The 70,367-nt window shown below is 42.3% G+C and overlaps 4 protein-coding genes and 1 long non-coding RNA gene across 8 annotated transcripts; 2 read left to right on the plus strand and 3 right to left on the minus strand.

Annotated features, from left to right (window-relative positions):
* Nucleotides 1-10,609: 10,609 nt before the first annotated feature.
* Nucleotides 10,610-26,422, minus strand: CD200R1 (CD200 receptor 1). Its single transcript, XM_083735146.1, has 7 exons — nt 26,120-26,422; nt 21,798-21,905; nt 20,706-21,014; nt 17,114-17,359; nt 14,139-14,250; nt 12,919-12,976; nt 10,610-11,940 (listed from the first exon to the last, which is right to left on the minus strand). Exons 1-7 carry the CDS (start codon nt 26,280-26,282, stop codon nt 11,854-11,856), a joined length of 1,083 nt encoding a protein of 360 aa, XP_083591272.1. The 5' UTR covers nt 26,283-26,422; the 3' UTR covers nt 10,610-11,853.
* Nucleotides 26,423-28,364: 1,942 nt separating this feature from the next.
* On the minus strand, nt 28,365-34,699 carry LOC310843967. Its single transcript, XR_014563835.1, has 3 exons — nt 34,656-34,699; nt 32,142-32,221; nt 28,365-28,759 (listed from the first exon to the last, which is right to left on the minus strand). It is a non-coding gene; the product is annotated as an uncharacterized lncRNA (long non-coding RNA).
* On the plus strand, nt 34,377-42,028 carry GTPBP8 (GTP binding protein 8). Of its 3 annotated transcripts, none has more exons than XM_083737353.1 (7): nt 34,377-34,838; nt 36,230-36,658; nt 38,379-38,477; nt 39,572-39,702; nt 40,298-40,397; nt 41,592-41,710; nt 41,813-42,028. In XM_083737353.1, exons 2-7 carry the CDS (start codon nt 36,323-36,325, stop codon nt 41,889-41,891), a joined length of 864 nt encoding a protein of 287 aa, XP_083593479.1. In that variant the 5' UTR covers nt 34,377-34,838; nt 36,230-36,322; the 3' UTR covers nt 41,892-42,028. The 3 variants fall into 3 exon arrangements, with proteins under 3 accessions (XP_083593479.1, XP_083593480.1, XP_083593481.1); XM_083737354.1 differs by having other exon boundaries at nt 34,665-34,800; XM_083737355.1 differs by having other exon boundaries at nt 34,753-34,995.
* A 1,834-nt stretch (nt 42,029-43,862) lies between these two features.
* Nucleotides 43,863-47,969, plus strand: TAF13 (TATA-box binding protein associated factor 13). Of its 2 annotated transcripts, XM_083737566.1 has the most exons (5): nt 43,864-44,019; nt 44,424-44,502; nt 46,192-46,289; nt 46,993-47,187; nt 47,667-47,969. In XM_083737566.1, exons 1-4 carry the CDS (start codon nt 43,993-43,995, stop codon nt 47,161-47,163), a joined length of 375 nt encoding a protein of 124 aa, XP_083593692.1. In that variant the 5' UTR covers nt 43,864-43,992; the 3' UTR covers nt 47,164-47,187; nt 47,667-47,969. The 2 variants fall into 2 exon arrangements, with proteins under 2 accessions (XP_083593693.1, XP_083593692.1); XM_083737567.1 differs by having other exon boundaries at nt 43,863-44,019; nt 46,993-47,969.
* Nucleotides 47,970-49,145: 1,176 nt separating this feature from the next.
* Nucleotides 49,146-60,215, minus strand: RMP64 (ribonuclease MRP subunit p64). Its single transcript, XM_083736845.1, has 9 exons — nt 59,977-60,215; nt 57,558-57,712; nt 57,044-57,120; nt 55,663-55,794; nt 54,850-54,927; nt 53,202-53,554; nt 51,663-51,730; nt 50,508-50,764; nt 49,146-49,591 (listed from the first exon to the last, which is right to left on the minus strand). Exons 1-9 carry the CDS (start codon nt 60,074-60,076, stop codon nt 49,180-49,182), a joined length of 1,632 nt encoding a protein of 543 aa, XP_083592971.1. The 5' UTR covers nt 60,077-60,215; the 3' UTR covers nt 49,146-49,179.
* Nucleotides 60,216-70,367: the final 10,152 nt, after the last annotated feature.

Here is a 70,367-nt window from a genome sequence, read left to right on the forward strand (position 1 = left end):
GGCAAAAATTGTGAAAGGTCTTTAATAATAAATATGCATGCATGTCAAATATTAGTTTTAAATTTGACAGTAAGTGTTGATCTCAAGTCCTTAGCACTCCCCTTAATAAAACACAGTATATTTCACCATAGCTTATTAACTTTATGCCCTGACAAACCAAAAACCCAGTGGGTGATGCTCAGTGTTGCACAGGTGGAAATCTGCTGATATGACAGACTTTCCCTTCCTTTCCTCTCCACCCCTGCAGACTCCCATGTGCCCCACAAAAAGCAAACACTCCTGGTGGTGGTGGGAGTTGCCTGGTGCCTGGATTGCTGAATTCAGGCAATTTGGCTGTAGGTCAGTGGCAGAGCAAGTATTTGGCATGCACAGGAGTCCAGGTGCAATCCCAGGCATTCTTGCTTTAAAAGGATCTCAGGTGGCAGAGCTCAAATGGCCTTTCTTATTAGGGCTTTTGTAACTTCTTATGCTTAGTTTCATTTTCTGTTGTTCGCTAGGTGAAAAACTGTATTACTTCTCAATCTGGTTCTCTAGTGCTTTCTTATCCCAAAATTAACTTTTCCATGGTTCTTAATTATTGCAAGGGCTGACAGGCAGATGTCATCATTGGTAATTGGCAGACGTTAAGAGGGTTAGAGTCACAGAATCATAGAGTTGGAAGGGACCATCATCTAGTCCAACAAGAGAGTTGTAGTCGTCCTGAAAAGCACTGGTGGACATGAGAGGCCTGCCTTAAGGGTGGTGACCCTTGCTTTGGAGAGGGCAAGAGAGTGAGGAACTACGTTAAAAGAAACTCTGTCTGGTCCAAGGTGCATCTGCAAAGGTTTTAGCAAGCTTGCTTTCTGATACCTCAGGCAGTTGAAAAAGAATGTTGTGTCTTCAGGTTGAAAAAGAAAGTTGTGTTCTTCTATCTCAAAATATGTAAAGGAGCCCAGAAAGTAAGAGGCAAACATGCAGTAGTCTTGTTCACATCTTGCACTGAACACAATTATAAGCTGTCTCTACCCATGTATGAACAGCTCAGCTATTGTGTACACTGGCACATGGACTGTACACTCATTGAAGGGACATGGGTGGCGCTGTGGTCTAAACCACTGAGCCTCTTGGGCTTGCCAATTGGAAGGTCAGTGGTTCAAATCCACTTGACGGGGTGAGCTCCCATTGCTCTGTCCCAGCTTCTGCCAATCTAGCAGTTCACTAGCCTATCAGTGCAAGTAGATAAATAGGTACCGCTGCGGTGGGAAAATAGTTGTTTAGTCATGCTTTAGTCATGCCACATGACTCAGAAAACTGTCTGTGGACAAACATTGGCTCCCTCGGCCTGCAAGCGAGATGAGCGCCGCACCTCATAGTCACCTTTGATTGGACTTAATCGTCCAGGGGTCCTTTGCCGTTACCTTTTACCTTACACTTGTTGAACATTACATGTGAATTACTGTATGAGTATACAGTATTTTGTACACAGATTATACGCTCATTGAATGCAATGTTTGAACATCCCTGTTTCAGTCAGGTATCTTACACCAACTGACAGGAAATGTAAGTCTAGGCCTCTTGTGCTTGAAACAGCTTAGGTAGAAGGGAGCCAATATTGCTCTTCCAGTGATACAGTTGTTCAAGATGCTGCAGCTACCAAAATGCTACTTTCTTAATAACCATTAAAAGCACAGGAGCCTTGTTCCTTTGTTTCATCTGGCCATCGTAGGGTGGTCAATGCCATCTAGTGGTCCTATCCAGCAAGTCAGAGCTCTTCATACTAGGACCAAAGATTCAGCTTTCAGCAAGACTGTGCAGTGTGAAAAGAACTTCCCATCTATGGAGTCCTGATATTTTTTAAAATAAGAAAAACAGTGCCGCTCAGTCTGCAAACCAAACTATATTTGTTTGGTTTTTAAAAAAATTGTTTAAGATGCAGTTTTTAACTTAACTGTGTGAGGAAAGAAAACCTTGTATATGAGGCAAAGACCAGAGAGCTCTGATTATAACCACCATATTTACAGCTACCTGACTGCAAACTAACCAATATTGTCCCTGGCAGGACATCTTGTTTTTGCCAGAGTGTTCCTGAGAAATGAAAAGAAGGCAATTTATGCATTTTATATAATATGCCTGCTTTTTTTTTTTTACCTAGCAGTCTCTAGTCTAACAAGCATTCCTATCCACAAGGACTTCCTCAAAGCTACATGACCAGAAATACTTATTATGGATTTGCTAGCTAAATGTTCACCAAATATGGTGGGTGGTCCAGATCCTTCACTTCCCCTACCCAACACCCCAGTCTTCCTTCCTTAGGAAGAATTTTCTGGTGCCTGAAGCTCAGTGTTACCTAGAGATGGAAACTCTCTATGCAACCTTTCATTTGAACAGTTAGATTATTGCCCATTAAATTCCACATCTGGGGTAGGATGCTAGGAACAGATGGGTTGTGCCAGAGGGGACTGCAAATCCTGTGCAGTGCTTAAGGTTGGAACATTTTAAAGCAGTCGCCACATAGAAGAAGGTTGCTTTCAGATTATTTGTTTTAAGAACATTTAGACTTATTTGTCTGAAGAAAGATTGAGTGTTATCTCGTAATTCCCAGGGCATTTTCCTTACACTTTAAAAAACATTTTATTCTTTTAGCCACTGACCACAACCACAACTGCACTAGACAGAACATGTACCCACGTGATACAATCCATACAGTAAACCCCAAAGGAACAAAGTCACAGGATATAATCTTCAGCAGAAAACTGTTCATAAACAATAAAAGCTTGTTTTGTAAAGCTGGCAAATGCATTTTATTTATTATATTTTTTTAAAAAATGAGTATGTAAACTGTTTATTTTTATATATATTTTGGTTATTTTTAGGTCAACTTGGGTTTAGCTTCTGACATTATTATTATTACTCCTGATACTTTTCTTATTGGAAAAAAAGTATTAATTGCAGGGGGTTGGATTAGATGACCCTGAGGGTTCCTTCCAACTCTAGAATTCTATCATTCTGGGGAAGTGGATTTGCTTCACAAAAGCGCCAAATAAGATTTAATTGTTCTGCTTGAATTTGCCATTATGTGATTGAATCCCATCTGGAAATGATGGCAGTCTGGATAGAATTGGTGCACCAGCCCTAATACTGTTTTAAACAATGAATGAGAATGCATAGCATTTTACTCTCATAGTACTGTTTTATCCCATGTTAATTGGATGCTCCTGGGTACAGCAATTGATGAGGAACAATAAGTCCCTTTCATGCTCTTTTCACCAAATATGCAGTTGCTAGGGGTTATAGCCAGAGGGCATAATAGAGGCAGGAGCATCGTCCTGTTACCTTCCCCACATGTTCAAGGAAGTGTTGCAGTAACTTTGGATTTTATCTGTCTGTCTAGCTAGCTAGCTATCCTACTACAGACTAACATGACTGTTCTAGAATGTGTGTTTCTAGGCAATGCTTGACTGGGATGTTTTCTTTCACGCAGGGGCGTACGAAGTGGGGTGGGGGGTGGGGGCGGGTTGACCCCGGTGCCACTCTGGGAGGGGTTGACAAGATGGCCCCTGCCTCCCCCCAGCTGTAGAGCGGCCGAGTCGCACGACGTCCATACGGGTTTCCACTCTCACGTGACACCCATGCTTGTGACTGTACGGGCTGCCGTACATGTGCACTCTGTACAGGATGTTGCACATGCGCAGTCCGTACGGACGCCGCATGTGTGTCACCAGGCAGTTCATCCTGCCCCGGGTGCCGGAGAGGGTTCCTCCGCCACTGTTTTCATGTTAGGCAAGACTCAATTGTGTCTGCTAAAAAGTGGCTTTAGGTTCGCCTGAAAATAAGTGGAATGAGATCCCACTCCATCCCACCTCGCTTCAAACGCAGATCCTGCAGCTTCTTTTGCTACTGCTAGCCCCTGTAATGTTTTCAGAACTGCCTGCCAGAATCACCACCAATGGTCTTTTAAGTAAATAGAGCAAACTTCCCCCTCCTCCCCGCAATAACACCAAATAAGCATGGAATTTCACAATGCCGTTCGTCCAGGCTCATTTCTGACCGAAATGGCCCTTTAAAGATAAATAAACCTTCTTCTGAAACTGCAAATTCCTTTCCTGAGAAATGCATCAGACACATATTACCTCAGTGTGTGCTCAGACACTATTAAAACAAATTACTCTATTTCAGTATAACTAAGGCTTATTCATTCACAAATAATGATGGGAAGGTGGGGAAAGTCCCTAAGGAGGGAGGGAAATAACTGGCCTGTTGTAAGTTGAGACATGAACTTATTTAACAGTGATTTATTTTTCTAATATCACAAAACAGGCCCCAGGAGAAGGTACAATAAATGGATCAATGCTGATCTCACTTTCAGGATATTTCCTAAGAAGAAGCAGTTGTGTTTATAAGCTGCTGATGGTAGAACAATATGTCCTTTTCCATAGTTCAGCAAATGCTTTCCTCATATGCCTTGCAAAATTCATGTAACTGAGGTGTAGCCAGTTTAGAATTGTGTTTTGTGTTTGAGCAATGTGAGACAAACATTTTAGATAACTGAACTGCGTGAGGCATAGATAAGGTGAGGACACAGGTGGCTGATAAGAGGTGCCTATAAATTGTTTTTCAGCCTGTCTCATTATTTGTAGCAATGCCTCTGAAACTCTAAATTAGTTTGCCCTTAAACCAAAGGTAATGTTTGTAAACATTTCCCTCTTTAATTCCATTTTCTGGGGTGGGGGGTGGGGACCACAAACTTGCATTTATCTTTTTTCAAAAGTTATTTGAGAAGTTAAAAAAAACCCCAATGCTTTCAATGTGAACTGGAAGAAGCTCTCTCATCATGATTGCATCAAGGAGCAATTCTGTCAAATACCCATTCCCATTCCAGAGGTCAATCCCAGCTTCTGCAAAACGGCCCGACACATGTATACGAACAGATGAGCCAGAACACATGAAGAGTCTGTTTTATTACCAGTCCTTGCACCACCAGCACTGACTGATGAAAGTAGATGGTTTACCTCAGATAACCTTATTTCTCCAGAACTACAATCCTTTGCTTTCATGTTATAAAAACCAAAAAACCAGCACAGGACAAATAACCTCAGGGGGAAAATCTGTGTGCGCCAGCCACCTGCAAACACTTTTAAAAGTACTAAATCCTGTCTATTGTCCTGCAGAAGGATTTGGACAACAAACTTGCTATGATTTCAGTCTTCTTGCAGATTAGTTTAAATTAGCGTGTTTGGGATGGAAATCTGTAGCAGGGCTGAGGAGGACCCTGGAGTCAATGAAACATTCACTGTTCTTGTGGTCATTTCATTTCATCCTTTGCCAGAAAACAGCAAATACAGACTGCTAACAATTACGAAGCAAGTGCATGAGAGACTCTAGGTGACCTGATGTTTGCAACCTTAATGAAATGAGTGAGACTGCTGAAAAGCAGAATGGGGGTGACCTCCTATCCTTCTCTCAGGTGGTGCCTGATTTTATCCTTGCAGTTCCTGATGTGCCAAATCAACGCTTGGGTGGGAGTCCTTAAAATAAAACCTATAAAATTATAAACAGCACATTTAACAGCCCCATGTGTTGCCTCCCCTCTGAGTCAGCTGAGTACTGTGGCGTTGGTCTAGCCATGCAAAATGGCGGCTCTTAGGGAAAAGACAACTGTAATTCCTTTGGTCCACTGAAAACTCTCTATCCTTCTTTCTGAGGATGTAACATGTAGCTCACAGACCAAACGCAGGCAGGGCATTCGCCCACCTAAATTCCCTCCTGTTACTCCACTCTGAAATAATCGCTCTTCATTTCCTGCCCTGAAATACTTGAGTTGCTTACCAATTTAAACAACGGCTGTGTTCAGCCGCAAAGAGGGCTGCTTTTCAGTGGGGAATGAAGTCATGCAGCAATTCCAGAGCAACAGGAGGGATCCTCCAGAATGAAGCACACCACCATATAAACATGAGGCAGGAATCTGGAATTCTCATATTGCTGTAAATTCAATTTATTCAAAAAAGCACATCCTCTGAGGTCTGCAGAGTATTATTTTTCGGTGTTGTTTTTGTTAAGAGGACTGCGTAGGAACTGGGTTGGCCTTTGCTAAAACTGCCATCAGGCAAACCAATCTGATCTTTATCAATACGAAGTGGGTGGGGGGAGGCCACAGATGCACATTTTTGCAATGTGGGGAACGCCAGACGACTTGTTTTAGGGCCACTTCACACATACATTTTAACCAGGCTTTTCTTATGTTCTTTTTGTTCTTATGTATAAACTTACATGTACCATATAGGCCCGAAAATAAGCCGCACTTTCCCCCCAAATTCCGACCGTGAAAAGTAAAAGTGCGGCTTATACAGTGGTACCTCAGGTTAAGTACTTAATTCGTTCTGGAGTTCCGTTCTTAACCTGAAACTGTTCTTAACCTGAAGCACCACTTTAGCTAATGAGGCCTCCCGTTGCCGCCGCGCCGCCGGAGCACGATTTCTGTTCTTATCCTGAAGCAAAGTTCTTAACCTGAAGCACTATTTCTGGGTTAGCAGAGTGTGTAACCTGAAGCATATGTAACCTGAGGTACCACTGTATTCGCAACCTTACAGTACGCAGCCAAGAGTGTGTGGCAAACAGTGCAATGAGCGCAGCAAAGCAGTGCCTGTTCCGCACGTAGTCCCCCGTCTTCTCCCCCAAGGCCAGGAAGGGAGAGAGAGGGGGGAAGGGGAAAGTGCAGCACGGCTCCCCCCTGCCCACAATGGAGCCAGGAGCAGCAAGGAATGGAACGGCTTATATTCAGGTATTTAAATCATTTTTTCTCTCCTTCCCTCCAATTTTAAAGGTGCGGCTTATATTCGGGCCAATACTGTACACTAAGTCAAAGAACAAACACTAGATTTTCTTCAGCTCAGATGTTGATTCTTGTCCAAAATATTGCCCATAACCCTATTTTTAATGTTTCAAGTATTCCATCAATACTTCCTCTAAATAAGGGGTTAGCAACTGGCAACACCTGTGTTGGCCATTTGATGGCAGAGTGTGGCCTCCAAAATCTATTATCAACAGCAAAACATTTTTTCACCATTGACTGCTCAGTTGTTTATATAGGATTTTATACCGGTGATTTATGATCCTTATTATATGCTGCCCTAGTAGGGAAGTCTAAAATGTATACAGTGGTACCTCAGGTTAAAGACGCTTCAGGTTACAGACTCCGCTAACCCAGAAGTAATACCTCGGGTTAAGAACTGTGCTTCAGGATGAGAACAGAAATCGTGCTCCGGCGGCAGGAGGAGGCCCCATTTGCTAAAGTGGTGCTTCAGGTTAAGAACAGTTTCAGGTTAAGAACAGACCTCTGGAATGAATTAAGTTCTTAACCTGAGGTACCACTGTATATCTAAAATCTTTTGAATAAATACATTTTCACATTTGCTTGCTTACTCAGTACTTGATGACTCTCAGATACATGTATGAACTGACTCCTTGGGAAAGTATAGTGCATGAGGCGATGTGAGGTATTATGAAAGTTTGGTCTGTGGTAAATTTGTGGTGGCTTAGGAAGTGCATACGCTGCATTATTGTATGCCTTCAGTGCTGGATGCAGGCATCTTTTGAAATGTGCTGTTGAAGTAGCATTTGCCACCTTGGTGTATGCTCACCCACAACATCATTGGTCAGGTGTGGATTCACCTTCCATTGCTGGCACCACCTACATCTGTTTTCAAAGCATCAGACTGTTGAATCAACCTGCAATGAACTTTTATTTTCAGAATGTGCTTTTCAGGGGCAACAGAAATATGCAGTGGGTGTAGATTGTGTGTGGACTACGTAGAAATAACAAGTATTCTGACTCCATTGATTCTAGAATAAAATGCTGTGTGTGTGTGTGTGTACACACAGCCTTGTGTGTGATTACGCACCCTTTGCTGTTCTGAATGTTTTGTTCCTATGAAAGGACTTTATGCATCCACAGAAGGGGATTTTGTCTCCATTTCTTTTTAACTAAGTAATATTTCCCTGCATATCTGGGGAATCCCATGAGCGTACAGAAACCCTCACATTGTCTGGAGGTGGCCCCATTTCATTGCTCTGCTGGTTGGCTATTAGATGGAACAAACAGACAAGGAAGGTAGAGCTGACATCTTCTCAAGTTCTCTTCACAGGTCTGCACCCATGGGTCTTGTCTCTGCCACAGACATCCTGTGTGACTTTAGGAAAACCACTCAGCATTTCTCTACTTCATTTCCCCTAATATGCAAAAAAACCAGACCTTGTTTCACGGCTCCACTACGATCACACTTCACTGGGGTATATATGGTCCAACAGGAGGCAATGGTGGCCTAGGCCTCAGGGAAAAATTCATGCATATTTTTTATTTGTTCTAAATTTACAGTTGCAGAAATATCAAATTAGATTGTACACATTCAGTAAAATGGATGGGATCAATATTATTATTATTATTAGTTGCATTTACATATCACTTTTTTCTCCAAAGAGCTCAAGGTGGCATGCATGGTTTTCCCCTCCTCAATTAATCCCCACAACAACCTTGCGAGGTAAGTTAGGCTGTGACTGGCACAAGCTTTATATGATATGAATGCTACAACAAAGCGCTTTATATGCATTATAACACTGTGAAACCAGATGGCACTGTGGAGTCCCGTGTTTTGCCAGCAGGATTTCCCTGTATGAAGTTTACAACGTGTTGAACTGAATTGCTTTTTTGATGTGTCTAGCCAAGGTCACCCAGTGAACTTCATGGCAGTGTGGGGATTTGAACTCTGGCTTCCCAGGTCCTACCCCAACACCCTAACCACTACACCACATTGGCTTATCAATGAAGGTTCAGTTCCTTGAGAATTATATAAAAAAGTTTCCAGACCTGTTAAGGGAAAGCAAGTGGAAGAGGCCTAAGGAACATTGTCCATTTTGGGGCAGGGGCTAGTCTAGACGCCATCTGAGCAGCCCTGCGATTTTAGGTTCTAATGCTGAGATTTGGTCAGAAGAGCGCTAATGGAACCATCAGGATTGGTGCAGGTTACCCTGATGGCCCTGGCAGAGCAGTAAATGACCATGGTTTGTTAAGGAGATGTCTGTCAATAGATGGGTGGTTATGGAAGGAAAGCCATTGGAAATCAGGGCTGAGCCTCCCCACATCCCAAAGCTGGGAGTTAATGTGAGAGAAGAACAGCCATTCCCTTCTCACAGCTGGAACTGGGAACACCCAGTGGCCTGTTTTGTTGTCTGTGGAAATCACAAAGACATCACAAGTCTCTGGCTACCTTTATTCCAAGGAAAGCATACCCAAAGTATGCACAGAGACCCCTGTTGCCATGTGCACAACAATGTTTTTCTCCCACAACATGACTGACCATGAGGTTGAAATGCTACCTAGTGACTCTTGACAAGGCAATATAAGGTCATTATGGATTACTTTTTTGTTGCTGCTGCTGTTAAAGCTACAGTCATATCAGGACCAAGATACATAGCATCCTTGGGCAGCAACCAAGGCTCACTCCTAATGTCTGCCCTGGGCCTCTGTGCTGGAGGCTGTATCTAGTTATCCTTTAAAATTTCCTATAATTCCCCCACGCCTAGTGTTGCTCTGGGTGGCTAGACACAGTGTCCCAGTGCAACTTAGACCTGCTACCACAGCTGGACAAGCCTCCTAAGGCCCACTGACAGAGGAGGGGGTTCATCAGAGGACCCCCTCAAGCCTGAACCCAGTCCTGATTCACATCCTTATTGCTCTAATTCAATTGGGTTCCTTTTCCTTCTTTTGATTACATTTGGATCCAGTTCTTACTTTAGAGCTCTCAGAGAATCAAGGAACATTGTTGCGTGCTCAGCTGATGAGTCTAAACAGCAGCAGAAGAAGAAGAGTTTGGATTTGATATCCCGCCTTTCACTCCCCTTCAGGAGTCTCAAAGCGGCTAACAATCTCCTTTCCCTTCCTCCCCCACAACAAACACTCTGTGAGGTGAGTGGGGCTGAGAGACTTCAAAGAAGTGTGACTGGCCCAAGGTCACCCAGCAGCTGCATGTGGAGGAGCGGAGACGCGAACCTGGTTCCCCAGATTAGGTGACTGCCGCTCTTAACCACTACACCACAATGGTCATTGTGGCAGCTGACCGATTGTACAGCAGAAAGTTGATCAATTCAATTGATAGTAGGTTATCAATGCCTGCTAGTCATGTTGGCTGTGTATTATCTCCTGTGTTGGAGGGGACATTTTTTTCAATACCAGTTGCTGAAGGGAAAGCACTATTGCACTTATGTCCTCCTTATAGGCTTCCTATAGAAATCTTTTTGGCTACAGTGAGAAACAGGATGCCATATAGATAGGCTTTTGCACAGTGCTCTTCTTCGGTTCCTATGCATAACCTAAGAAACCCCTTTCTGCTCTTGATCTGTGAAGAGCTATTTCTTCACTAATGGCAAAGTATAGACAACATACAGCCATTAACTTTTGAGAAGTTTAATAAGGCACTTTGTCACAGAGGGCTACAGGCACTTTTCTCTCACGGAATCAGAGAATTGTAGAGTTAGAAGGGACCACAATGGTCACCCAACCCCTGCATTGCAGGAATCTTTTCCCCACTGTGAGGCTCGAACCCAAATCCCCGAGATTAAGAGTCTGAGCCATCACTAGTTCTATTACTATTAGTTATTATGTTTTAATTCCACTCTTCCAAGGAGTTTGGGGCAACATGCCCATTCACAACAATTCTATTTGGTAGGTTAGCTCGCTCTCGAAGTCTGACTCAGTTGACAACACCATACCTGCTCTCTCCCTGTTAACTGACATGTAGAACATAATCCAGAGAACTTTAGGAAGAAGCTGTCCTTCTGCAGGATGCGGTCTTCCAGGACCATGTCTTACTTCCAGGTCTGTCAGTCAGAGAAAGATCAGTTATTTTCTTCCGTGGCACAATTCCTTGGAATGCTGGTTATATGGTCCTTAGAACCATAAAATTGTAGTCATCTAGTGCAACCCCCTGCATTGCAGGAATCTCAACACATGGTCCCCTTTTTAGAACAGTGCTCTTAAAGAGTGATTTGGCCCTGAGAGCCCTTTCCAGTTCAACCTGTACTTGTTGTTGTTTAGTCGTTTATTTGTGTCCGACTCTTCGTGACCCCCTGGACCAGAGCACGCCAGGCACTCCTGTCTTCCACTGCCTCCCGCAGTTTGGTCAAACTCATGCTGGTAGCTTCAAGAACACTATCCAGCCATCTCATCCTCTGTCGTCCCCTTCTCCTTGTGCCCTCCATCTTGCCCAACATCAGGGTCTTTTCCATGGAGTCTTCTCTTCTCATGAGGTGGCCAGAGTATTGGAGTCTCAGCTTCAGGATCTGTCCTTCCAGTGAGCACTCAGGTCTGATTTCCTTAAGAATGGATACGTTTGATCTTCTTAACCTGTACTTAATGCCCCATATTAAAGTGAATGGTCTGCTTGGATTAGGCAGAAAGATGGTGACAATTAATTAGAATCACCTCTTGTCATAGTTTTCGAAACAGCTTTCTGAATGCTTAGACTGGAAAAATGCAGTCAATCTGAGAAAAAGAAGATTCGTTATGATGCAGAGCAGAATATTTAAGGCCAGCAGCATTCTTGGAAGAATTCCACAGAGCCTGGAGAAAAGGTGCAAAATTGCTCAGCCTCTTTTACATACAGATAATTGACTCTGTTTTTTTTTTGACAAGTATGGGGCATTGGCAGAGAGAGACAACAAGCCGTTGGGTTTGTGGGAAGGATACAGAAAGCCAAAATGTACCCATGTCCATGGGAGGGTCACTGTAAGGTGTTAATGACCCCCCTGCCCATGTATTTTTCTCTTACACAGTTCAAGTCAGACACCATTTCATGTTGAAGAAAAGAGCTCTGGTGGGAAGTGTCATTCACTCTGTGGGAAGTCACCTGCTTTCTCATAGATCACATTTTCCACTTGTACGAAAATTGCATATGGCTCCAACTCACTCTCCTACAAAACAGAAGTGCATCCCTTTGAGAAGAAAACATGGCTTGTCACCTAAGTAAAACTCTGAAGCATTTTAAAACATGAGGGAAGTTGCCACAACCCCATGTTTCTTTCATCTCATGATATGCAGAAAAATGTTCTGACTTCCCCCCCCCCACTTGCACCACCCCAATAGAAATAATGAGAAAAGATTCCCCTTATACTGCAGAGTTTTTATTTTGTGAAATACACTGTGGGTGGCAATATTAAAGTTAATAAAGTATGGAATTATGATTAACAGTAGACTCAATTGTTTGGATATTTTCTGAACTGAAAAGTTCTTGACAGCTAGTAATAAATTCATGCTTGTGTTTCTGGGGCAATCCAGTCAGATCGTCAGAGTATTATTTATTCTTTCTTTCTTTCTTTCTTTCTTTCTTTCTTTCTTTCTTTCTTTCTTATGCCACATGATTTTCAAGAGTTATAGAAAAGTCATCGAAAACATTTTTACCATTAAGAAAACAAAATGTAATTTTGTAAAAAAAAAATCTTAAACTGCCCAGAGTATATAATCTATTGACCAAATGGAAGCTTTCCTCTCATTGCAGGCAGCCAGGGAGGGGATGGGGAGCAATTCTAATAGGGACCATACTGTGGTACTAACAACATCTGGGGCATACATGGGATCTCCCCTCCCAGAAGAGAAGTCTTCAGAAAAGAGAAGATTGGAAGGAAGGAAGGCGAGAATACACATAGATTGATGTATCCTCAGAATAAGTGGACACACGGTGAGGACTGCCCACAACAAGTGTGAGGTGGCTTCCAGGAAACATTTAATTTGTACTGAGTACTATGACTGTGCACTTCTGGTGGCTTTTGAGCATGATTGGCAACACAGCTAGCAGCCTGTATATGTCTATACCATATGGTAAAAGTATTGTGCCCTTTTTAACACCAAAAATTGGTTTCAGAGCAAATCTCTTATTATTTCCTTGGTCTTACCTGGATGCTTAGTCTTGACATTGTTTCAGGACTTTTGGTTGCAGCAACTTCTCTTTTTCTGGCATATGCAGGGAGGGGAGAGTATAATCAGATTCCTTCTTCCATATACCATGCAAAATGGGTTTGGATCAACATGTCATCTATAAGACCCTAGGATAATTTCAGATCTAGTGTACCCATTGAAATATCTTACAACTGATCCTAATACACATACACATTCCACTGCCAATATAGAGTATCACCACTACTTTGTTAGAAATAAAGGTAAAGGTAAAGGTACCCCTGCCCGTATGGGCCAGTCGTGACCGACTCTGGGGTTGCGTGCTCATCTCGCTTAAGAGGCCGGGAGCCAGCGCTGTCCGAAGACACTTCCGGGTCACGTGGCCAGCGTAACGAAGCTGCTCTGGCGAGCCAGCACCAGCGCAGCACACGGAAATGCCGTTTACCTTCCCGCTATAAAGCGGTACCTATTTATCTACTTGCACTTAGGGGTGCTTTCGAACTGCTAGGTGGGCAGGAGCTGGGACCGAACGGCGGGAGCTCACCCCGCTGCGGGGATTCGAACCGCCGACCATATGATCGGCAAGTCCTAGGCACTGAGGTTTTACCCACAGCGCCACCTGCGTCCCACTTGTTAGAAATAGGGACTGACTAATCTGTCAATTAACATTTGTCTCAGTTTCCCATGCTTTTCAATTTTCAGTTCATTATAGCATTTTCCACATCGGCTTGCAAATTTTTTTTTTAAAAAAACAGTCTGCATGAGAATTTGCACACATTTTTAAGGTAATTTTGCAAACAATTTCTCCCAGCCAAATGAATTTTCCTTATTATTTTCACAAATATATGCAATTTTGTATGCATGTTTTGGTTGGAGAACAGACTGAAAAAATCAGAGAAGTGTGAATTTTTAAGGATGGCTGCATTTTGGTTGACAAATTGGTTTGGGAAGTGCAAATTAAGTTGGTTCATGTTGAAATTCAAAGAACTAAATAGATTTCTCCCCAACCTAGTCACAACTACTTTTCTTGGTTTTCTTGCCTCTGTAAGGTCTTCCTACATTCTATCCTATGAACCACCTTCTAGTCCCAGAGGCAGAAAGCTGTATAAATAACGCCTTGCTTTTTTTCTGTAGTAAGTTGAATTTATGGTCATTGTGGCAGCTGACCGATTGTACAGAGCTATAGAACTGGCTTATATTAGGACTTTGGCATACATACCTTCTATAGAGGAGGTAGATGAAAACTGAAAGCAGGAGAATTCCCAAGACACCAGCAAGGCTGGAAAATAGAATGGTGATTGTTACATCTTCCTTTTTTTTACTTTCTTCACCTGGAAATATGCAAGGTGCAAGAAATGCCAGTTAGGAGACATGGGTGTAATGGATGGAATAAATAGATCAGTCAACAAAAGATAACAGTTGCAGATTAGAATTTGTATGTACCCCCTGAAGCTCAGGCCCAAACAACAAGGTATTTAACTAGTTTTGAAATTATGCTAAAGCAAAACTCAGTATTTGATAAGGGCTTAAAGGTAAAGGACCCCTGACCATTAGGTCCTGTCGTGACCGACTCTGGGGTTGCATTGGTCATCTCGCTTCATTGGCTGAGGGAGCCGGAGTACAGCTTCCAGGTCATGTAGCCAGCATGACTAAGCCACTGGCGAACCAGAGCAGCGCACGGAAACGCTGTTTACCTTCCTGTCACAGCAGTACCTATTTATCTACTTGCACTTTGAGGTGCTTTCGAACTGCTAGGTTGGCAGGAGCTGGGACTGAAGAACGGGAGCTCACCCTGTCATGGAGATTCAAACCGCCGACCTTCTGATCAGCAAGTCCTAGGCTCTGTGGTTTAACCCACAGCGCCACCCGCATCCCCTGATAAGGGCTTACTCTCCAGTATATATAGGATTCTTTTGGAAACCTCACTGGGTTCCACAGATAGCTTAAGACAACCATGGGAAAGTGACCTAGGCAAGACAATTGATTTAGAAACATGGCAAGCCTGTGGAACAAACCCCCATTTCAAACCCCATCAGTGCACATTTGGGAGAATGCATATAAGCATATCCACAGGATATACCTACCCTTGCAATGCCCTGAGTTAAACTTGCCATATGCCCAGAATTTCCCGGACAATGTTTTGGCCTCTGGAAGCAGTCTTTGGGTGGAAATCGCTGGAATCCATGGCACTCCATGTCAGAAGTTTAGATTTTGACAACAACTTGGGGGGGGGGGGGGAGCTCAACAACTTTGGGCAAAAAAAAAAAAGCTCAACATCTTTGCCCAAAAAAGCTCTTTATAAAGAGCTACTTTGATTCCTGTTTGCATCAGCCAGACTCATGGTGGCCAAAGGCATCCTCAGGTGACTTGCAAGTCTATTGGCACCTCCAGATCATTGCTTTAATGGAAAAACTTAACAAAATATACCCAAACCCTACACCATCTGAAAACAAAGGACAACTTTTCTAAAGTTTGGCATCCATTAACTGAATGCATTCAAGTTAAGAAACATGATTGTCAGCCACCCTCTTCTTATGAATTCCTATGAAAAGCATTCTTGGATAGATGTTTATGAAGGACAATTGCCCGGAATTATAATACTGTTTTTGGAATACTGCTGCAGGGGTGTAGAATCAGATAATGTTGAATTCTGACTCCCATCAGCTCCAGGCAAACATGTGAAAGGCCTAAGTTTCCCACCACTGTTGTGAACCGTGCAGCTTTTTCATTTAGGCACTATCAGTTTCCAGCAGAATATTTACCTTCATGGCAGTGCTTTGGGATTGATTTCCAATGGATATGGAGAACATTAGAAAATCTCTGCAAGCAATAGCACTTGGCAACAGTCCAACACGAGCATATTAAATAAGTATTATTATTATTATTATTATTATTCGTCACCCATCTGACCAGGTTGCCCCAGCCATTCTAGGCAGCTCTCAACAAAATATAAAATGTCCATTGATGACCTAAACTGTTCCATGCAGAATTTTCCATGGGAATAATTCCAAAAGGCTGCCTCTGAAGGAAAACATTACACCAGACCTGGCCCTTAGACAGAAAAGGAACTACAATCATTTGGGGAATTTTTTCTACTTTTTAGTAATATTACAGGCCAAAATGTGAGCCCTAAACCCAAGATCCCTGGAACACACCACCAGAAGAAGGATATTAGTGGATATTAGTAAATTGATTTTTATTTCATTTTATTTTTATCCCATTTTTCTAGACAAAAATGCATCCAGAGTGGCATACAGTAAGAACACTGATAAAAAATACTGAAAAGGAACATTATGAATTGCCTTTTGAGATTAAAAAAAATTGCACTCAAAATGTTATAAAGAAAAATAATAAATTTAAAATATTTTTTTAAAGTTCCCTGGGAAAGTAATAATCTCTAATGAAAAATGGGGAACTTTAAAAACTCTTTTGGCCCAATTAAGGGAATCTTCTTGGAAATTCTTACATAAGTGGTATCTTTCCTCCTTGGCTGAAAAGCTGATGTGTCAGATTCATGCAACCAAAGGGAATTCCATCCTCCATCTGTTCTATAATGTGTGACACCCATTTTGGATTTTATAAGTGTCAAGCAGATTTTGTTTATAACCCCCTAAGATCTCATGTTAATATGTGGAAAGATTTTTGGGAGTGAAATGTAAGAATTGGAATTGATAGTTTTAATAAAAGTGGTTGATGTATTGAGTTATATTATCTTATGTGCAAAGTGAAAAATTAAAATTGATAAAAATACAGAAAGACAAAGGAAAAAAGGAAGGTGGGGGAGGTACTTTGTATCCCATACCTTACCTGTACCTTTGTTTAGTAATTTGCTACTGGTTTGTGTCCTGTGTTTCGTTTTGGTTCCCATTACAAAAATATTCAATTAAAAATGTGTGTGTGTGTGTGTGTGTGTGTGTGTGTTTGTGTGTGTCTAAACAATAAAACAGGGTAAATTACAAGTTGAATCTAGATCAGTGGCACATAAATGGGAGATATAACCTGGAAAATGCAGCAGAACATCAAACCACCCAGTCATCAAGATTTCATATAAGTTGCAAACATGGAAGAAAAGAGAAGTCCTAATTGACAAAAGAATAGGTGTGAAAAGGGGGTGATCCTGAGATCTCTCGGGAAAACGTATCAGAGAGTGGAAACCACAAATTAACACACAGAGAAAAAGATTCTTAAGGTTACCTAATGAGATACTGTGGGACTCCTTCCATGCAGGATGGGAGACAAAGCAAGTTATTTTGCTCCCCTCAGAGTTGTTGACCTTGTATACACTGGTGACGGTCCGTGTGCCATTAAGCAAATTTTCACTCTTGGTGTTGTACTCTCCTCCTGGGGACCATGAGATCTGTGCAGCTGGTTTCCCTGCAACTGCCTTGCAAATGGCAGTTCCATTGATGTCGTCATGAATCAGGGACGCCTCAGGAGGTACTGGAGGGAACAAATAAATGAGGCGAAGGGTCAGTTAAATTTATCAAAGTGGTGGGATGAGGCCTACTCTAGATTAGAAGCGGCAAATGGAGAGTGCTTGGGCGGCTGTGGGCAGCATTAACTCAGTGTAAAGCTGTCAGGAACAGCATTTGAGTAGTGGGGGTGCCTTGATCCCACAGTGAGCAGGGCCAGACCCATCCACACATACAACCACACACACTTAACACAAGCAGCTGATAGCTGTATCTCATGCCCATCCTGTACTGTGGCCCCAGAAGATGGGCGTTTTCCGCTGCAGCACGTTGGAGGGCATCTGGTTCCCCACCCCTGGCATAAAACGATGGACATAAAAGGTAGCAGAGATGCCTAGTCCAGACCCTCCAAGTGTCCCTATTTTCCAGGGACAGTCCTGGATTTACAGAAGCCATCCTGGTTGCTGATTTGATCCTGGAATGTCCCACTTTTCATTAGGGTGGTTCTATTTTCACTGGAGAAATGTTGGAGGGTATGGAGTTATCTGCCTCCCGAGCCATCTAAAGGCAGCCCTCTATAGGAACGTTTTTTAAAAAAATGTTTAATGTATTGTTGTTGTTGTTCAGACTCTTCGTGACACCATGGACCAGAGCACACCAGGCACTCCTGTCTTCCACTGCCTCCCACAGTTCGGTCAAACACATGCTGGTAGCTTCGAGAACACTGTCCAGCCATCTCGTCTTCTGTCGTCCCCTTCTCATAGTGCCATCAATCTTCCCCAACATCAGGGTCTTTTCCAGGGAGTCTTCTCTTTTCATGAGGTGGCCAAAGTATTGGAGCCTCAGCTTCTGTCCTTCCAGTGAGCACTCAGGGCTAATTTCCTTCAGAATGGATAGGTTTGATCTTCTTGCAGTCCATGTTTTTACATATGTTGGAAGCTGCCCAGAGTGGCTAGGGCAACCCAGTTAGGTGGGTGGGGTATAAATAATAAAATTAATAGGACGTCCCTGCTTTCATCAGAGAAATGTTGGAGGGTATGATATTCTATTGGTATCTTAGGTTGCACCAAAATACACATTTGAGGAAGAAATAAGTCCCTTACGAAACCTGATGAGTAAACATATTCCTATACATGCTGTCAGGAATTGCTGACCACTATGCCATGTAATGAGCAGAGTCACTACAGCAGGAAGAACTCGTGGTCTGACTCAGCGTGGCTGGCCACTGACTCATCCAGGGCATGATTAGGTCTCATCTGCACTAGGCATTGAAAGCTGTAGCATACCACTTTGAACAGCTTCCACTGAAGAATCCTGGAAACTGTAACTTGTTAGGAGTCCCCTCTTCCCCTCGTCCCCAGTCTGACTTAAAAATCAACCTCTCTTCCCAGCACAGAAGTGCACATCGTCACAGACTTCAAGTTGCAGGCATCCAGGGAGCAGCCCCTGAGCCCTGCAGACCAGACCAGAGAGCAGACTGTACTGTGGTGCAAATTTGTGTAGCCAAAACAAAGAACAAAAAACCTAAAACAGAATAAAATGCATTACACAGTTAAAATAATTATTAAAACCAGGCATTCTGTCAGATAAGAGTTTGCTCCTCTGAAGAATTTGACATCATTCCTACAAACTTTTCTCTATAAAATTGCCACTCCAAAGGCAAAACAAGCCACTTTTTCAGAAGTGTAGAGGGATCTGTCCTCTAATAAAAAGTTAGTCAGATACCCAATCGATCTCTAAACTGAGAAATTTAAATACAGTATCTGAACAAGGCTTAAGTCCTCATAGACTGGGCAAACCAGTGGGCAAATCTCCAGGTACATTTCCTCCAAACTCTCTCTTCATAAGGAATCCTACAACAGCATCCTTCAACAATGGCAGAGTGCACAGACTGGAACTATAGAGCTGTAAAGGTTTTCCTCCATTTGACATTTGTGATGCTGGTTACATAGTGAGCATGAGGAGTCTGAATGGGTAGTTTGGACAGACAGGCAGAAGTGCGATAAGCACAAAACCATGTTTTATAATATGAGATTTCTTGTGGCAGGATGCCATCTCAAGGTCTATGGAGCTCAGAACTAGTGTAGACTACAGTTCTCATCATGCTGTTTTTAGAGACTGCTTGGAGAGTTGGAGGGAGCCTGAGTTTCATGAAGCTGAGCAGTCAGGTGTGTGAAGAGGGGACTCACTTGAGGCATATGGCTTTTAAAGCACTATAATGCATGTTTTCTCTGGATTTTCCTGCAGAGTTCCACATGGTGTCAACGTTATTCTGCCGGTATTCTGGAATAATGCAGACACCATGCCAATTTTTCTTCTGCTGCAGAATATCAGGTATTTGAAGAAAGATCCTGTGTGATCTCCCTATGTGTTCAATGGTGTGGAATGTGTAGAGTGACCTTCCACTGTATGATGTGACAGGGGTGAGATTGGCCTGAGTGATGCCTGTTTCACACCCCTTCTGCCTCACTTCAATCTGATAGGAGAGAGCTAGCGGATATTTGAAGAGAGCAAGAAAGGCAGATAGTACTGAAGGAAGCTCTGGGGTTAGTTGTAGTGGCCAGGGATATCATGGAGAAAGTAAGGGTCATACTTTCATAGAGAAAACAAAGACTTCTGGAATACCAAGGGTGAAATGTTAATGAAAACACACACACACACACACACAGAGAGAGAGAGAGAGAGAGAGAGAGAGAGAGAGAGAGAGAGAGAGAGGAATTTTGCTGGTTGGATACCAAAACAGGGAAGGGAGATTTTGTGACATTTTAGGAGCAGTAGTTCCCTCAGAACACATCCTGCCAATGGTGTGGATAACAAAATGCAGTCTCACTCACCACAAATTCACATTTTCTGCACAGTATATTGCTATATTCAACCTTCCTTTCCCAAGCTCTATTCCCTCCCTCCCATTTCACTTTTGTACACCCTTGTCAGCCTTTTCAAACTTGTGTACTTCAGCATTTTGAAACTGGTATTTATATTCATGTTTGGTCATGCTGAGAAGAAAGCAGAGAAGAGGCACTGAAAATGCAGATTGAAACAGAAGAAGCTTTAAGTCCTATGTCTGAAAAGACTATGTCATTTCTATGTTCTTTGTTCACAACTAAAAAATATTAATAAACGTGTAGTAGTTGTAACAGCAGCTGTAGAAGGAAGAGCAGAAGTAGAAATAATTTGTTTTTAATCCAATTTTCTAGGTTATTTTTTATTGCATACATTTTTTTTATCACTGTTGTGCTTAAATATTACTGCAAAATGCTTTCAGTGGTTGCCAGTAGCTTAAAAGTAGCTTTAAATGTTTGGATTCAATAAAATAGATGTAGCAGTCGCATATTATGATTTATAGGTAAGGAAAAGAACATGGAGTTTCTTACCTAATATGGTTAGATTATGTTCATGGCTGAATGTTCCATCAGCAGTTGCTGTAGAACATTTATATATTCCTTCACTGGATATTTGTGCTGACTTTATTTGAAGGGTGGAGTCCTTGTCTGGTCTAGATAACCAACACATGCTATCCTCACTGCAGTTTCCCCCTGTTTGATTTCTATCACTGATGTATGATAAATAGCAAACTGTTCCATTCTTTAAGTTGGCATTCCAAGATACCATTATCATAGGTCTCTGATGGGGACAGGTAAGTATAACTTCAGTGCCAACCACTGCATCCGTTTTTGATTTGCCTGGAAGGATATATATAAAAAAGTACCATCAGTAGGTTTTCCTAGCTGGATCTGAGGACTACATTTGAGACCAAGCTGTTTTTTTAATCCTCAAATACTCCTTAATAAAATCCAAAAGGAATCACAAAAACACGGTTTCCCAATGTGTTAGAAAGAAACTACCATGGAAGGTTGTTAAACACACTGATGCGGTGTAACCCTTGTATTAAAATATACAATAAGGTAACTTAACAGCAGAGATATGTATCATGAGAGTTATACCCTCTGATACGTCTGGTCATTGTTTCACTGTAATTTTGTTGCTGTAATCTGCAGAAAGTGGTAAACGTATCAAACGCAAGGAGAATTATTTTGAAACTGGAATAAAATGCTGGGAATTATGAACCGAACAAATTCGCTCTGAATTTTTAATTTCATTTATTTCAAACATCTGTTTCCAGCTTTTCTGCAACCCAATTTATTTTATGTTATTATTTATTACATTTTCATACTGCCCTTCAGTCAAATATCAATAAGTTTGCAATATAAAAACATAAGAGACTGCCCAGGCACTCACCAAACATTAAAAAAAAATTAAACAAAATCAAATATTGGTAAAATTCTTTTCTAAATCCACCCTATAGGTGTAGCGTAGTGTAGTGTGTTCACATACTAGATATAGCTCTCTCTCCTTTTAAATCAAGCTTAGTCATTAATCTCTCCGGGCCTTAACAACTAAACTTATGTAAAATAGCATTGTTATCTGCTCTACTATAATTAATAAATACAGGTGTGCAATGTTACCTTCTGCCAGCTGAGGTTTAATATTGTCCACCATCATTGCTGTGACTGATCTGTTGGCATGATGCTGTTCAGACTTATTTTGAATGGACCCTCTTGCTGGGAATGATCCTAAAAACAGTCATAAGACAAAACCATAAAAGGACCATGGCATATAATTGTTGTGGTTGTTGTTATTGTTGATGTTATAAATAAATACAGTCCATGTAAATACTCTAGAAACCGAGGGAAAGATTAGACCGGTGAATAAGACACCAACACATGTTAACTAGGCACATAGCTCAGATTTATTAGTATAATGACCATATAAATTTATCCACAAGAGAAGACTCAATCGTTGGAGAGGCTGCCAAAATCATTCAAGATCTTCTTTTGGAAATGGATACATGCACTGTAATTTTCACATTTCACTGGAATGCACAATTAGGTGTGCATGTTTAGTGGTTTGGGGCCAGTGTGTGCAGTCTCTGGGTGGTTATCCAGGGTTTGTTGAACTACATCTCCCATCATCCCCTGCCATTGGACATGCTGGGGCTGGGGCTGATTGGCACTGGGTTTCAAGAACATCTGGAGGACCACAGGTTCCCCAGTCTTGGTGTAGTGGTTCCGAGTGCTAGAACAGGACTTGGGTGACTCGGGTTTAACTCTCCACGCAGTTGAGAAGCTTACCTTGGGCCAATCATCTTTAATGTACATCACAAGCTTGTTGTAAGACTAAAATGGGTGTGGGAGAATAATGAGTGCCTTCTAGAGAAACCATTAACATGAATGTTGAACCAGAGTTTTTAGAAAGCAATTTGAGGGATGAACCAATTCATACTATAAGCAAACGTAACTGCTGTCTGGTGGACCTTTGTTTACTGAAAATACCACCTAGGCAGAAGGCCTTAGGAACAGAGAATCAGGAAAAATTCTCCATAACACAGAATGGGAAGTTGTGTGGGGCCTGGACACAGTGGTGAGATGGATAAGGGAAAACAAGCTGAGCTTGAATCCAATAAATTTGGAGGCACTGTGGGTGAATGGTTCCCACACCTGAGGAAAATGGTCAATTGCCTGACCTGGGCAGGGCTACATTCCTCCTGAAGGAGGAGATAGCCAGCCTGGAAGTACTTCTAGATGTAGCTTTGTCACTAGAGGTCCAGGTAGCCTTGGTGGCTAGAAGTGCTTTTTACCTGCTGTTCCTGGTGCAATAGCTTTGGCCATTCCTGGACTGGGAGAGCTTGGCCACAATAATTCAGACACTGATTGCTTCAAGACTGGATTACTGCAATGCACTCTATGTGGGGCCTCCCTTGCACTTGACCCAAACAGTGCAGTTAGTGCAGTTAATGCTGCAGCACAGTGGCTGACAAGAACAAGACCCTGTCTGCATATAATAACACCACTGCTCAGAGATCTGTGCTAGTTGCCCATTTGCTACTGGGTCAAGTTCAAGGTGTTACTATTGGTATATAATGGCATGGAAGCAGTTATTTGCAGGATTGCCTCACCCCATATGTGCTCACTGAACCACTTCAATCTGCAGATTTGACACTGTTATAAGTGTTGTACAGTATTCATTTTACAGTTGTAAGCAATCGATCCTTTAGTATGGCAGCACCTACACTTTGGAACTCCCTGCCTGTTGGCATTTAGGCAGGCACCTTTGTGATACACCTTTGGCACCGGCTTGAAATATCTTTGTTTAGGCAAGTCCATCCATTAATAACAACAACAACAACAACAACAACAACAACAACAATTTTATTCATACTCCACCCATCTGGCTGGATTTCCCCAGCCACTCTGAGCAGCTTCCAGCACACAGAAAAACAAATTAAAACATACATGTTGACACATTTTAATTTTTTAGTGTTACTTTTAATTACCTTTCAAATATTTTAATGGCTAGTTTAAAACTGTTTTTATTGATAATCTTAACATTTATTGCAAACTACTTAGAGGTTTTACTATGTATGTAGATTTTGTAAAATAAAATAGTTGTGGGACAAGTGCTTAATGGGACCAAATGCATATCTGAACCACCCTGTAGGGATGACTCTCTTTGGAAGGTGATTTGGAGCAAGGAACTGTGGGTAGAGTAAGGGTTAAGAACCTACTGGATCACCATTTCCAGTTGCCCTCTCCCAAAGTTGCTTTTCGTGTAACAACAAAACGACCTTCTGCTTTATCATTACATGTGTTTGTTTATAATACAGTTTGACCTACTAATTCCAGTCAATACAGTGGTACCTCAGGTTAAATACTTAATTCGTTCCGGAGGTCCATTCTTAACCTGAAACTGTTCTTAACCTGAAGTGCCACTTTAGCTAATGGGGCCTCCCGCTGCTGCTGCTGCTCCGCCGGAGCACGATTTCTGTTCTCATCCTGAAGCAAAGTTCTTAACCTGAAGCACTATTTCTGGGTTAGCGGAGTCTGTAACCTGAAGCGTATGTAACCCGAGGTACCACTGTATGTTAAAAGGATAAAGCACAGTTTTGTTACTTGAGGAATGGAAAGACCTCTGCCCAAAGGACCATTTTAGTCCACCTCTGAAAACTAAGGGTTGATACACACAAATTATATTTACTGGGGATTTTTATGACTGTTTTGACACGTGCCAAAATTACAGCTTATTCTCTTTTTGCAATAGACTTTTCAGCAGTTTTCCAAAATGTGCTGACAGGCCACCATCTCAACACCATGGAGACAATGCCTTTTTCAGTAAACCTTCACTGAACTTTGGCCTACCGTCTTCTCCGACTATTGTGGTCAGTAGGAATCTATTTATTCTCCATTGCAGATGGCCGAAGAGGGTGGAAGAAAGAGGTTTCCTCAAGTAAAACTTTAAATTGTTCTGCCATCATGCAATCCATAATTTATCTTTAAGTTATTATTTATAAATGACACTTTTTAGTTTATTTTCATTTGTAATATTTTACTTCCTGATTTTTAGAGGATATTTTGTTCAGTTGCTCACTGTAAATTTTCCTTGCACTTCTCTAGCTGATTTTTATGCATAATGTTTATGTTGATATTAGAGGAGGCTGTTCAGTTGTTAATTACCTTTTTTAGAATGTTGTATTTGCTGTTTATTTGAGATGTTTTAACCTATGTTTTAATGTGTTTAAATATAAGCAGCATATAAATGGTAATAATAATAATAATAATCATAATAATAATAATAAAATTAACAGGAGGGATAGAAACTGTTCTAATTGTTAGATTGTCCCTGCACAAAACTGGTGTTTTGGATACAGGTCTGATCACTATTTTAGTGAAGTCAATCTACCTGCACCCAACCAACCCTTGACAATTCCGTCTTCTGCTTTCCTTCACCAGAGGAGAAGTATTCAGAAGTATTCAGATTTCACATAGTGGTCTTCCAAACACCAGACCAGCCTTCCTACAGCCCTGAAGATGTATGGGCTGGAACTGATGCTTTTCAACAGGTGTGATAGACAGAATCCCAAGAGAGTTCAAAAAGAGAGACATTATAGCTTTGTTTATAAAGTGAGCATATTTGCATAATTAAATTCAGACATATACTCTGCTAAAGCAGAGCAGGGGAAACTGCCGCCTTCTAAATGCTGTTGAGCTCCAACTCCCAGCCAGCCTCAGCCAGGAGAGCTAATGGTCTGAGATGATGGGACCTGAAGGAACGTCTCCACCTCCATCATTCTGCCCGGACACTGAGGTCCAGTGCCGAGGGCCTTCTGGCGGTTCCCTCACTGCGAGAAGCCAAGTTACAGGGAACCAGGCAGAGGGCCTTCTCGGTAGTGGCACCCGCGCTGTGGGACGCCCTTCCACCAGATATCAAAAAGAAAAATAACTACCAAACATTTAGAAGACATCTGAAGGCAGCCCTGTTTAGGGAAGCTTTTAATGTTTAGTAGGTTATTGTATTTTAGTGTTTTGTTGGAAGCCACCCAGAGTGGCTGGGGAAACCCAGCCAGATGGGCGGGTTATAAATAAATAAATAAATAAATAAATAAATAAATAAATAAATAAATAAAATTATTATTATTATTATTATCCTGCAATATCTGGAGGTCCACAAGTCTCCCATCCCTATGCTAAATAATACTGTGATAGGAATTTATACTCAGGCCAACTCCCAGCTTATTCGAAGTAGGTTTTTCTTCCTCTTTCAAAATATTTGGCTTGATAAATGTATGCCGCTATTTGCCCTTTAGGTCTAAATATTATAAGTAGATGATAACGATCCGGTCCATGCTGCCTGTTCCCTAGCTGCTTTGCTACATATCCTTTAATGTGGGTGAAACTGAAAGGCAAAGACTTTATAAGAAAAGGCAACACCTTCAGTGAAAAGTAAGACTTACCAATTGTTGCCATCACCACTGTGACAGTGAGCAGGGCACAGGCACTCCAGTTCTTCAGAACAAAATTAATTCCACATTTGGCTTCCATGGTGAATGCAGTTATATCACCACGACATCCCTTCTGATGTCTGTTTAACCACCAATACAGCGAGCATCTTTTCATGCAAACACTTCATCTCAGCGAGCATCTCTGCTCCACTTTCTACATCCCTAGGTTCTACAGCAACTCTGTGTGCTCCAGACTGATTAGCTCCTTCGGGTTGGAGTGGTTCTTCCTTCTGCCTTGCCACTTGTACAGGGTTTCCTGTGGTTACTTGTCAAAAAACCAAACACAGAAGAAGCAGATGAAGTCACTTTCCTCAGTGGTGGTTATCGGAACAGGACTGCTCTCTTTGGGAAGATGAGTCCCCACTGTAAAACTCAAGAAAATAAAAACAGGGTTGTTCCATCAAGCTTCCGTGTCAGAGGAAATTTCATTTGAGGTGAATGATACTTAAAAAATAATGCCAAACCATTTCACGGAAGAAAATTCAACTGCATTATGATTTAGCAGCTTCCACTATTTACACTTTCTACATTCTCACGCATCAAAAAATTATATTGTAGTTTCCACCACAAAAAGGTGATATTTCTTTTGCTGTCAGGTTCTCCGGTACTTGCTGCTGGTAGGGTTGATGAGCACTAATGGGGCATTCATACAAGTACATATATGGGAACAAATTATGGAGCTAATTTGAGGGGTGGGTTCCTCCGTTCACATTTTAGTGGGTGTTCAAGGTTCAAAACTTGCCCACAGAGAGAAAAACAGCATTTTCACTTCAGATGAAATGACTCAAGATTCTGTAGAAATCCCAGGTTTATTTTAAAGTTAATACACAGCATTTGCTTCAGCATGACAGAATAAGATTCATATGATAAGCTGTAGATTTCACATGATGAGATTTCCCTTGATCCTTTGAGTCTTAATGAGTCTCATCCCCAGGCTATCACCTCAAAAAGTCTTTTCTTAACTAGCTTTTACACTAGTTGATTCCAGGATTTGGAAGTGTCTTATACACTGTTTATGAAGTTTGCCTAGCTTGATTAGTTTTTTCCACACATGCTTATTCCAGTAAATTAAAATTGTCTAACACACATCTTAATACACATGGGTCATGCATAGGTCCTAACATGGGGTCTGACACACAGTTTCAACACAGAAGCTTCAATTAAATTCTAACACTAGCCTAATCCATGAGTTAGGGTGTCTTGCACCCACCAACTCATATGTTGGGTAATAATTCAGTGTTTGAATTAATTAGCGTTCAATATCCTCTTCTGACCAGTAATCACACTTTGTTTTAGAGCTAATATACTTTTCCTATAACTGGGCACTCTCCCGGTCTCAGCAGCCACAGCAGGCGCCATAACTCTCCAACAGTTTGCCTTCACTCCCAAAGGCACACTCTTCCATTGTCTCCCAAGACATATGTAAATAACTCTGGGGTGCCCTGGAGTCAGCTGTGGTCTATTTTAATTGTGGGTGTGTGGCATGTTGATTAATACAAAATTTAAAATCAAAAGTCAATTTTCTAGATATCTGTCTTGTTTTATGTCAGTTGTGGAGAAACTCTGGCCCACGGGTCTTGTTATAGACCCACCAGATGTCTAAATTTGGCCTGCAAAATCATTTTGCGCAGATCACAATCACCTGTCAGTCACCCGGTATCATACAACATCAGGTGAACCTCTCCCCAAGCAGGCACCTTCCTCTATTTCCAAGTGAATTGTGCAGAAGTGGGAACTGAGTTTTGGTCAGTTAGCATATGGATCATAGTCCAATTGCCAGTTTCAGTTTGAGACTACAAGGGCATGAGGCATTTGTGGGTGGAAATAGGTGACTAATAATTTTGCAGTAGTTGCACACACAAAAAGCTTACCACATGGTGGCTGTATTAACCTCAATTGCAAGCACAGCATTTAACACACACCACTCAGATCTAGGAAGGAGAGTCAGGATAATACTGGACTTACTGGCTGGTTCCTCTTATGTGTACAGATGCTATTTGTAGATTTAAAATGTTTACCATGTGGTTCTTTCTAATCTTGTTTCTATGGCAGCTGTTTTCTGAGTGCCATTCATGCATAAGAGCATAAGAGCATGCATAAGAGCATAAGAGCACATTTTTCTCTTTTAAAAAAAATGTTATATTTTGATTCTCAATTTTACAACAATAATTAAAATTGCATAAACTATCCAATAACATCACTTGGCTTCCCTCCCCCCTTTTGTGGTTACTTATGTGGTAATTTTCTTACTGCATCGCCAAATTATTATTTAGAATCTAAAGTTTCTTTAACAAATTCACTTAACTGCTTGTTCTACATTAATCCTGCTAATTAATTTAAATGTTTACTATAGTTTTTCAGTTAGTCCACATATTTTCCCCAATCTTTGTTAAAAGTTATTTCTTTTTGGTTTCTTATTCTTCCAGTAAGTTTTGCCATTTCAGCATAGTCCATTAATTTTACCTGCCATTCTTCCTTGGTTGGGACTGTATCTTCTTTCCATTTCTGAGCAAGTGTCATTTGGGCAGCTAACGTTGCATACATAAACAGGTTTTTTCCCGTGGTCCCTAGGTATTTCTGCACCTAGTATTCCTAAAAGAAAAGCTTCTGGTGAGGTTTGAAACTTAGGGCTTATGCACACCTTTTGTGCTACAGGTACGCATACTTTAAATTTATTCAAAACAAAAAAAAAAATCCTTCCAGTAGGACCTTAAAGACCAACTAAGTCAGTTCTTGGTATGAGCTTTCGTGTGCATGCACACTTCTTCAGATACACTGAAACAGAAGTTTCCAGACCCTTCTATATAGTGGGAAGGTGGGGAGGGGTATTACTCAGAAGGGTGGTGGGAATGGGTGATTGGCAGATAGCTGTGATGAGCCTGTTGATGACTCTTAACGACTGCAATAGGTCTTACAGGAAAAAGCAAGGGGTGAAAAGGTGAAAAATGGCTTTGTCATGTATAATGAGATAAGAATCCAAGGTCTTTGTTCAGACCAGGTTTCTCCATGGTTTTAAGTTTGGTGATAAGTTGCAATTCAGCAGCTTCTCTTTTCAGTCTATTTCTGAAATTCCTTTGTAGTAAAACAGCTACTTTGAGATCTTGTATAGAATGTCCTGGGAGATTGAAGTGTTCTTCTACTGGTTTCTCTGTCTTGTGATTCCTGATGTCCAATTTATGTCCGTTTATTCTTTGGCGTAAGGTCTGGCCTGTTTGTCCAATATAGAGAGCTGAAGGACACTGTTGGCATTTGATGGCATACCCAACACGGCTACCTATCTGTAACTTTAAATTTATTATTATTGATTAAATTTGTATACCACCCTTTATCCATAGATCTCAGGGCACTTCACGTCATAAGAATACAATGTAAAAGCACAAAATACATTATAAAAACAAGAACAAAACACCCACAAACCCCTCCCTCCAGCCCTTCCCACAAAGACATTTAAAAGGGGTATGAGATATTAATCAGCCCAAGGCCCGGTTGAAGAGGAACATTTTCCCCTGGGTGTCTAAAGGTATATAAGGAAGGCACTAGCCAAATCCTCCTGAGGAGAACATTCCGCACATGCGGAGCCACTGCAGAAAAGGACCGTTCTTGTGTTGCCACCCTCTGGACCACTCATGGAGGAGGTACACAAAGAAGGGCCTCAGATGATGATTGCAAGGTCTGGGTCGGTTCATACGGAGGGAGGCAGTCCTTGAAGTATTGCAGTCCTGAGCCGTTTGAGGCTTTATAAGTCAAAACTAGTACTGTGAACTGGGTCTGGACACTAATTGGCAGCCAGTGCAGTTGGGCTAGGATTGGTGAAATGTGCTCAAACCACCTTGCCCTGATGAGCAACCTGGCTGCCAAATTCTGCACCAGCTAACGTTTCTGAACCATCTTCAGAGGCAGCTCAACAGAAGTTAGGCTACCTCCATCCAGATAGGGGCATAGCTGGGCCATAGCTGAAGCTGATGGAAGGCACTCTGTCCCACTGAGGCCACCTGAGCCTCAGGCGACTGCAAAGGATCCATAAGTACCCCCATAAGTACCCCTGCATACTTGCTCCTTCAGAGGGAGTATAACCCCATCAATAATAATAATTTATTATTTGTACCCTGCTCATCTGGCTGGGTTTCCCCAGCCACTCTGGGCGGCTTCCAACAAGGATTAAAAATACATCAAGAGCAGGCATGTCCAAGCACACCCCACACCTTTCCCTGCAAAAACTCGCTCTTTAAAGCCAACTTGGAACAAATGGCAAATCGGGTTTCCCACAGATTGCCGTTTGCTCTGATTCAGCTTTAAAGAGCAAGTTTTGGTGGGAAAAGCTCTGGAGCACAGAAACGGGCACTAAGACATGGAGCAGTAAGGCACAAACAATGTCTGGGAAGTGAGGAGGAAAGGTACAATAAATGTGGATAAGCACATGTCTTACCATGCCTAATCACAAGGAAGGAAATCTTTTAATTTTTAAAACTCCATAACCTTCCAGAAGATTGAATGGATGAAGCTGCAACTAGCCAGCAGGGAGGAATTTTAGAAGCAGAAAGAAAGAATTTACAGCCTAAATTCTGTGCAGCTAGATCCCAGTCTTAACTGGAGCAGAAGCTTATGACACAACAGTTACCATGGCTTCCTGTGCGAGGTAAAATTTTGCAGAGGCGTTTGAAAAGTTAATGTGTATTGCTTATTCTGAGAAACACCCACTCTACTGATAGCCTCAATGAGAATTTCTTTTTGGGTGACTCTTACGGAAGGAACTTTTACAAGAGAGTGTTTGAAAAAGTCTAAATTCCCAAATGATTTCTAGGCGGGTTTTCTCCCCCTATTAAAAACCTCAGTTTCCATATTTGCAGTGTCATGCTTATGACTTCAGCTGCATAGTTAGAAGCTGTGTGGGCCGACGATGAGAAACATTATAAATGCCAACAGTGACATGGTGACAAAATTCCTCTTTCCACAAATATATGCCAACAAGTAAGAGTTTCTGTTCTCAAATAGCTGCTGCACATCTGCTAGATGGCGGCTCCTAAATGAAATGTTCATTTCAGCAAACTTTAGTTAGATCCCACCACTTCTTAACGTATATATTTATTTGGAATTCTTTATACAGTATCCTGATCTACCCCCTTAAGAAGATCAGAGCAGAACACCTAAAAATAGCAAAACAATGTAAACAAGCAGTATTTTAAGGGTTTTTTCCTCCCCTATTATGTTTTTACTGTAATTTTACTGGTGTTAGCCGCCCTGAGCCTGGCTCTGGCCAGGGAGGGCGGATAAATAAAAAAAATTATTATTATTATTATAAAAGGAAATGCTACATTCAGCAGAAACATACTGCGGATTCAAAGGGGTTGCAGCAGTTACTTATTACAGCCTAGAGTATAATTCACATTGAATATTACAGGCCAGGTAAACAGCAACCCTGCAGTGCTGTCCAGAGGCATCAGACCCCCACAACCATCACTGCAGGCTTGGAGTATGGCTGTAGGTCACTGTTATATGACCTACTGCGGCTTGGAGGGCTGCACTGATAAATATTAGCTTATAGCATTCTTGCAATGTTAACAACGCAGTGTAGAGGTGAAGCCAACACTCATTTGGATTCCTAGTAGAAAATAAAATGCTCCATACTCCTCAGGTCGCAGCAAAGGTCAATCCACCTCATTCTTTCTCAGAGCTCCTTGCATGCCATACCAAGAACTCAGTTGCATGCAGAAGTCTTACATGCAGCCATGTTGCACTTTTAAATGCTGGAAACACAATATGTACCTAAAATATGTATCTAAAAAACAAGTTGAAAAGGGTTTTTTTTAATGCATAGGATTAGAAGATGAACTCCTGTGTTTGATACTAACATTTGGTTGTTTTTAAACTCGAGCCACAGGCTCATGTAATGCATGAACACCAGAGCAATGTTCTGTGGTATGGCCCTACTTGTTTCCTCTATTTCCCAACTTCAGGGGTGAGTGCCGATACTTACATAGCCAAACAGCACCAGCCATGCACAAGGTATCTGCATGCAAGTCCAAGATTTGCAGAAGTCCATAAAGATCAAAAAAGCTTCGTGGACAAGAAAAGGGAAGAAAAACTGCATTGTGGGCAAATGCAGGCAGTCCCATGAAAACAAGGGAAGGAGGGATATTGCACAAACACAGCTGACGCTCTCAGGTGGAGTGGCATTCTCTATGCAACCTGAGAACTCCTAAGTAGTGTTTTCATATAATCACAGAGTTGGAAGGGATCCAAGGGTCATCTAGCCCAACTCCCTACAATGCAGGAATCCCAACTAAAGCTGGGGATTTGGAAGCCGGAAACGAGGCAGCCAATATGATCCTTGCTTTCAATATCTCCCCACCCCCGCTCTACATGCAAGAAACATTTTGTTGCAGGACCGAATATTGTCCTCAACTTCATCCCCTTCCCAGTTTTGAATGACTGATTATAGCAACATGCTTCTTCTTGTACCTTTATTGCCACCCGGCGGTGAAAGCAAGAACTGCTCGTTGTATCGTTATTGCTTGGAGATAAACATGACATACCTCGAATAATATGCAGTGGGCGCTTCTTGTGGTTCGTTAGTTACTGATGGGTTCTGACTCTGAAGGGTTTTATAAAATTATATTGATGCTGGGGCTTCATTTCAAAAACATGGTCCTCAGGTTTCTCCAACACATCTCTTAGCAGCAATGCGGTTTACAATTTCCCCATGTTTCAGCTTCTAACACCGTCCTGATAAAGGCCAGCCCACCCATGAGGCAAGGTGAGGTGCCTGCCTCAGGTGGCAAGATTTACTAAGGCAACAGATCCCTATGTCATCATCATATGTCATCATCATACCGTCTTTCTATCTTACAATACTCAAGGTGGTTTACAAGCTGAAGAAACAAAAAAATGTACATCTTCTAATAATATAGGTAAAGGTACCCCTGCCCGTACGGGCCAGTCTTGACAGACTCTGGGGTTGTGCGCCCATCTCACTTAAGAGGCCAGGGGCCAGCGCTGTCCGGAGACACTTCCGGGTCACGTGGCCAGCGTGACAAAGCTGCATCTGGCGAGCCAGAGCTGCACACGGAAACGCCGTTTACCTTCCCGCTGGTAAGCGGTCCCTATTTATCTACTTGCACCCGGAGGTGCTTTCGAACTGCTAGGTTGGCAGGCGCTGGGACCGAGCAGCAGGAGCGCACCCCACCGCAGGGATTCGAACCGCCGACCTTTCAATCGGCAAGTCCTAGGCGCTGAGGCTTTAACCCACAGCGCCACCTGCGTCCCAGCTCTGATAATATAATGCAATACAAAAATGTGATAATAAAACATAACTTTAAAATAGGTAACCTACATCAAAAAAGTAACATTCAACAATCATTAGAATAGTATAAAATATTAATATCAGCATATAAATGTCAAGCTTTCTTCCCCCCTTGTTTCTGATGTAGATCTTCCTTTAGCCCTTCTTCCATAGCAGGGTGGGAAGCAGAGTTTTGGGGTCCACCTCAGGTGCCAAAATATCCTGGGCCAGCCCTGGTCCTGATCCTACTCTTCTCACCATTCTCTTCTACTCCAGCCCCATAGGTACCAACTCCCTGGGGCCCTGGGTGCCCAAGCACCCACCAAATGCCCCATGAAGGGGCTGGGCACCTGCAAATTTCAGTGACAGGACCATGCACACTGCATGGCACCCACGGCCCCGGGGGCAAAGCTGGCACTCTGTCCAGCACCATGGGCAGCAGGCTCCGAAATCCTCAGAAACTAAAATAAACGCAGGGCACTTTTAAGTGCTGCATGAGAATGAAGGGGGGGCAGAATGGTGCCCCCATCCATAGCTGTCAACTTTTCTTGCGAGGAATCCTATTCAGAATAAGGGACTTTCCCTTAAAAAGGGGAAAACGTTGACAGCTATGCCCCCATCCCCAAGGAGAACGTCTAGTCTGAGTGGCCCTTTTGCAGACCTAGCAGTCAGAGCAGCTCAAAGCATGCTTACTCAGAAGTAAGCCTCAGGTGTTCAACAAAGCCTGTTCCAAGTAAGATTCCTGTGTGGGCAGGAATGTACAATTCCTGTATGTACAGACAGCGGCTCTGACACCACGTGCTCCTCTTTCTCAACAGCGGGAATGAAAGCGATTCTCTCCATCTTGGAGGAAATCCAGGTTCCCCTCCCCACCCCATCCCAGGCCGGACTGTGATTTGGCAGCATTGCCTCGTCTTGCCTCCCTCCCTTTCTCAATACACGCAGGCACCAAGTAGGAGCAAATGCAGGCATTCTGACTCTGTGGAAAGGGTGAGCTATTTAAAAAAGAGTTTTGAAGCCGCAGCGACCGCATTGCCTTGCGATCGCCGATCTGGCCCGCAGTGATCCCTCCTAAAAGCGAAGGGAGCAGCCCTGAGGCTGAGCGTTTGATTTGGTTGTCGCGCTTGCAAAGCAGCCTTGCATTGACTCCTCGCCCCGTCGCAAGCAGCAGGCGAACGGGAGACCTACAAGCAACTCAGAGGAGCTTACCCTACAAGTGACTTAACTATCTGCGGTTCTTTAGACCGGGAAGGAGGCGGAGCGATCGTCCTGGCTTCCGGGTTAAAGACCCCGGCGGATGCGCTGCGCTCCCTGGCGTAGATTGCAAGCCCTAACTAAGCATGTCTGCTTGGAAGTAAGTCCTGCTGAATGCAGTGGGGCTTATATACCCAGGTAAGTGGAGGAAACAGCAGTTGTGGCTTTAGGTATTCAAAGTGCGGAGAAAAAAGCGTGGCGCATCTTCCTATGGCTGCTGTCGGGTTGGCGGGTGAGCACTTATTTCGGAAGATGCGCCACTGGAGCGAATGAGTGCCAACTTTGGAGTCAGCAGGTAAATGATCGGTTTCAACCGAGGGCTCCTTTCTCCATTGGCTTGAAATGGCCCCTTTTTGTTTATTAAATGAACAGAATTGTGTACTCAGTAGAAACGTAGAGGTGGAAAGGAACCCAACAGTAATCTAGTCCATTGCAGGAATCACGACTAAAGTATCAATGGCAGATGGTTATCCAACCTCTGCTTAAACTACCTGACTTTTAGAAGACATTTGAAGGCAACCCTGTTTAGGGAAGCTTTTAATGTTTAACAGCTTATTGTATTTTAATATTTTGTTGGAAGCCGCCCAGAGTAGCTGGGAAACCCAGCCAGATGGGTGGGGTATAAATAATAATAATAATAATAATAATAATAATAATAATAATAATAATAATAAACCTCCCAAGGAAGGAGAGTCCATCTTCCAAGGGAGTCCATTCCAGCTCTTAAGTGGTTTACATAAAATAAACATTACAGTTACCAATAAAAGTCTGAAGTCAAAAGCAAGCTGACCTATTTCCCTCCCCACCCAAAGTATAAATAAAATCAGCAGTTGAGAATATATATGTTATAAAAATACATATTGAAATGCATGTCAACTTTACATGTATGTTTTAATGGACATGAAAATGTCTCTCACCAATTTGTGGATTTTTGATGGGGGGTGGGGCGTATGGAATATTTAATTTTCCAGTGCTGGCCCTGTTTCTATATCAATTTTCTTCTTAGGGTGTAGTCCCATGTACCTGGGAATAAGTACAGCTGAACGTGGAGGGAGTTACTTCTGAACACATACATAAAGGATTGCATTTTTAGTTTTGAGCAGAAATGTGGAGGATTGCACTATGTGTACAGTGGTACCTTGGGTTACATACAGTACGCTTCAGGTTACATACGCTTCAGGTTACAGACTCCGCTAACCCAGAAATAGTGCTTCAGGTTAAGAACTTTGCTTCAGGATAAGAACAGAAATCGTGCTCTGGCGGCACGGCGGCAGCAGGAGGCCCCATTAGCTAAAGTGGTGCTTCAGGTTAAGAACAGTTTCAGGTAAAGAACGGACCTCTGGAACGAATTGAGTACTTAACCTGAGGTACTACTGTATATTGTTCTGTCTGGCACCTGTGCTGAAAGTCTTGAAGGAAAGCAGTGGTTTAATGCACTGAGGGATGAATTTGCGTTTGTATGTTGTTGGTGGTGTTTTTGGCAATTGCTACAATAACTTAAATCCTCCTCTTATTTCTCTTTAAAACAGCAGTCAGAACTCAAGAACCCACAACAGAAGTTTTTGTTTTTAAAAATATGAAGGACCTGAGTTGATTGTGTGGCTGTTGAAAATCCAGGCACAATGGTGCTCCAGAAAGCAAAACCAAGAAGACTTCTAACAATTAGCTACCTGCTGAGGAGACATCTTGCAACCAGAAGCAGCCCCATAAAGTATGCTTCGTTTTCAGAAGTCTTGCAATTAAACGAAAAACAGTTCACTGGAGTCGCGTTCCCTCTCCAAGAAATGGCAAGATACCTGACCTCTAGCGTGGACACGTCATCCTTCCAGATTTTCAATCCTAACCACAATGAAATCAACAAAGCAGAGGCGTTTTTCATTTCAACACGGTGGCACCCCATTGATTATTTCACTTCAGCTGTCCGGATGGATCACGTTCCCCAATTGTCACAGCCTGAGGTGAGGTCAATGAAATGCAATTTTTATCCTTAGGAGCAACTTCAGTTGCCATGTGAGTGTTTATGGGAAAGGAAAAACAAATGTAGCCAGAATTGCATTGTTTGAAGTGTCATGGGGTGGGGGAGAGAGGAAGGGGAGTTGCTAAAGCTATGGGTTGTATAAATGTACTTTGCTTTGATTGCAGAATATGGCCTTGAATTCAGTTGTCAAAGCAAAGTTTCTGGTCCTTATGATGGAGAATTTCGTACATGCAGCTGTTTGCCCAAAGCAGCAAGTTTGCAGTGGCAATGATGTTAATTAAATAATAATAATAATAATAATAATCTGCCCATCTGACTGGGTTGCCCCAGACACTCTTGTCAGCTTCCAACAAAATATAACTGATAACTGTCTAGCCATGCTAGGTCACTATGTGTGGAATATTAGTATCTTTTAAATGAGGTGTTCTGTAAAAGGTAAAAAGGTAAGGACCCCTGGACAGTTAAGTCCAGTTGAATTTGAATATGGGGTGTGACTATGATTTTTCTGTAACAAAACCTGAAGAGAAAGCTCTACTCAGGGGTACAAGCTGTGGTCAGGTGTAGACACATGCTTCTGGATTTAGCCTTAAAGCTAGGGGGAATTTGAGCAGCCTTCCAAATAGGGAGTTTCACTCAATACAGCACCCTGTACTTCCTTGTAATCCCCAGGTCCATCCTTTATTCCCCATCCTTTTGCATTACAGTGGTACCTCGGGTTACATACGCTTCAGGTTACAGACCCTTCAAGTTACAGACTCTGCTAACCCAGAAATAGTACCTCGGGTTAAGTACTTTGCTTCAGGATGAGAACAGAAATTGTGCTCCGGCAGTGGGAGGCCCCATTAGCTAAAGTGGTGCTTCAGGTTAAGAACAGTTTCAGGTTAAGAACGGACCTCCGGAACGAATTAAACCGAGGTACCACTGTACATACATTGATCTTATTTACTCTCACTCCTTCCCCTATGAACCTGTGCTAAGAAATGAAAAAGTACAATTTTTAAAAAAGGGGGAGGTGGAACGCATCAGAATATAAAGTGCATCCAAATATATGTAAATCATGTCTGTTTAAGTAATCCTAAGCATACTTGGGAAGGTGAATACCATCAAAATCAATGAATATTCACTATTGTCCCGCTAGTTTCAGAATTGGGGAACAAGCTGCAGTCCTAAGTGTATTTATTAAGAAATACATTCTGTTCACATCAGGCATTTCCCTTCAAGTAAGCATGTTTAAACTTGTTCTGTAAAGTTGACAAGCCAAATAAATGCAACTTTCCTAATTTCATAATTCCAGTAGCAGAATTTCAGGTTGCTCTCCCACATTATTCCTCTGTAGATGCAAACTTCCGGAAAAGCCAAGGAACCTTTCAAAGTGGCATGCATTCCTCATACTAATTCTCCTAAATGGGACTGCTGAAATCTTGTCCATGAAGAACTGATGACTCTGGAGACTCCCTTTTCTTTTAGTTGTCCTCACATTTCGTAGATCTTGAGAGTTATTTAATCCAAAAGAGAATTGAGTTGTAGCAAGAAATCCATATTTTCTGGAGAAATGTATTATTTGCTGTACCTGGGCCTATCTGTTGAACTGTGCACTGTGGTCAGGGTAACAACAGAGAGAATAGATGTACGATTCCTTGCTTTAAGGAGTCATTGGATGAGAAAGATAATTGTGAAATAACTGTAACTTCTTCCCACAGGCTTGCTTTTTAGGAAGAAGCAATGTTGGAAAATCCTCCTTAATAAAGGCTCTGTTTTCATTGTCCCCTGATGTTGAAGTCAGAGTTTCCAAAAATCCAGTAAGTAGCATTCAAAGATTTTATTACATTGACTTTGGAATTTAATTGAGCCCAACTAAAAGCAGGCTGTTTCTGGGTTGCATCTCAGAGCAGACCCATTGAAATAAATGGACTAGTCAGATACAGCCCTCTGTTCTGTGACATTTATTGTGACATTGTTTGTAACTGGTAAAAAGGATCCAGCTTGGAAGGAGAGAACTGAGAAGTTACGTACTCGGACAGAGCTTTCATGTCTCCCCAAGCACAGTGAGTTTGAAATTAGTATTTCTATACCAGAAATGTGGTTGCTGTCCCAGGTGCTCTTGGATCTCTACTCTCTTGTTGGATGATCAGGTGTTGAGAAATTGTGCTATATACCGTATTTTTCGCTCTATAGGACGCACCCGACCATAAGACACACCTAGTTTTAGGGGGGGGAGAACAAGAGAAAAAAAATCTCTCCCTCTCTGCTCAGTGCCCCTTCAGCAAAGTGGCAGGAGAAGCGGAGCCCCTTCCATTTCTCCTCCTGCTTCGCTGAAGGGGTGCTGCGCAGAGAGGGAAAGCTGCACAGCGCCTCTCCAGCCAAGCGAAGCCAGGAGAGCAAGAGGGATCGGTGCGCACCAATATCTCTTGCTCTCCTGGCTTCAGCGAAAGCAACGCGAAGCCTCCGGAGGCTTCGGGCGTTCATCCCTGAAGCCAGGAGAGTGAGAGGGGTTGGTGCGCACCAATCCCTCTTGCTCTCCAGGCTTCAGTGAAAGCAATGCGAAGCCTCCAGAGCGCGGCGGGAGCGCTCCCGCTGCGCTTTGGAGGCTTCGCATTGCTTTCGCTGAAGCCATGGAGCTGCATTCGCTCCATAAGACGCGCACACATTTCCCCTTAATTTTTGGAGGGGGAAAAATGCGTCTTATAGAGCAAAAATACAGTACTCTGTATGAACAGCAATCTCCCACAGCCATCCGATGATACTTACATATGCTTTCATGTCAGAGACTGGCCAAATGAGGAGCAGTGGCATTTCATCATCTTAACTGAGAAACCAACCCAGTTTTGCAGTTTTGGAATAAGATGAAACAAACGACCAAAGAACCCTAACCCTCCCATTTTTTTTTCTCCAGGGCCACACTAAGAAACTGAATTTCTTCAAAGTGGGGGATTTATTTACTTTGGTGGATATGCCAGGCTATGGTTACAGATCACCCAAAGATTTTGCAGAGATGGTGGAGCCTTATTTAAATCACCGTGCAAAGTAAGATAACAGCTTGAAATTTCACTTCAGTCTTTTCTACAGGATTATGTGGGGAACGAATTTAGATTAAACAATATTATTTTAAAAACATCCCATTTTATAACAATATGGGGAAGTGTCTTAGACTAACTAAGGCATGTGAAATAGCTTTTAGATGCAGCGTCTATTTAAACGTGAGCCAGTCACAGTCATAGTCTTGCACCATTCTTATAGCAGTGGTGGGGAACCTCTGGCCTTCAAGTCTAATCAGGCCCACTGAGCCTTCCCATTTGGCCCATGAGGCTGTTTTATATGCATCAGGTGTAGGGCAGGTAAACCCCCAACTTGGCCAAATGCACCGCTGATTGGAGGCACTTGCAAAACTTTCCACAAAGCCCTGTGCAAAAAGAGGTCACCCAAAATTGTCGTGATGCCTACTGATTGCCTGCCCCAGAATAAGCTCATTCACCCAACAGTAGTGTGGTCATCTGTATCATCCTAGCAGGTAGAAAAGGATGCTTGTATAATTGTTGCCTGGGCTAGATTTAGGATTTGCAGATAAAGACTATATATTGCTGCAAAGCACAGTTGTGAGCTGTGGTTTTATGTTTTCTAGTCTAAAACGGACATTCTTATTAGTGGACGGCCTGGTCGGAATTCAGAAAATGGACAAAGTTGCTATAGAAATGTTGGAAGAATTTGGGATCCCTTATGTTGTGAGTTGTGATTTTTGTTTAAAAATGAAGGCAGTCAGCAGTCAATATATTGAACTAGGAGGACTAAAAAGGCATGTAGCAGAAACGAGGAACTATTCATTGCCGTGTAAGCAGACTTCTGCAAGTGCAATTGGGCTTCTTTTCTGTTTTCCTCTTTCCTGTATCCCCGTGTGACACTCCTCCAATCTGCTCATCAGAGTCCCCAATTCTGGTTTTTGGCATGTTTGGAGGCTCCAGGAGGAAGGAAAGGAAGAGGAAGCCATTAGTGCAGGTGCATGGACAACACTGGATGCCATTCACCATTCCGCCAAACTTATACATTTGTCCAGTTAACATTAGTGTCCTTTTTATTATTATCAGTTGAATAATAGTTTGAAAAATGACTTGCAAGTAGAAACTATTAGACTTGACTAGGAGGTTTTAAAAGCCTGTGTTGAAAAAATAATAACACAGGCAAGATTTTTATGAATTATGATCATAGGTGATTAAAAACTGAAGTAGCTTTATCATGTACTGAAGGTATGCTATTAACACCCCAAGTTTCACTATGTGTGCATTGATACTTGTTAGAATCCTAGATTGCTAGCTGTTATTTAAATACTGTATACTGTTTTAGCTTTCATGTTTGTGAAGGTGAATTTGAAAATATAAAGGTTTCTGACCTTGCCCTCAGTCCTAACCAGGTTGCTTAGCCCTAACATAGATCCTCTGGATCCAACATAAAATAGTAATCCAAAACATTATACTGGAAGATTAACAAGATATGGAGATCTCTGTTCACTTTTAGAAATGAAATATATTTGTCTTGTAGATTTAGAAATTGAAAGAAGACATAAATATAGAAATAAATAAATATACAGTACTAAGTTATTAGTCTGATCCATTGACTCTTAAAATGTTCCCACTAAGCCTCTTCCCTTTCTTTTTCTAAAGGAAGATATGAAAAACTGTTTTTTTCCCCTCGCACAGAAGTCTCCATAAGTATAAAGCTGGAGCGAGGAAAAAGTTGGAAGAGAACAAAATACACAATTTGGGTTTTTTAAAATTGTTTTGTAGAGTAAAAAGACTCATCAACAATGTTAGCATACTTACCTAATCTGAGAGCTAAATTTGAAAGACTTTACCAAGAATTCAAGACTTTGAGAGTTGCTCTACAATGTTTAAAATATTGGGTGTGTGTTGTTGTTTTTGCAGATTGTATTAACTAAAATTGACAAAGCATCAAAAGGAGTGATGACAAGAAATGTGATACAGATTCAAGACTTTGTTAACAAAAAGACACAAGTGTGCTTTCCTCAACTCTTTCCTGTCAGGTAAAACTTAAAAAGCGGTTCATACCCAGTCAGAAATAGAACTGCACATGTAATGCAAATGAGCCACTCTCATCAAATAACATTTTCTCATTGTTTCTACAGTTCTTTGTATTGCTTTGGAATCCATGTGCTGAGATGCTTTATAGCACACATTACTGGAAATCTTCCCCTGTCCACTTGATGATACTTCATTCCCAAATTTTAATGACCCGTCTTCATTGTTCTTCCAATAAAAGAGACAAGATTTATTGCTCTGTATACTTCTCTTTTTTCCAAGCCTTGTGAATAATTTGTGTATAATAAATGCTATTTAAGTTATTTATACAGCTTCAGCTAATTATTTCACAGTGTACATATTTTCTCACCCTTGACTGATTGGACCAGAGCTTTAGAAGCAAAGGTCTATGCTTAGAAGCACTATGTGTTTCTCTTTAATCCAGATAGAGAAACTTAATGAGAGCATATAATGGAGCCCTAACAGGCATGGATCAGCTCACAACTGAGTGCAAGTTCAACTCTGCAGTTGATCGCCAACACTGTTCAAGCATTTATGTGGCTTTATCTCGCCACATGTTAAATGGCCCAGCTGCCACTGCATTTTAATTAAGTCACAGATTTATTACAATCTTAAATTGACCGGACTAGTGTCGCCTTCATTAAGTGTTACCCTCAGTTGGCAAGTATTTCGATACATGATTATGCAGGAGGGAGGGAAATGAGCCCAGTGGCATAAATATTTACATAAAAAATTAAGATAAGCAGAGTGGCTGCTCCCCAGTTACTCCTGACAAATGCTTACATAAATCACCCTACTTTTGCTATGCTGATTTAGCCCCAGTGGTGGGGCAAGGCACCATTCCCTCTTCTTGAGCTTAAGAAGAAACAGGTCTGAGGACGCATCTCTCTCACACTATAGCAAACTGATGTCAATAAATGCTTAATGCTTGTGGTTTGGTTGCTAGCTGGCAAGCAGCATCCTGGAATGGAAACAGTAAGGAGCTGCTGTTGCATTGGAGAGCTGCTTCAGGACCATCTGTTATAAGAATTTTAAGGTCATATATTTTTTTAAAATGTTCATAACTGTATATATAAACCACATGTCTGAAACCCCACAGATTAGGTCCCAAACAAATTGACCTCAAATATTTCTCTGCAAGGTGAAAGTGGGAAACCTCCCCATTGTATTTCCTCACAAATCCTGTCCTCACAAATCCTGTCTTAAGGGCACATTCAAGATATGAACAGGGTGTGAGCCTGTGACCTAGATTCAGAAATTAAGTAGTTATAATAACAAGAGTAGCCCAAACCCAGATAATGCAATCAGGTAACTTGCCAGACAGGAGATAAACAACACACTCAGATTTCTGTTGTAGACCACCTTTTCTGTGATGTATGTATGATGTTTCTGGGGGGTGGTCTTGGACTCTAGGGTGGGCCATTTAAAATGTCTATAGGGGTTTGAACGCATGGCTCTGGGTCCTCCTCCTCTCTATGTGTGGGGGAGCACCCTGTTGCAACAGTTAATAAAGATCAGGCTTACTAGCTGCTTTGCTTCTCAATATTCTCTGGTTGGTCTCTGTTATTTTCTCCTACTGATAGAGACCCTACAAAAGGACTCTATATGGGCTCTTGGATACCCCATAAGGGGAAAAGAGCAGGTTTTTTTTTTTACTTATATCACCAGCACTGCATTTTTTATTCCTTCTTACTCAAATCTGTATATTCGAGAGCAAACAGAAGTTACAAAGACACCACAGATAACAGTCTTGTGGCACATTAAGGACTAGCCGATTTATTGTAACATATAGGGTTTGAATACTGAATGTACTGATGAAGTGGACTCTAAACTTGTGCTGCTGCAAACCTGTTCATCTTTAAGCTGCCACGAGGCTCCTTGTTTGCACCGTCCGTTGCTACTCACAAAGGGCGGGAATTGGTTATTTACGGTAATATGTTTCAGCTTTATCCAACACCCTGCCCATCTTGCCCCAGGAAACAAACTTCTCGTGCGCTTTGAATGGGGTTATCGGCATATCCATTTCCAAAGACGGCGAGGGACTGCAGTCGCTCCTACTGCGCACGCGTGCTGCTAGCTTTGTAACCCCCACCCACTCCCATTTCGCGTTCCTCAGAGCTACGGAAAGAAGGGACTGGAAAAGGGCAAGGTCTACAGCTTCATTAGCTCCGAGAGAGCATGCTCAGGAGTGCCTGTTGACGCGACCAATAACAACGCGAGTTGCTATCCCGGCGGAAGCCTGGAAGGGAAGGTGGCTGCTGCAGTCATGGCGGACGAAGAAGAGGACCCTCCTGTGAGTAGGAAAGGGCGGGGTGGGAGTCTGGAGAAGGTGCTTGCTGGCTTCGGGGGGAGGGGGAGGCAGGGGGCTGCGGCTGCAATCTGCAACCCGCTTAGCCTTTACTTTCCCCTCCCTTGCCACTTTCTCTTGGATTGTAGGATGTTGCCAAATTAAGAAGTGTTCAGAGGTTCGCTGTTCTGTCATTCAGTTCTTAAATCAAATATGGGAATCTAGCCTCATTTATAATTTAGGGAAGCTTTTAATGTTTAATAGACTATTGTATTTTAACATTCTGTTGGAAGCCGCCCAGATGGGCGGGGTATAAATAAATTATTATTATTATTATTATTATTATTATTATTATTATTATTATTATTATTATCTTGCATTCTTGTTTGGGATTCCCCCCCCCCCTTTAGTTTGAAGAAGATACTGAGGAGGCTGGAGGAGGCCCAGATGGTGCACAGGGGAAAAGGAAAAGGCTGTTCTCCAAGGAATGTAAGTTGGAGCTCCACTGATCATGCTGGCTGGGGCTGATGGGATTTAGACTCCCAACAACTGAAGGGCCACAGGTTCCCCACCCCTGGTGTAGACAATACTGAGCTAAAAGATCTTACTTGGTGTAAAGCAGCTTCCTGTGTTTCATGCTATTATAAGGTTTAACCTCTTCACGTTTTTCTACTTTCTAAAGGACCCCTTTCCCACCTCCATAAACTGCTTTTTGAGTATTGATATCACAGTTAAATTCCAGAAAAGACTGGAGGATAAATAGAAGTAGAAACCCTCTCATGTCATGCCCATCTTGAGATTAAGGGCTGGTTCACACATTTTTGCATGCCATTTGATGTCACTTGATTCATGGATGAATATGTGAACTATTTCCATTAAAATGTGTTGTGTGAAATTATGTGAGGTAGAATAAAAAGTATTTAATCTGAAATTATTATTTCATGCATACATGCTCCAACATTTGATCTTGATGTTTTCTAGAGATTACCTGTGAACTCTCCCTCAGATTTTGATTTAGAATGCTTCATCTGTATTTGTCGACCTCGTTGCTGCATTCTTCTGTGGCTGTTAGGAAGCACACATTAGCCCAGGCATGTCCAAAGTCCCTTCCAGGGGCCTGACTGTTAGTTTCTGTTTCTCACTGAGCAGCTGCTTGCAAGTCACAGGACTATGTTTACATTCCACAGCCCAGATACTGTTGGATTCTCATGGGAAAGGGAGACGGGATGTGACGTTACTGGTTTCCTGTTTCCTTTGTTCTTTGTTTTCCACTGTTGAGTTGCTCTCTGCTTCTCATAGAGACAAGATGTATATTTCTTTGCTCTCTGCATAGCTTAGTAATAAAGCATAGCAATGTAGCATCATACCTGCCTCATCCTTCCATTGTGGACTTTGTTGTTTTAATGCTTTGCTGGGCTCAAAGGAAGATGATCCATATCAGCTTGGACAACTGGAGCTGAAATTTCTAATACCTAATTCGGTCTGCCGGTCGGTTTAATCCGGTCCCTCTTTGAAAAAAGTTTGGACATCCATGCATTAGCCTATCATTCCCCTGCCTTCAGGGTAAGGGAAGAAAGGCCTTGTGCTAAATGCCCTCAATTCGGGTTCTAAATACTTCAGTGCTACAGTAACATGCCATTTCCTTGAAGACTCCCTTCAAGGGAACGTCATTTTTCTGCAGTAATGCAGTATTCACACAACTACTAATTTGGACAGTATCCAGTTGCACTAAAGTATACTTGGCAAAACAGTCTAAGCTTTCTTAAATATAACCAGAACAAAATAGAGATCTGCTGACTAGTATTGTTCATTTGGGAATCAATAATTGGACATGCAACTTTTCATTGGAGTTACACATACTTTCTGCAGTTCTTAGCATCAAGGTTCCATTGAAAAAATTACCTGATTGGGCATTGTCTTAAAAGTATGCATACTGCCATCAACAGGATGACAGTGTTTTGATTTAAGAGCCCTATATTATCCAGCCTATACTTCTAAGTGGGGAATATTTGCATCTTAAAAATTAGCTGAGCTTAGATGTAGGCTTCTGCTTGCTTGAACAATTTGGAAGAATATGACTGCCGAGTCACACTTATTGAGAAACATAGTGAATAGGTCTTAAGTTTTCTAGAGTGCTTCCATTCCATATCTCACTGTGGGCGTTTGTTCATTCTACAGTAAGATGTATGATGTATGGATTTGGAGATGATCAGAATCCTTACACAGAATCAGTGGATATTCTTGAAGACTTGGTTATAGAATTCATCACAGAAATGGTAGGTCTTTCTTGTTTGCTTGCATGAGATTACAAATTGGGTGAAGGAGATGCTGTGAGATATGAGCTTTGTTTTTGATGCTGTTTGTTACTTGAAAACCAGAGAGCAGAGCCTTGAGGGGAAGACATATATAAGGCAACTATTGATCAGCCCACTTTAAATGAAGAATGCTACAAGCATAATGAGGGCTGTGTTTTAGTGCTGTTTACTAAACATAGTTTACGTTCATAGGGACGCAGGTGGCGCTGTGGGTAAAACCTCAGCGCCTAGGGCTTGCTGATCGCATGGTCGGCAGTTCGAATCCCCGCAGCGGGGTGAGCTCCCGTCTTTCGGTCCCAGCTCCTGCCCACCTAGCAGTTCGAAAGCACCCCTAAGTGCAAGTAGATAAATAGGTACTGCTTTATAGCGGGAAGGTAAACGGCGTTTCCGTGTGTTGCGCTGGTGCTGGCTCGCCAGAGCAGCTTTGTCACGCTGGCCATGTGACCCGGAAGTGTCTCCGGACAGCGCACAACCCTAGAATCGGACACGACTGGCCCGTACGGGCAGGGGTACCTTTACCTTTACTACAATTCATTTCATGATACAGGTTGCTGCAAGGTAAGAAATCCAAACATTCAAGAGAACACATGGTCAAATCCATGGTACAGGTACTGAACCTCTCTTAGAATGCATGTGACAATGATCAATTCTTTCCTACCAATAGACCCACAAAGCAATGTCAATTGGACGGCAAGGTCGAGTACAGGTTGAAGATATTGTCTTCCTGATCCGTAAAGACCCACGGAAGTTTGCTCGTGTGAAAGACTTGTTAACAATGAATGAAGAACTGAAACGAGCCAGAAAGGCATTTGATGAAGCAAACTATGGATCTTAAGGCCTCATGTGATGCAGATGGGTGGTATGTGCAGAATGATACGTTTCATTTTTCTGACTTGTGTTGTCCTCAAGGATTCACCAAACAAAGTGAAGTGCTTGCATTCCCCATGACAATACAGTAGTGCTTTACTAACAGGAACAAATCTCTGCAGTTTGAAGGTGGGTGGGTGATGTAACTTCTTTTCCCAAATGTACCTTAAGTGGCAATTCTACAGTGGCTTTTAGGTTCTGTGAAAATTGGAAAACACACCACTGTACATAGCTCTAGGTTAATACCAACATTGTGAAAAAAATAGCAATCTTGCTAGTTGTACACATCACAGGAACTTACTCCAAAATGAGGTGCCTCATTCCATAAACACAGGAATGAAAGCTATGGGCAATTATGTCAAGAGATCAGAGCTACTTGCAGTTTGGCAGTTGAGGCATATATTATAGGCAGTTTTATTTGTTTCTCTGAGTAAGTGGAGGAAACACTGTATTTGTACTCTTTTTTTTCAGCTGAGGGAGAAAGGCCCATAACAGGTGCTAACATGTTTGGATATTGCCGCTACTAGAAGACAAACCAACACTTTGTTTTGTAAATGTTAATTCACAGGGGGGAACTTTGTAACCGGAACAATTGTTTTGTTTTTTGAGGGTTGTTGTTTTGCTTAGTTACTGTATAGATACTTTGTATAACTGATTGAATTTATGAATTGCTTCCCATTAATGTTATTTCACAGTAAATACTAGTGATTTGGAATTCTTAATGAATATGAATAAACACTTTCACCCATGCATCTCTTGTAATGGGGAAACCAAGATGATTCCTGTACTTTTCTGAAAGGGTTATGTATCAATACAATTGATACTAAGTCAGTGGGGATCAAGGCCCAATAGGCTTGCCTCAGCTTTTGACTACGTTAACATGAATTAACCCCTTTGGACACATGTGGGGTAGTTATAAGTGTTGGTTTCTATTTCCCTCACTGAGCAGCAAAACTGCTTGTCACAAGACATTGTTTACATTCCACAGTCAGAGTTACTGTTGGATTCCCACAGGAATGGGAGACTGGATGTGACGTACACTGGTTTCCTGTTTTTCACTGTTCTGTTGTTTGTTGGAGAGTGAGTTGCTGTTCTGCTCTCACAGAGGCAACATGTACGTTTGTGTGTTCTCGGTATAGATGAGAAATAAAACAATTAGCATGTAGCACGATATCTGCTTATCCTTTCGTTGCGGACAAAGGGATTACACTCTGCTTGTATCAGCTCAAGATGGGCCAGAGCTGATCAAAATCTCACAATAAGCAGGTACACCAACATCACTTTTGCTTAAAAAAAAAAAAAATTAACTCTATGCACTGCAGTAGCTAAGCACAACTACCTGAGCAGAAGCTGAGTTGACAGCAATTTCTAATTACCAAATAGTTTTGAGGATTGGTTTGCTTCTACCTGCTTTGAGTTTACATAGCATGTAGCTGATGTTTTGAGTTAGGCAGTACAGTATAGGTTCAGTTCTGTCTCAGCATATTCTAAGGAGTGCTAAGACTGAGAAATAGCTGAAGCAAGCAAATGTTGCAGTGCAATGTTGCTCAGGTTGCATGTGCTGTGCATTTCTTATTGTGCTGGTGTTCTGCTTCCCACCCATCAGCCAGCATTCTGGCTACAAAGTGGACATAGTCCTACTATTGTACTATTTTGGATGGGTTTGTAGGACCCTACAGTTTTTCCCCCAAAGGTGTTGATTTTCACTAGACATTCACCCTGGGGAATGAGAGTGCAGTCCATGTACAAAATGTATTAAAGCATCTAAATGCATGCTGCTGCTTCTATACAAAAGCTGAGTTTTGCTGTTAGTCTGCCACTATTAACAGCAATTAAAGTGTCAAACTTATGTAATGATAATGCTTTCAAAAAACTTCAAATCAGGAAGCAGTGTTTTTGGTGCATTCTGTTTAAGTAGGTAACACCCATCCTCTCTTAACACAAACTCAGTGAACAGTTTAAATTAGTTTAATGGAACAGAATGCTATAGACCTATTACTTTAAAAATGTCATCAATATCATCTTCATTCTCTGTGGCTTCTTTCTGTTTATGGGGAGGCTTTCTTCCAAGCCCCACAAGGTCAGAAGGATGGCCATGTGATTGCTTTTCAACACTGTAGGTAGTACCACTGTTGTCAGCATCCCAAACTGGAGACAAGGGGCTAGAGCACTGAGGAAGATATCTACTGCCTTTCAAATGGATAGAAGTGCCTCTTTGTATGGGAACAATGCAAGATGGTGCACTCCTTGAAACACATCTTGATTTCCTTGAGCGTTTCATCTGTCTTTGTGGATGGGAATGTGCTTTAAGTCTTTGGCTGGGTCTCACTCTGCAGCTTGAAAGCACGAGATATTTACAGAGAGTAGCTTTAATGCAGCCGAGTTTCCGTTGTAAGCTGGAAGGCAAAGATAAATTTTAGCAACTTTAACAGTGAAATTCTTGCTGTGTCTACTCAAAAGTAATCACCCTAAAGTTTAATGCCAAGTAAGCTGACACTTAAGAGGGATTTTCTTCATTACAGCACAAGTAGATTATTTTGCATAACCAACTATCTTTTGCACAAGCTAGTCTGCTCATCTGGAACAGCTTTGTCCATTATCAAAATCTAAAATAAATTGTAGCCTGGACTGGCACCATGCCCTCCAAAATATGTTTCTACCTGCCCCTTTAGTTTTATTTTAAATATCAGACTGAGAAAGAGTAACTACCACATTATGAATGTTATTAAGTAATAAATTTACTGTCCATAGGTTGTACAGGTAAGGCACCTACAAGTGTATAATTCTTTAAAAAGTGTAGGTTTGTGCGCCTGTGGGCAGGCACGGTCCAATACAAAAGGAGAAAGGAATGGGAAGTAAAGAGGAAAGTAAGCATGATGTTCCTCCTGTGAGTCAAAGTTTCCCCCCACCTTGGTCTCATGGCTAGTGGTGGAGACCAGGAATATACCTTCCTTCACTGCCACAATCCCAAGGTAAAGTTATATTCTTATAAAAACCCATCACTCTTAGCTTATTTAATATACAGATCTATGAACAGAATAACAGTTCTAGGTAGGCATAGACTTGCAGGTAGTTTAGGGGAAACCAACATAGCACACTTTGCATTATGCAGTGCCAAATCACAGGAATCTGTGGCAGTGATCTATCCTGCAGTTATCTGCACCTTATATAATTTCCCACATTTATGGCAGCCTTCTCATGAGCTGGGAAGGAAAGGAACAGTTGAAAGATCAGTGAAGCAAGATAATAAGCACAGAATAGTCTACTGCAATTGCTACCTCACAGAAATCCAGCACTGCCGTTTATACAAACCTGCAACCCTGTGTTTCCACATGCTGTAACCGCCTACTTTTCAAAAGTTTCATTCCCAAGAAAAAAGCCTCTGGCCCAAGTTTATTGCTTTTGCACCACAGAACCGTTGTTCTGAGTGTGTCAGACAGTTCTCTGAAGGTGCGTGCTTCTTGAAATTTGGAGACAAAAGATTTAAGATGCTGGGACCTCAGTGATTTAGAAGAAACCAATGTAGTTCTCTTTTTTGACCCAGGAGACTTCACTGTGACTTTTGTATTCTGAAATAAAATGGAAGGACATTAGTAAAGGAGAAAAATGTATCTTCAATGAAGAGACTCATATTTCTAAGATTACATACTGTATCCTTGACTAGAAGGAACCTGTCTAGAAAGAATATAGAAGCAAATGAATGTTAAATATTATTTTAAGTCAGTGGTTATCTTTGGCCCTACATGCTGACCAGGATACACCCCCCCCCAATGTTTTGCTACTTTGAAGTTCATATGGCCTTTATAATTGTGTTTCTTGAACAGTGGCTCCTTGCAATATGTAACAAAAATTGTTTCTTGGCGCATCTGCTGTTCAAAGCTGTTGTTTTAAACTTCACTGAACATATTAGGTATGGCCCTGTACAGTGTTTTCTATTTTGATGAGCAACAATTCAGCTAGGCTCCAGGCAGAGATCTTTCAAATCTAAAATATCATTAATAGTGAGGCTGTGAGAAACCTTGGAACTTCTGGTCAACTGCAAGGGTATGGTCAGCTACTGAGCCATGACCCTCCCAGAGAAATTATTCAGATTCTAGCCGCTGAAGTTCTAAAGCTTTCAGTGGAATTGGCTTTCATTAAGCTTGCATAGCATCACTATGTTAGTTCCTCCCATCTGCAAAAGAGGTGGACAAATGGAATTATACATATTCATGGCAAATTCCAAAACAAACAATTATCTTGCATAGACGTTTGCACTGTACAGTATATATATTTACAGCACTGTACAATCCAGATCTGCATGTTCACCATGTAAAAGCTACATTTTGACAAGGACCTATATTGAAAGGTGCACCTCTTGAAGCAAATTAATGCCCTGGCAGAAAGTCACAGAGTAATATTTTCTGCCCAGAAGAGGAAAAAAGGAGCACATATTCAAGACAAATACAGAATGAAAAAAAACCAAACCTCCCGTGGTGCAGGGTTAGGGAACTTGCATAAGCTCTTGACATCAAACGCAAACTCCTTCCCAAGATCTGGAAGAAAGGGCACAGCTGCCATGTCATAACAGAAAAAAGAGCTTGGCTATAATCCTAAGCAGAGTTATTTGTAACAAAATTATTCTTCAATCAGTGGATCTTAATGTATATTCTAAGCATTTTACTGAAGTTAAGCCAAGGGAATATCAGAGTTCTTCCACAATGCAGTTGTCAGCTATTTCCAGAGCATCTTGGGGCATGAGGCAATTTCATCTCTCCCCATTACATACAAGCAGCACAACGGACTGGTTGCCAGTTCATTTCCAGCCCAATTCAAGGTGCTCATGTTACTGTTTAAAGCACTAAATGACTTAGGAGCTGAATACCTGAAAAACCGCCTCCTTCCTTACAGACCCGCTTGGCTGCTAAGATCAGCAGAAGGTGTCCCTCTTGGTTGTTCCACCACCCTCAAGCTCAGGGGAGAGGGCAGCCCAGGAAAGGGAATTTGCTGTAAAGGTAAAGGTACCCCTGCCCGTACGGGCCAGTCTTGACAGACTCTGGGGTTGTGCGCCCATCTCACTTAAGAGGCCAGGGGCCAGCGCTGTCCGGAGACACTTCCGGGTCACGTGGCCAGCGTGACATTGCTGCTCTGGTGAGCCAGAGCCGCACACGGAAACGCCGTTTACCTTCCCGCTGGTAAGCGGTCCCTATTTATCTACTTGCACCCGGAGGTGCTTTCGAACTGCTAGGTTGGCAGGCGCTGGGACCGAGCAGCGGGAGCGCACCCCGCCGCAGGGATTCGAACCGCCGACCTTTCGATCGGCAAGTCCTAGGCGCTGAGGCTTTAACCCACAGCGCCACCTGCGTCCTCAATTTGCTGTGGCAGCCCTTAATTTGTGGACCTTTCTTCCCAGAGGTGTGTCTGGTGCCTTCATTATACAGCTTTTGGATGATGCTGAAGATGCCCTTCTTTACCCTGCTACCTTTGACACTTGAGATGCATATTTTTAAGGACTCCCCTTATTTCTGTAATTTTAAGTTGTTTTAAACCGTTTTTAATATTGTGTATTATTGGGTTTCAGTCTTAATTAAGATGAAGGGTGGGCAATAAGTTGTAACAACAAATTAAGAAGACACCTCCTACGCAACTCGATGCAAGTTTTAGAGCACAATAAGTTGCATGTCGTGCTATAGCACAGACATGAGGATGGCCAATCCACAATGAGACCAACTTGGCTTCCCATCCTTCATCTCTCCCTCACTGGCCACCTTGTTGCCCAGCAGCACCTGGCCAAGATGCCCACATAATACTCATTCCATCCTTATAAGAAATCAAACTTTTAGCGTAGCAACACACACTTAGGACATTAAAAAAAAGAAAAAAGTTAAGTATTTGTTTTTAATTGTTTACTGATACTGTTTTCTCTCTTTTGTGTCAACCGTATGGAAGTTTTATTAAAAGCAAGCCATGTATTAAATGTTGTGAAATAAATATAAATAAATAAATAAGGAGACCATTGTCTCTTACCTTGGTTTGTTCTTTTTACCAGAATTGGCTTCCCAATATCAATGAAAGAAGAAACCTTCTTTCTGACTTTTGTAGGCACAGCTGTACTCGAAGCGTGAGACTGAGATACAGCCTTGCTTCCTGGGAAAAGTCTAGTCATCCATCCAGGTCCAGCCTTTTTCAATACAAATGTTTTGTTGGGCATTTTCTTTTCAATCTCTGAATAAGTGGTCCCCAGAAATTCGTATATTTCAGAAGGAAAGGCAAATCCTTTAATGTAAGGCCTTGGGTGAGTCTTTGAAACTTCCTGAAGCAATTCAAACAGCCTCATATATAGAGCAGCGAGGCTTTTTAACACACCTCTATAAATGATCCTATGGCAAAGAAGAAGAGATGAAAACACATATCTGTTACACAGCACCTGCTTTCCACATCTGGAATTTGTGTAAATTCCCTTCAAGGAAATGGACAGCAGCCTGAGGACTAAATGACCCCCGTTAGCTGCACCTTTGCCACCATGGAAAGACCATTAACCTGCCCCTGCTTCAGTTTAAATACCACTTACATTGCCTGTTAGTTCTTTATCAAATTGTACTCCCTCGTCTACCATTAGTTTTACCTCCTTCCTTAGTTTCTCTTTCAATGTGTAAACCTAAGGACAGTGCTTCTGCTTTGTTTCAGTGTAAGTGTAGCACTTGCCACCAGCCCTGTGCCCTGCAAGGAGGAATCTACCTTAACCTAACCAAAGGCAGAGGTGGACAGACAGAGGAACCAGGGAAATGATTGCGGTCACAGCTACTTCATTGCTTGCTTTATCAATGGTTTACAAGTAAAATGCTGCTTCTCCAATTTCAACCCCACACACAACCCTAGTATTATCGGATTATCTTTGCCCTGGAAAATGTTACTTGTTTAGAAGAAAGCTGGTCAGGTCAGTTAACGGGAACACACTGTCTTGCCAAATGCAAGGTGGTTCTTTTAAAAGAGATTCAGAAGCAATACAAAACCCAAGTGAGTGAGGAGACGATTTGGTTCCTAAACAGCAAACAATATATACATACCAGGCATGCACTTCTATCTGGCACTTGGAAGCCCTCAAGAAGTGGTGATGTGACTCCCCCAGGTAACCTTAGATTGCACGGCCCTGTGGCCGATCAATCTGTGCACGAGCTTCTAAATCACTTTGCCCAAACCATCTGATTTTATAGCCAGCTCCTCCCAATGCCTCACTTTCCAATAACAATTTCCAACATTAAAGAATGTTCCCAGCACTAACCTCCCTGACTGATTAAGGCAGCTGTGTGTGGGCTTCACCTCCTCCCAACTGAGTAGGACACAAGAGAAGGTTCTCACACCTTCAAAAACTTAACAGCTGCCAGGGAGGGGGAAGGAACAGAGGCAGGAAGGGTCACCATGTTAGAATCACTAACTCCTTGATAAACAGTTGGGTCTTCTGGTTGGATTTCCCAGACACACACGTTAGCAAGCATTACTGAACTGTTGTTAGTGCTACAGAAATTGTACATCTGTTCTAGGTCCTTCCATATGCAATAGGGAAGTAATGGGAAGGATGTTCACTGCTGGTGTTAGCAGGGACCATGCTCTGCTAAAGACATTGAAGTGAACAAACAGAAGGGAAAGAATTAAAATGTTTTACAGGTATACATACCATAATCGGCTCAGCAACCCCAAAACCACAGTATTCAACAGTATGTACTCTTGCAAACACAGATGCTTAAGGGACAAACTGATGAGCAAATTGATTAAGGTTGGATAACAACTAAGGTTGGACAGCTAACGAAAGAGGCCAGAAACCCAAATTACACCCACACTTTCAATCATACACACATATTCCTGCATGTTTCTTTCAATCAAATATACTTAGTACTGAACTTATTGAACACTTTATGCATGAACACACAGTGGAACTCAGTGAGTAGTGAGCCTTAAGATATTTTTTAAAACTGAGGATTATATGCTGCTTTGGAGGCATATACTCAATAAAAAAAATCAATAAAATGAATCACAGAATTGTAAGGGAGCATGAGGGCAATCTAGTCCAGGCATAGGCAAACTCGGCCCTCCAGATGTTTTGGGACTACAACTCCCATCAGCCCTAGCTAACAGGACCAGGGGTCAGGGATGATGGGAATTGTAGTCTCAAAACAACTGGAGGGCCAGTTTGCCTATGCCTGATCTAGTCCAACCCTCTGCAATGCAGAAATCTTTTGCCCAACGTGGGTCTCAAACCCACAACCCTGAGATTTAGAGTCTCATTCTCTACCAACATGCTGAAGATGAATCACAAATGACTGCTTCACCACAAAATACATAACAAAATGACTTATTAATAGAAGCAAATGAAATGTCATCAAATCTGTTTTCCCTAACAAATATGTGGTATATCCTGTGACATTCTGCACCACTAAATGAGAATTACAAGAACCTTCAAATTAGATTTCAAACTGTTTCAGAAGGATACAGAAAAGCTGTGCAACAACATTCAAGCAGACGCAGCAACAGCTTGCAGCCACCCAAAATCTTTACTAATATCACTTCTATCACAGGTTGACTGGGAACCAAGGCCTCTTCCGGATTTTCTGGTTTCTGTTTTCTATTGAAAATAAAGAGACAAGAAGAAGATGGTGTGGTTAAGTGTTGGCACCTCACAATATTTAATGCTGGTTATGTCCTGGGCCTCACAGCAGGACTTACTTTGGAACTAGGGCTTACTTATTTTGCTTAGGACTGTGCTATTGGTTACATAGGAAAAAAATAAAAAGGACAAGGCAAGGCATGGTACCTTCTGTTGGGCTGACTTCAATTAATATAAGTTTTTGAATTACACAGATCTGTTCATTCTATATTGAAAAGTTCAGACTAGTTTCAAAGCTTCTACTGTTTTCCACTAGCATAGATTGATCCAACAAGACACTCTGTTGCCCAATAAGTGTTTGAATTTCAGCTGGTTTGAATCCCATAGTTTCCAGCAGGTTTAAAATACAGTGGTGCCCCGCAAGACGAACGCCTCGCAAGACAAAAAACCCGCTAGATGAAAGGGTTTTCCGTTTTGGAGGCGCTTCCCAAAACGAATTTCCCTATGGGCTTGCTTCGCAAGAAGAAAACCCATAGGGAAATCTCCGGGGACCTCTTTTAAATGCTAGCGGTGGGGAGCAAAGCCTTTCCCCCCCCTCCGGCCTTCAGAAGAGGTCCAGGAAGGCCGGCGGGGGCCGAAAGGCTTTGCTCCCCACCGCCAGCATTTTAAAAGCAGTCCGGAATAGCAGGGAAGCGCTTCCCGCTATCCCGGATGGCTTTTGAAGGCAGGCGGGGGGGAGCAAAGACTTTTGCCCCCCGCCCGCCTTCAGAAGAGGTCCGCTCTCTCGGGAAGGCAGGCAGGGGGGAGCAAAGACTTTTGCCCCCCGCCCGCCTTCAGAAGAGGTCCTGGACCTCTTCTGAAGGCCAGCGGGGGGCAAAAGTCTTTGCTCCCCCCCGCCTGCCTTCAAAAGCCCTCCGGGACAGCGGAGAAACGCGCTGCGTTTCTCCGCTCTCCCGGGAAGGCAGGCAGGGGGGACAAAGACTTTCGCCCCCCGTCGGCCTTCAGAAGAGGTCGGGGGACAGACTGTCCCCGGACCTGGTCTGAAGGCGGTTTCCATAGGAACGCATTAATTGATTTTTAATGCATTCCTATGGGAAACCGTGTTTCGCAAGACGAAAAACTCGCAAGACGAAAAGACTTGCGGAACGAATTAATTTCGTCTTGCGAGGCACCACTGTATGCTGATGTACTTTCCTGAATAGCCAAGTAAATCTAAACTACAGAATCTAAACTAGAGAAGTGAGATGTTCTGGCTTATGGCACTTACGTGGGGCCCAAAAGAATAAGGTATTGAATTGGCTTCTCCAGATTCATTCTGTTTAAACGCTTCAAGCACTGTTCTACCTGAAAGGGAAAGAGGGAAAGAAGAAATTTTGACATGATTCATGGTAGTAAGCATGTAGAATTATGCGAAGAACAATCTGACATAGCATGTGTATTCTCCTTGAATTAAACTATGGAAAAGGCGTTTTAGGAGGTACAGTAAAGGAACTGGGAACATGGAACTGCCTGTACAGTCTCCTTGCACATAATGGCACATTGATAAAACTTTACTGGTCCAGGAGGCATTTACAGCCCCATTTTCAATGAGTGCAGCAGCTGTTACCCCTTTTTATAGTAATTATTTGGGGACACACACACACAAAAACAAAAAAATACAAAACAGCCATCAGACCACCACATACAAAATGAAAGCAGTGGATTTCTATAGATGGCTGCATTTCAAAGAATTCCTTAAGCATCCCGTCTAAATATATTTCCGGACGACTTCTCAACCTTACCTGCTTGAGGGACCGAAATGACCTATGACGACTCATCTGATAGTGAAAATTATACATGATTGAATGCAGCAGGCTCTGTTCTGCAACCATGGCTTTGTTTTTCAGAAGGATGTCCACAGCATGACACCCCTTCAGAACAGCGGAAAGGCTTCTCACTGGAATAGGCAAACAAACATGTATATATGAAACTGTGTACTTCAAAGTCCTAAACCGTTCAGAACTCCCAAGAGCTTGCTAACTTAACTCTAGCAAGTGTATATGTATATGGAAGTCAGTAATATTTTCCCCTTTGCTGATTTGAGCATGGAAATTAACACACCAGTTTCAAGCACTATTTTGACTCGAATCAATTTACAGAACTTAAAAGTCCAGTTAGCAACTCTGTTGTACATCACTGCAAGATGCTACAAATAATTATTTAATGGTATAAATAATAAAATTATTATTATTCTGCACAGACCGCCATAATCCCTCATCCCAGTCTCTGAAAGTGACAGCAACACTCAAGGCCCTCAAAACCAATGGGCCTCCTATCATGAGCCTTGTGAAGACAGCATAGCAGGAAGGAGTTGTTTCAACTGCTTGTACTCCAATTGCGAAACCTCACTGAAAAACTAGTACAGTGGTGCCTCGCAAGACGAAATTAATCCGTTCCGTGATTCTCTTCGTCTAGCGGTATTTTCGTCTTGCGAAGCAAGCCCATTGACAGCTTAGCGGATTAGCGCTATTAGCGGTCTAGCGGCTTTTAGCGATCAGCTGAGAAGCGGCTTATCAGTGGAACAGCTGATAAGCGGCTTAGCGCTTAGGGAAAGGGCAGAAAAAAGCGAGAAAAAAACGCGGGAACTCGCAAGATTTTTTCGTCTTGCAAAGCAACCCCATAGAGAAATTCGTTTAGCGAAGCGCCTCCAAAAACGGAAAACCCTTTCGTCTAGCGGGTTTTTCGTCTTGCGAGGCGTTCGTCTTGCGGGGCACCACTGTATCCAGAGGTTCTTTCTTGGGATAATGAAGGCAACCATGCAGTTTCTGGAGTTTATTCAAAAAGTAGTTCCACGGTTGTAGAAGTTATTATTGCACTGATATCTAAGCAGCTCAGTGTGGAATACACACTTCTACCCTCACAACAACCCTGTGAAGTAGGTTAACCTAAGAGAGAGTGAGCTTTATACCCGAGTGGCCATTTGTACCCTGGTCTCCCAGGTCCTACAGCACTCTAACCACTACACCACACCACCGTTATCCAGATTACTTGTGCTATCAACTCACTTTGACCATTTAAGTTTCTGTATCAGTTTCTGTATCATGTTTCCTCAAATTACAGTAAAACAAAAGACAGAACTCTCCTCCCCACATATCCATGCATAACTTGTATAATAACATACCCACTTTTAACAACATACCAGACTAAGAGGAGGAGAGAGAGGCAACATTTAGCTTAATCCTATGCATGTTTACTCAAAAAGAAGGTCCTAGTGAGTATAGCAGAATTTTCTACTGAGGAAGTGGAATAGGACTGTAAATTTACTTTCCAATCCTGATCTATTAGGATCAACTTAGGTTGATAGCTCAGTCCATAAAGCATGAGACTCTTAGGGTCCTGAGTTCGAGCACCATGCTGGTCAAAAGATTCCTGCATTGCATGGGGTTGGACTAGAGGGCCCTTGTGGTCCCTTCCAACTCTACAATTCAATTATTAATTTCTACGAGCCTATTCAACTCAACAGGAAAGCACTGACTACAGTTAAGCACAGGACCGTGTCACAAAACCGTGGCGACTTTGTTCTTTTAAAACCCGGAGAGACAAGTGGTATCCTGTATGCTATAGGACTTTCAAAAGGGGAAAGTGAAATTTGGAAAAGAAGTAAAAAAGATCTCATAGATACAATACTGGGGGGAATTGGAACTGGGGTTGGTGTGGCAAACTCTTGGGATATAGAGAAGAATGCCAACAAATGGTCAATATTAGGAGGATTGGAATGATTTTGAATCTAACTATCGGTTGCATGTGCTGTCAGCAACTTTGGCAGAACATGTCTTTGAACATTCGAATGAAACATTGTGGGCTATAACAGATTCGCAAAACCGAACTTGGGGGAAAGTATCAAATGCTGTGTCATGTTTAACAACTGCACCTTAATCTTTACTCCATGTGTGCAGTTGGAGCATGCAAAGACCCTGTCACTACCAAAAACAAAACAAAACCCAAGGATGTGAACTAATTTGATCTTCCTCCCACTGGAATGATGGAAACAAAAGACCCCCAAGAAGCAAAATTCAGCCAAAACTATGCTTTTAAAAAAGAGGTGAGCGAGGCACGTGTTTAACTTCCACCTATTGAGACCAAAAAGAGGCACACTTGCCTGCGAGCTATGCTCTACTGAGAACCACATTCTCTGAGCATAAGTAGGTTCCCCCCCCTCACCTGACGAGTGCTGCGCCCCCACGGCGACCGTCGCGCTGCACGCGGGCCACGGCACCTCCAAGCGATTCCACACCGCCTCGCTCGCTCCGGGCGCCGCCATCTTGTCCGAGAGGTGGGGCAGGACTAAACCAAATCCCAGGCAGGCGGGGAGGCAAAGCTATTTGCAAGGACGCAGCTGAGCGGAGGAGGCGCGCCAGGAAAAGCGCGACAACCGTGAGGTTTTGCCCGGCGGGTGTTTTGCGAAGACAGGAGCCGTTTGGTGACCAGGAAGAGGACGAAGGGCGCTTGTGAGGCTGCAGGCGTCGACACGCGTCGATTAATTCACACGTTCCAAATTTGAGAAGAGCTTTAGTGCGATCAAACCGAAGAGCCCCCTCATCCAGCATCCGTGGCCAGCCTATGAGAGACCCGAAAGCAGACCATCAGGTTTTAGGCATTTGGTTAAAGAGCAGGATACTGAACCAGATGCGCCTTTAAACTGATCGAGCAGAGCTTTTCTTTTGTTCTTAAAAGTGCCTTAAGCAGCACCGCCTTAGCCAGAGGCTGTGTAAACCCCAAGAATTCTGGGAATTGTAGTTTGGTAAGGATTCTGGGAAATGTAGCTCCGTGAGGAAAAAAGATAGTTCCCATGATTCATTGCGGGGGAGAGAAATGTGCTTTAAATGTAGGGCATGTCTCTGTTGTCGTTAGGCTTGAGTGAAAGATGGAGGCAGTTTTAAATATTTGGGGTTTTTCACATCCAAGTCCCGCCTTTTCTCCACTGCTGGCTAGGCTTTGCCTCATGAGTGTCACATTGCCAAGGCAGATGGGAGACCCCAGAAGGTTGTTTTCCACATGCTTTTTGTTATATCTCTGATCTCCCATCACATTTGTCAAGCAAAACAATGTTGACCTAGCTGTAAAACAGAAGTCAAGTTTTCGTAACTCATAACAGTATAAAAGCACAGATCCGTTTACTGTATTAGCAAACAATTCACCATGTTTGTGATCTAAGAACAGGTTGCATCAAAGTAACTAAAGGCTGAGTTAGGTTGAGGCAGTTTGTTTCTCCCAAAAATATATTTTCCGTACACTGAGCAGATACATCGGCTTCTGTTGTCCAAATCAAATTTGTACAAACTGATCCTGAAAAAACTTGCAGGCCACAATAGTTTAAAATATATGTGCAGTACCAACTAATACTGATTAGTGCAGGCAAGTTGTACGTGTGTGTCCACACATTGACTTCAATTATACCATTACATCAAGATGAAAACTGATTACTTTTCATTTGTTTATAGGCTGGGAGCTCATAAAATCATTGACACACTATAAATTTCTTGGTGTCCTATAGGAGAAGCAAAGATCTTGGCCTGCTTCACTAAGATCTAATTTTAATATGATTTAGCCAATGTATTTCTATTAATATTGACAATAATACAGATAGATTCCTGTCCAGATCAATATATTAAGGAATTGGTGCAATAACCAATAAATGACTTTGGCTTTAAATTAAAGTTTGGGTAAATATATGAGATCAGCCAGTTACTTTATCTTTAAGAGAAGCTCCATTTTCTCCAAAAGAGCCACACCTGAAGGTGTTGTATTGTAAGGGCATAAAAGAGCTCTGAGGATAGCATTTCTTCTTTAGCTATAAAGCATAAATTGCTGGGTTGGTTTTTTTAATGGTAGTTGAGAGAAAACCACTAAATACAATGGTACATACAAAAGATTTTACTAAGGTCTTGTTAGCTGAAGTTAGGAGATACTATGAGCAGCCTTTAAGTGAGGAACAAGCATGAGCTATCTTTCCAGTGTTATAAAATGAAACAGATGGATTGGATTCCTCATTAAGAATGGTAATCTTAGATGTTGATAATGTCTACATCCATTCTGATGGTACTGTTTCCTTCACTTTACAGCGTAACTTTGGTAAGAATTGAGATGAAAATTGTTTCAGTTACACTGTCAGGTTTACAAATGAGTTTGTATTTTCATAATGCCCATGAGACTATCATTGTACAGCATAGCTTTAACATATTTATCTGGAAGTAAATCCTATCAACCTTAATTGGATTTCTGAATATTTAGTTGAGGAGTTCTGTTATTCTTAAAAGGAAAACAAAAGAAAGTTTAAGGGGAAAGGTGGAATGTAAAACTGAATAATTAGAAATTGTTGCCAATTTACTCTGATTCCGTGGCTAAGGACTATAGGTAACTTTTTGTAATGAGTTAACATTGTGATAATATGGCCTATTTTAGCTTGGTTTATTCTTTTCCCTTTGCAAACCTAAAATGAGAAATGCAAACTTACAGAAACAAAAGTCCATTTGAATCCCTGCTAAAACAAAAGTTAGAGCAAAGATAATTGCAAATTGGTTTGCAATTAGATCTGAATGGCCTATTTAATAGGCTATGTATTTTATGTTTTATACTCTAAATCACCCTGTGATCTTTAGATTAAGGGCAGTATATAAATTTAATAACTAATAATGGTGATAGCTCCTCCAAGTACAATGCCGTAAGCTTCATTTGTATATGAACATATATCTAAGCCAGTAATTTATAATGCAACTATGGGCCAATTCATGCAAGGCTCTTTAACTCTTGTTTAATCTGTGGATATACGTAGGCTAGCTATTGGTTGAATAGAAGTCCTGAGTAAGGACAGCAGGAGGGGAGAGGGTAAAAAGAACGAAGGTGGAGATCTTCACTTTGGTTTCTTCATCTTGCAGATCATTTAGTTTTTGGGAGTTAATATCAAACAATTGCATCAGCAGGGAATTGGACTAGATAACTTTTGAAGTCCCTTATAATTATATGGCTGTACAGCAGGCGTGCCTAATCATTGGCCCTGTGGTCTGATGCAGTTAGACCCCAATTTCGGTGATGACAAAAAAGTAGGGAAAAATTAGACACAGCACTGAGATGGGTAAAGAGGTTTAAATATCTCTGCCCAGCCCAGCACCCTAGTGATATGCAAACCGCCCCTTCCCCAGTTATGAGATTCCTTATCTGATGAGCTGAGAGGAAAATTCTTCTTCTACATTTTGTGTGCCTGCATAAGAGCACTCTCTTGTTTTGTGTGTGAGAGAGTGCTTGTCCACCCTCTCCTGCAACCCCCCAAAGCAGCCCCTGTTCTAAGCTTATACAACTCCAGTCCTATATTGTATACCTTGATGGGCCTACTGGACTTGCACTATTTTGATGAGCCTACTGGACTTGCACTATCTTGGGTGTCAAAGATGGAATCTTATTCAGATTTCTTCTGTATTTTTTCAAGAAACTTGGGGCTCTATCCATTAATCATACCTTGAACATGCATTAATGTTTAAAAGCATAGGAGCTAAAACTTTATTTGCTCTTTCTTCCAGATAGTCACACAACATAACAACCCAGTGATAATTGGAAGATAAGGTAAGACTGGCGCTGAATGCAGTGCTCTCTGTATAAACCTCTGTTCTGACGTAGTATGTCTACCCATGCATTAGGTACTATACAATGTCACTCATTACTGAAGAGATATACTGTAAGTTTGACAGCACTGTTTGTGGAGGAAATGCTACATTAAGATAAATAACTTGAAACAGTCACAAGTAAAGTCCCATACAGATGTCTTGGAGGGGAACATCAAAGTTGGGTAGTTGCCTGGATTTGATAAAATTCACTTTGGCCTGCATTCTCTATCTTAAACCAACTTAACCCACAAGCAGTTATTTGGAAGAGATTAATTTAAATGCTGAACTTGGTTTGTTTTTTCCACTTTGGGGTTGATAATACATAAAACCATTAATTGCTCCTTACAGTAATTTGAAATCACTTTACTACTAGCAAACGCCAACTGAATGCATTTTTGAGAGGACTTTAAAAAAATCACAGATTCATGTGGAAATGTGGAGAACTGAATTTAAGACTGGAACAAAGGGAAAGAAACTGAAAGAAACCAAAATTGATAGATCTACAGTCACATGTCAGCTTGCAAAATATAATAATAATAATAATAATAATAATAATAATAATAATAATAATAATAATAATTTATTATTTATACCCCGCCCATCTGGCTGGGTTTCCCCAGCCACTCTGGGCGGCTTCCATAAAAACCAAAAATACAGTAAAATCACACGTTAAAAACTTCCCTGAACAGGGCTGCCTTAAGATGTCTTCTGAATGTCAGGTAGTTGTTTATTGCTTTGACATCTGCTGGAAGGGCGTTCCACAGGGTGGGCGCCACTACCGAGAAGGCCCTCTGCCTGGTTCCCTGTAGCTTTGCTTCTCGCAATGAGGGAACCGCCAGAAGGCCCTCGGCGCTGGACCTCAGCGTCCGGGCAGAATGATGGGGGTGGAGACGCTCCTTCAGGTATACTGGACCGAGGCCGTTTAGGGCTTTAAAGGTCAACACCAACACTTTGAATTGTGCTCAGAAACATACTGGGAGCCAATGTAGGTCAATTATGACCAAACTAAGCCTCCTGGTGTATATTAACTTCCAGAGTAAATATATTACTTCTGGTAAATGAGCCACCATAGCTGCTAGAGGGCCAGGAAAATTCATGTCCCAGGCTTTTTTAGACTACCGCATTTTTCGCCCTATAGGACGCACCTTTTCCCCTCCAAAAATGAAGGGGAAATGTGTGTGCGTCCTATGGTGCGAATACATGCTTTCGCTGAAGCCTGGAGAGCGAGAGGGGTCGGTGCGCACTGACCCCTCTCGCTCTCCAGGCTTCAGGAAGCTCTGCGCAACCCTCGGGAGCCCGGCGTGAAGCCACGCCAGGCTCCCAAAGGTTGCGCAGAGCTGCCTGCATTCCGAAGCAGCGCGCCCGGGCTTCGTGCAGCTCTCCGCAAGCCTGGGGAGACCGGCACGGCTCCCTAGGTTTGCGGATAGCAGGCTGTTCTGGGGGCTGGGGTCGGGGGAAGCTTGGGCTTCCCCCGTGCCAGCCCCGTGCCTGGGGGGTGGTCTTTATATTCCCCCCCCAAAAAAACACTAGGTGCGTCCTATAGGGCGGTGCGTCCTATGGGGCGAAAAATACGGTATCTACCCATGTACTAACTGAAACCAAAAGGACATGTTGGCTGCCAGATGTGAAATATATTCGCATTATTTTTAGCTCTCTTAAAGTGATAAAGGATATGATATTGATGCTTTCTCAATTAAAGGGAAGGTTACTCCTGAACCAGGGGAACTATATTATTAAGAGCTCTGCTGTACCAAACTGCTGGCCAGCATTCTGTTCCCTGCAGTGACCTAGCCAGGTACCTCCTGAGAAACCCACAACCAAGATTTGGACCATAGCTATCTTCCTAGCCTTGCTTTTCAGCAGTTAATAGGCAAACTTCTGAACATAGCTCCGTATCACCCTCATACCTGCCATTACCAGATCTCCTCTGGATTTGACCAATTATTTCTTAAACACCTCATGTACCCCTTAATTCTCTGGATTCCACATGGAGGCGGGGGGAATCCATTAGTTAGTTGAGTAGAATATCTTGTCGCAGCCCAATGTTGCATATGTGGGGGTACAGAAATCTGTTGCTTTGTGGTAGAGCACATGCTCCCCAGTTCAGTTTCCAGCATTTCCAGATAGGACTGGGAGAGACGCCTGCTGGGATTGCTGCTACCAGTCAGTGTGAATAATAGTTTAATGAATGAATGGTCTGACTTTGTGTAGGCGGTTACCAATGTTCTTATCCAGGGTTGGGCTGACCAGCTGCTAGAATAACAGTCTAAGTAAGCCTTGCTAACACTATTGCTTAGGTGTGGGGAGGATGAGTCCAGCACAATCCATTACTCTGATAGGAAAGGAGCCACTTCCTCAAGATTTCATAGCTTGTTTTCTAAATTGCCTTTGCCTTCCGATACTTATCGTGGCTGAGGCTGTGCCCTTTCATGCAAAGCTGCATTTATGAGCTTGCTATCTGGTAGCTGAGGACGCAGGTGGCGCTGTGGGTTAAAGCCTCAGCGCCTAGGACTTGCTGATCGTAAGGTCGGTGGTTCGAATCCCTGCGGCGGGGTGCGCTCCCGCTGCTCGGTCCCAGCGCCTGCCAACCTAGCAGTTCGAAAGCACCTCCGGGTGCAAGTAGATAAATAGGGACCGCTTACCAGCGGGAAGGTAAACGGCGTTTCCGTGTGCGGCTCTGGCTCGCCAGAGCAGCGATGTCACGCTGGCCACGTGACCCGGAAGTGTCTCCGGACAGCGCTGGCCCCCGGCCTCTTAAGTGAGATGGGCGCACAACCCCAGAGTCTGTCAAGACTGGCCCGTACGGGCAGGGGTACCTTTACCTTTACCTTTATCTGGTAGCTGTACAGACACAATGAATTGTCCACAAGATGGCAGCAAACACTGTACTATTATGTCAGCCATTTAAGTCCTTGTGTTCTACTATACTAGACCCTCCAAGTATCCCTATTTTCCAGGGATGTCCTGGATTTACAAAAGCTGTCCCGGTTTCTGATTTGATCCTGGAATGTCCCCCTTTTCCTTATGATATCCCTATTTTCATTGGAGAAATGTTGGAGGATATGGAGTTTTCTGATTGCCGAGTTATCTGTAGGCAATCCTGTATAGGGAAGTTTTTAAATGCTTAAAGTTTTGTTATGTTTTTATATATGTTAGAAGCTGCTCAGAGTGGCTGGAGCAACCCAGTAAGATGTGTGGGGTATAAACAGTAAAATTATCATTATGGAATTGGACGTCCCTATTTCCATCAGAGAAATGTTGGCGGGTATGCTACACCAGTCTAACAGGCTTTGCTCTTCCAGTGCCCTTTCCTGGGCAGCCACAGTGGAGACGTGTATGGAACTCCTATAGCAACTAAAATGGGGACACAGTAACATGGACTGAATGAAAGGCTCTAACCAAATTATTTTACTTCATGATGTTTTTGCTCATAGAATATATGTGTGACCCCGTAAATATAGTATGTATTTTCCTTTTGTGTGGTGTTGATAGAGGTGCATCACCCACAGCTTAGCCTTATACAGCTTATTAATTGCTAAGGCTCCATCCTCCCAGAAAGGATGACATAATTTAAGGCCACAGCATGTTCCTTTTCCACCATTCAACCAATGCCTGATGGTAGAAAGAATGGCCAGCGTCCAACTAAATACTTATTCTAGCTCAAGGAGTGTTAGCTGTACAGTGAAACTTCTCTGTCCTCTCTTTTCTCCTCCTCCATCTGTTCCAGGGTTTCCCCCAATCTTCCAGAACAGAATTATGGAGTGCATAAGGAGCATGTGAGGAGTTAAAACTTCCTTGTGCTGGAGAAACTGTTTAGTTGACTACTGTCCAGTGACTTTAAGGCCATTTACAGATAGGTAGCCGTGTTGGTCTGCCATAGTCAAAACAAAACAAAATCCTTCCAGTAGCACCTTAAAGACCAACTAAGTTAGTTCTTGGTATGAGCTTTCGTGTGCATGCACACTTCTTCAGATACACAGTGTATCTGAAGAAGTGTGCATGCACACGAAAGCTCATACCAAGAACTAACTTAGTTGGTCTTTAAGGCCATTCTTCCTATTCCAACAGTGGAAGGACTTCTACGCCTGGAGCTGGTACCATTAGACCTCAGCCTCTGTCAGTTAAGAACGGATAAGGCTCAATAGGGCAGCATGGAGGGTGTTAATAAGCAAATGGAATAAGCAATGTCTTAGACTGTCGTTACCCTTTCTTATTGATAAATTTGACAATTTTGTTCTTGTCAGCTTGAAGCTCATCCTTTCCCTACCTTTCTTTGGGGGGGGGGGGTAATACGAAATGCATTTTCCCAGTGACAAAAACCATGTAGTTCTAATGTTTGGGGAAATATTAATACCACAACAGAAACCCAAAGGAAGTAAGATGTTGGGATCAGTCATAGGCACCATCTATGTGTGACCGTGGGGGCCCAGGCACCCACAAATTTTCAATGAAGGAGCCAGGCGTGTTAGCAACACGCATGCATGCCAAGGTGATGTTGGCAAGCCCTGGACACCCACTGTGGCGGGAGCAAGGCAGCATGCCTGGTATGAGCTGCAACACATGGAAAACATCTGGACATTTGTTGCTCCATAAACTGATCATCTATAAAGACTTAAATGGGGTAGTTGTCCCCTATATGTGCTCATAGGATGACTTCACAAAAGTGATGGGAGGACTGCAGTGTGAAATAATATCCTCCAAATTAGCTTTGTTAAACTGGGGGCTGTTGTGTTATGAATTAAAGCATGCAGAAGAAAGCATGAAATGGAGCATGTCAATCTTGTATGAAGTTGGGTTGTCAAGTAAATATGCAACAGTCAAATATCCTTGTTAGTCACTTAGGTTTTGAGTGGGTGGGGACAATTTCCTGGTTTGGAGGCTTTTATTAACATGGCAATATGATTATAATTTTTTATTCATTTTTATTTATTTTTGTTTACAAACATGAAACATCAAAAAGCCATTCATTGCATAATCAAGCACACCAGTATCTAATGAAAATCAACATCACTGTAAGCAAAATCATCAAGGAACTGCTTCTAATAGCCAGGGAGAACCTGGACAAACAGGTCGTGTGTCTTCAATTGTAATCGGAAACACCACCATAGTTGGTGCCTCCCTGATCGCAATAGATATTCACATCTCTTCATTGTTAGGCTCTGTATATTCTGTAACTGTAAGAAAATTGTTGTTGATCAGACTGTTGAGGATAGGCAATGTGTACTAACAGATGACAGGAAAAAAAAGAAATTACTCTTCGTGTCTACGTAAGATCCTTTTGTTACAGAAATAGTTTCCTCCCCTTAGTGCAAAGCTGTAATTTCTATTTTCCCATTCCTCTAGAAGCACAGCGTTTTTGTTGATGGCAAATATCTCTTCTATCAGCTTCTAGGGGCACATTCTGGCCTGATCTTCGTACTGCCCATAATTACTTAGCTCATAACAAGCTCCCCCAGAATGGCACTAGGCTCTTTTGTTCTTTAGAGTTTTTATGAGACAATATCTGTCAAACTAATCTATGGAGATAAATCAAACACACAGCCATGGCTGTTAAAAGCTGTGAGTGGCTTCCTCTCGTAACCACTTATTGTGCCAGTTACAAAGAAAGCATGGAAATATGGGAGTGGGGAGTAGGCAGAAAAGTGTTTTCTAAAGGAAGTATAGGTTTCTTAGGTCCCATCACCCATAGAAAAATCTAAAGCTACCATATCAAAATATTAACACAAAATGCAGATGCTTCTAACGAGAAGAATGTTAAATGCATTTAGTTATCAATCTGCTCCATATATATAGCTATTTGCAAAACAAGATTTTACTCTTAGACTATGGGGGGAAGAGTGTTACAATGCAGTTGGAGTCACTGCAAGACTGGAAATATTGCATACTGCAAACATAATCTGAAATGTGGGTGCTTGAACAGTCTTGGTGATTTCCAACGGAAGAATTAAGCATGTGCACTGAGATTAATAGCATTGGAAGTATATTTTCCACCAGTCCCTGTTTACTCCTCCATGTCTTTGGAAAAATGAGGCACAGTGGAGGTTGCAGTATCTCTATGAAATATGGTTTATTTATACATATTTACATCTGAGTCTACTGTGAAGAGAGTTCCTAGCATTTCACATCACAAGACAGTCCTTTGTTGCCCTCCTAAGAGCAGCCAGCTTGGATCCACAAGCAGATGAATCAGCTATGCTGCCTGTGCCTCGTGGTGGTGGCTTCTTCTTCTTCTTCTGCCCAGCATGGCTTTCTCTTACTTCCTCCATCCATCTTCTTGCCACAAAACCCCTTGCCCAGCAACTCCTCCCCTTCTGTCTCAGACTGCCCACCAAGAATATGTCATTGCCCACTGCAACTCCCATTTGCCCAGATTCAAGGATCGTCCTTTGATGTATTGATCAGCACCTTCGTACTCCTTAATTACTTCTTCGGGCGATGCCCTGGTCTGGAAAAGAAACTTGGTCTGTATATTTACACTGATAAATCCAAGGCCTATCATCTCACTTTATTTCTCAAAACAATGATTAAACCTCAGTACCTAGGAATCTACGAGGAGTCAGGGCACCCAGAAACCTGGGAGAATTAGGGCACCCACAAATCAGTAACAATATAAATGAGCATATGTAATTCTTGTGCACATTTTTGTTATAGATCCATTCCCTGGGGCTTTTGAACTACCTAGCAAAGGCCCTGCCTGACTGCACAAAGCACATTCCTGATGCCCCCCCTCTTGCTACAACTGTAACCTCCTTTTTCATATGTTGGCTAGATGGCCTTTCTTTCACGCCACACTTGAGGGTGTTGTAATCTGAAACGGCTACTGTGGCTCTGTCACTTCAGTATCAATGGCAAGATCAAAACCAAGAAAACATAGGCTTGCAAGGTCAGGAGATCCCAGACCCAGAAATTTCAGGGCCCAAGCCTGAGACCAGGGTTGGCCCTTGGTGATGTCAC

The sequence above is a fragment of the Podarcis gaigeae genome (genome assembly GCF_964106915.1).
Source record: "Podarcis gaigeae genome assembly, chromosome: 4".
Classification (NCBI taxonomy): Eukaryota; Metazoa; Chordata; class Lepidosauria; order Squamata; family Lacertidae; genus Podarcis; species Podarcis gaigeae.

What these genes read in the sequence shown, in the direction of transcription:
- CD200R1 (XM_083735146.1), bottom strand. Translation starts at nt 26,282, where the DNA reads ATGAAAAGATGCTCGCTGTATTGGTGGTTAAACAGACATCAGAAGGGA. An exon ending in ACATAATCTAACCATATTAG is followed by an intron (nt 17,360 to 20,705) that starts GTAAGAAACTCC and finishes TGTTCCCTCCAG; the next exon opens with TACCTCCTGAGGCGTCCCTG. An exon ending in ATCTACCTCCTCTATAGAAG is followed by an intron (nt 12,977 to 14,138) that starts GTATGTATGCCA and finishes TGCATATGCCAG; the next exon opens with AAAAAGAGAAGTTGCTGCAA.
- GTPBP8 (XM_083737353.1), top strand. Translation starts at nt 36,323, where the DNA reads ATGGTGCTCCAGAAAGCAAAACCAAGAAGACTTCTAACAATTAGCTAC. An exon ending in CCCAATTGTCACAGCCTGAG is followed by an intron (nt 36,659 to 38,378) that starts GTGAGGTCAATG and finishes TTCTTCCCACAG; the next exon opens with GCTTGCTTTTTAGGAAGAAG. An exon ending in AATTTGGGATCCCTTATGTT is followed by an intron (nt 40,398 to 41,591) that starts GTGAGTTGTGAT and finishes TTGTTTTTGCAG; the next exon opens with ATTGTATTAACTAAAATTGA.
- TAF13 (XM_083737567.1), top strand. Translation starts at nt 43,993, where the DNA reads ATGGCGGACGAAGAAGAGGACCCTCCT. An exon ending in ACGAAGAAGAGGACCCTCCT is followed by an intron (nt 44,020 to 44,423) that starts GTGAGTAGGAAA and finishes CCCCCCCTTTAG; the next exon opens with TTTGAAGAAGATACTGAGGA. An exon ending in TAGAATTCATCACAGAAATG is followed by an intron (nt 46,290 to 46,992) that starts GTAGGTCTTTCT and finishes TCCTACCAATAG; the next exon opens with ACCCACAAAGCAATGTCAAT.
- RMP64 (XM_083736845.1), bottom strand. Translation starts at nt 60,076, where the DNA reads ATGGCGGCGCCCGGAGCGAGCGAGGCGGTGTGGAATCGCTTGGAGGTG. An exon ending in GGGTTGCTGAGCCGATTATG is followed by an intron (nt 53,555 to 54,849) that starts GTATGTATACCT and finishes TCTTTGCCATAG; the next exon opens with GATCATTTATAGAGGTGTGT. An exon ending in GGTAAAAAGAACAAACCAAG is followed by an intron (nt 51,731 to 53,201) that starts GTAAGAGACAAT and finishes CCTTTCTTCCAG; the next exon opens with ATCTTGGGAAGGAGTTTGCG.